Genomic DNA, 66,450 nt, shown 5'->3' on the forward strand with positions numbered 1-66,450 from the left:
TTCTCAAGTTCAAACAGCAAAGGCGCAGCTCTGCAATTGCTCAATCAGGGCACCTATTACAGCTCACCTCGCCAGGTATACAGGAGGTCGTGGGTTCGATCCTGACCCCGACGCCTGCTGCTGTATATGTGGAGTTTGGGTGTCTCCCTTTCTCTCCGTGGTGAGATGTTAACTACATCGTCAGGTATACAGGAGGTCGTGGGTTCGACCCTGACGCCTGCTGCTGTAGATTTTGAGTTTTCAGTCTCTCTCCCCTCCGGTGTTTCCCTCCACATTTAGAATCGCGACTTTTCGAGTATTTGGCTCTCTGCTATATATTTCCCACACCACGGTGATGATGATAAGCCACTTCGTTAAAATATCATTTGTGACAGGCAGCTCAGTGGGGCCTTACACGTGATAAAACAAACATAGTTTAACGTCTAAATAGTTGTAGTGTGCGTTACCCACACTTTTATAAATCATAGAACTAATTCGAAGCGATGGATGGAGGTGGAAATTTAACTCAAGAATGGGGATTGTTATTCTTGGTTCTTTCGGTAAAGTCACGTAGAAGGGAAATAATAAATTAATAAAAATATAAAACAATAAAAATTCTCACTACGTTTCGACTGCAACACAAACAATCATCATCAGGTGTTAAATTCACAGCAATAACATTTGAAAGAAAAACATTTCTTGCTGTGGATTTCACACCTGATGATGATTGCTTGTGTTGCAGTCGAAATGTCGTGAGAATTTTGTATTGTTTAATATTTGTATTATTTTATTATTTCCCTTCTACGTGGCTTTGCCGAAAGAACCAAGAATATGAATCCCTGCACTCACGAAAGCTTTAAATCAACATTTAATGTGGATTGTGTCTGTATACTGGAGAAATCCGATGAGCTATGAAGCGCTTTCTGTTCCAACTCGCGACCTCTCTCAGCCTACTAACCCATCGGCAAGCACCACCTTGCCATGGCAAGTTCCTCTCGTTTATCTCGTTTAAAGTTTAAACACGGGCATGTTACATGTGCGGCAGGAAGAACAGAGTTTGTGTCTTAAAAGGTCCTTGACATGCGATTTACCGGCATCGTACCGAGGAAGACACCAAAAACCGATTAGTAATTAACGATAATTGATCGAATCTTGATTTGTAGCTTTCGTGACTGCAGGAAATCCATTAATCTTTGGTTCTTTCTGTAAAGTCACTTAGTTATTTTTTTTCTAACTACGTGACTTTACCGAAATAACCAAAGATTATAATACATCGTCGTCTCTCGCACGATGAAGGTTCCACAATGTGGTGTAACGCTGCTGCTACAGGCGACGTTGACATCCGCAGGCTCTATTCTACAACGAAAAAGTTCAAACAAACCCAGCGAACATGCCAACAACGTTGAGGCGACGTTGGTACGTGGTCGAAAGTTCGTGCCCAACGTTGCCTCAACGTTGGGCCAACAACGTTCGCGAAAACTTGCGTCCCGAGTTTAACAAAGTACATTGACTGTGGTACACACACACAGAGTGTGTACTTTACCTCAACAATACAAACCACGCTCAGCCACATCATCATCATCAGATCACTCACTCACTACTCACCGAGCCGCAGAGGCGAGGGTGAAAGTTCCCACCGAGTTCGACTCCGGGTAAGAATAAGAAGAACTTCTTGCGGTCTCTCCTCAAATCTCAACTCTCCTCCGTCTCCTCACGGCCCAACAACGACGGCGGCCCGCTCCGAGCCGGCCTGCTGCCCGCCTTCCTCTGTCCTCAGCGGTTGTGACCTTTAATCTTCGGTTGCCTTTAAATGTGTATCTCTCTCTCCCCATTCCTTATCGCGCGCTCGCCATCGTCTCCCGCCTTTTATCTCCCTCGGCGAGTCGCGCGTCCAACGCGAAGCGGCCGACGCGGGGCTGTGTGTGGAGTGGGGTGGTGGGAGGCGAGCGGCTTAGTGTGGGTAGGCGGGGCTACTTGGGTTGATGGGATTGTGGGCGGGGCTTGTTGGTGGAGGGCGGGGCTACGTGGGATGTGTGGGGGGGGGCTGGTGGGATGGGGGGGGGCTTGTGGGATGGGGGGGGGGCTTGTGGGATGGGGGGGGGGGCTGGTGAGATGGGGGGGGGCTTGTGGGATGGGGGGGGCTAGTGGGATATGGGGGGGGACTAGTGGGAGTTGGGGGGGTTAGTAGGAGTTGGGAGGGGCTAGTGGGAGTTGGGGGGTGGGGCTAGTGAGATATGGGGGGGGGGGGTAGTGGGATATGAGGGGGCTAGTGGGAGTTGTGGGGGGCTAGTGAGAGTTGGGGGGTTAGTGGGAGATTGGGGGGGGGGCTAGTAACATAAAAAATAAAAAATATATAATAAGCGACGTTTTGGCAATAGCACGTAAGAGAGGTTAGAGAGAGATAAGAGGGGGTTAAGAAACAGTTTGGGGATTAAACCCTCTGAACCACTCCATACAATCGGACCCAATTGCCCTATGACGAAGGGGCCACTGCCCCGAAACGTCGTCTATGATGTGTAGACCCGGCGGCAAGTGGGAGGGGCTTGCGTGGCTGGGCGGGGCTACAGATGCCCTCGCCGTCTTCCCATTGGTCGAGGCGCGTTGCCAGGCGCGCTCAATTGGACGCGAGGCGCACGGGGCTCCAACCAATGAGGAGACGGCATGTATTTGTATAAATTAATATTCATGAGCTCTGAATATCCATGATTAATTAATATTTATGAGCTATCCAGCCTTCAAAAAAAGTGAATGGGGAGCGGTGGGAGCGGTGGCGCAGTGGTTAGCACACCGAGTTCGATCCCCGGCGACGGTTAACATCAGTGGCGAGGGATACCCGGAACCACCATGGCGGCATGGGGAGGCCTTCATCCAGCTGTGGAGGCAATGGGGGTCCAAGAGTTGCAAGTTTCATGTATTAGGTATAGCCCTGTGAGCCATTCGGCTCTTGAATCGGGTGCAACCGCAACAAACAAAAAAAACAAAAACATGAACAAGAAAACATCTTACAGTGACTATGTGCAAACAGAAAATCCAAGAAAGGACAGCAAAATATTGCAGAAAAAACACCGTACACCAACACTGTGTGCAAAAATCCCAGTGGGATGCAAGTCAAACAACAACAACCACAAGACAACTTAGATTAAGGCCATCAGTCTAACTCTATACTACAACAAACAAACATGGCCAAACCGAAAAACTTTTCAAAAATCACCAAAATAAAGCCATAAAAGCAATGAAGCAGTGGTCATAGGAACTGTGACCGAATTTTCACAATAAACGACATAAACAACATGTACCTCCAAACCCTGCAGCCACAGCTGGCTGCATGAGTCACTCCACAACAGCAGGAGCATCAGTCGGAGTGTCAACATTTTTCGGTGGGGGGGCGAAATCGCTTCCCCCCCGGCCCAATGGATCTGTGAGAGATGATCGATCCACTGCTGGATGGAGGCTTCCCCAGGCCGTCGTCATCTCTTGGGGTCCTGCGATGTCCCCTTACTTGACACGTGACCACGACTGGACATCTGTGAACAAGAGCTTCATAGATTATCGGATTCCTCAAGTCTATGGTCCGATGGATGCTGCTTGTAATTGCCGTCGAAACGTCACAGTGAAAATGTTGTGGGTTTGGGGCCGTCCATATATGACGTCACGCGATTTTGGACGGTTTTTGACCCCCCCCCCTCGTCACACGGCGTCACAAAAAGTTAGACCCCCCCCTCAAATATGACGTCACAAAGCTCTGCCCCCCCCCCCCCCCAAAAATAAAACATGCTTCAAATCGCTTTAAACTATTGTCATTGTAGTGCGTATTTAATGTGGCGATGCACTCTGATGTTGTAGGAGAAAACATTTATTAAAACGTCAATTTAATTAAGTAGAACGTGTTGTCTATATTTAATTAAAGTTGCGCATTTTGATGTGACGTCACATTTCTCAAACCCCTCCCCTCATCACAAATGTCTGACCCCCCCTCATCAGGTGCGTGACGTCATTTATGGACGGCCCCTTTACTCTCCAACACACATGTGTGCTGTACGAGTAACGAATTGGCACGTTGTGTTAACGTGACAAACCTTACTAATTGGCTGTGTCGGGTGGTGGCGGGTTTAACGACACATTTAGATATTTACGCGATCGAAACCAAACAAAAACTCTATTATGGATCCTCCAGTCGAAATCGAGATTCCGATGTGTAAATCCCCCGCTTGAGCCTGCTCCATCTCCACAGTTGACATCTTCCTCTTGTTCTAGATTTCAAGCTTTCGTGACTGCAAGGATTCATACTCTTAGGTTTTTTCGGTAAAGTCACGTAGGTAAAAAAAAGAAAATTCATAAAAATAATAATAGAAAAAAAATAAAATAAAAAATCACGACGTTTCGGAGGCAAAACAAGTCTCCGTCATCAGGTGGGACCGTAAATTTAGTTGACGGTCCCACCTGATGACGGAGACTTGTGTTGCCTCCGAAACGTCGTGATTTATTATTTTATTTATATTATTACTTTTATTAATTAGAATTTTCTTTTTTACCTACGTGACTTTACCGAAAAAACCTAAGAGTATCTTCCTTTTGGGTGCGTTCCACACCTTTGACTGCCACTACATCATCAGTCTCACTCCACGGTCATCATCCCTTATAGCCATCGCGTATCCTACCCAGGCCGATTTACGTTTCTTAACAGTTCAAATGACGATGTTTTAGTTTTACCAGGCAGGTAAGGTCCGCTGAACTAGAAAGCTCTTTTTCATTAGCGACCTGGCTATCGCAAATGATCGCTCAACGAAGTGGCTTATCATCACGTGGGAAATCTATCGCAGCCCAAATACTCTAAAGCGCACATCGATTCTAAATGTGGAGGGAAAATCGGAGGACCCGGAGAAAAATCCACGCCACCACAGGGAGAGAGACACCGCAAACTCCAAATATACAGCAGCAGGCGTCAGGGTCGGGATGGAATCCACGACCTCCTGCATACCAGGCGAGACAGATAACATCTCACCACCGTATATCCTCTAATCCAAGTGTTCTTCTTGCTGTCCGCATGTAATTCTGGGAGTGCATCTCTCCATGCCTCTATCGTGCACCTTTCAGTTTTCGCTCAATTTTCTTCGTCACTGTTCACGATCCGCGTCACAGCAAAGGTAAACGGACACGCATTTTCTTTTCACAATAAGCACTTGAATTTTGATTTAAAGCTTTCGTGACTGCAGGGATTCATATTCTTGGTTCTGTCGGTAAAGTCACGTAGAAGGGAAAAAATAAAATACAAATATAAAACAATAAAAATTCTCACGTTTTGAAAATGTTCTTGCTGTGGATTTCGCACCTGATGATTGCTTGTGTTGCAGTCGAAACGTCGTGAGAATTTTTGTTTAGTATTTTTCTTATTTTATTATTTCCCTTCTCCGTGACTTGATTTCACACCTGATGACGATTGCTTGTGTTGCAGTCGAAACGTCGTGAGAATTTTTGTTTAGTATTTTTCTTATTTTATTATTTCCCTTCTCCGTGACTTGATTTCACACCTGATGACGATTGCTTGTGTTGCAGTCGAAACGTCGTGAGAATTGTTATTGTTTTTTATTTTTATTATTTTATTATTTCCCTTCTCCGTGACTTGATTTCACACCTGATGACGATTGCTTGTGTTGCAGTCGAAACATCGTGAGAATTTTTATTGTTTTATATTTGTATTATTTTATTATTTCCCTTCTACGTGACTTTACCGAAAGAATCAAGAATAATAAGCACTTGCTTAGCAGCAACGATGGAAAACGCCACCGACGCATCTCCCCTCGCGATAAAGGAGCAACGCTGAGACGAGGCGAGTCAACTGTGCACGAAGGTTTATTGGCAATCGCTGGAGACGCCGTGGAGCGAGCAAACACGGGGAGAGGAAGGGCCCAAGCACCCCACGCACTGCGTCCACGGAGAGTGAGCTCCCTCCGTCTCAAGAGAGGGGAAAGGCGATTGAATAGACCTTGGCATGAATTTGATGAGAGGAACAAGATGATTGATTTGACTCATAAGCGCGTACAGAATAAGTACGTACAGAATACGGCTTCTGTGGAAATTGTAGCAGTAATAATACGAAATTGAAATGCTTGTCCAAGAGAGTCTAATTTACATTTCTTTCACCAATCTACGTACGATAAAGCTGCAGCCCTGCAATGGCACGTCCGCGCGACCGTTGGCGGTACAGCCTCCATCAAGGGGAGCTCGAGTGAGCCCCCTATATGGGGTATTTGGTCTTCTCTTCCACGCTAGTCAGACGCCTTGGAAGAGGTGGTAGCAAACCAGACTTTTCTCTGCCACACGAGGCCTAAGTGTGGTGAACCCTTGTATACTGCCGGGTGGACAGGGGCAGGGACGGGGGTGGAGGGATGTAACTGTCGCACCGGGAGATGGAATCTAACTGGCGCCCTCTGGATTACAAGACCAGTGTGTGCTCACCATTGCACCAGGGCACAGCATCCATTAACAATTGATATGAAAGTAAATTAGCGACGAAGATGGCCCATTGCCTGCAAACGTCGCCAATTGTATATTTTTTATACGTTTTTCCTTCCAAGGCTACAGTGTTATTGACGAATGCGTTTCGTTTTTGTGTTTGCTATTTGAGCTTGTGCACCAATGCCAAATGCAGCAGCATCACCAAATAATTCGCTTCAACTAAAGTTCGTGCCTTTTAGAGAAGTGTTCCCCTGGCTAGACAGGCAGCTAAGGACGGACTGGGTCACATAGATGGCCTGATTGAGGCGTCCTCGCCAACTGGGCTGGCTGCGATAGTTGAACAACCATCGCATATGCTGACCAGACAAGGCTTGGTCGGTTTAGGTTGAGCAAGCAAGTTGGGCCGAGTGGGCTACATTGGGCTGATGGCATGAGAAGGCCCTCATCCAGCAGTGGACTCACGCAAGGGCTGCACATGAACATGACCTGGTTGGACTGATAGAGCGAGTTGGGTTGGGGTGGGCTGGCCAGCCTGAGAGTGATGTCGCGAGGTGGGCTAGGTGGGCTTGTTCGGGATGTGGTGGCCTGCATCAGCTTGTACAGCTGACGAGGCTATTTGAACTACTGGGTGGCCTGGGGCAGTGATAGGCGGTGGGGAATTTAACCGGACCATGTGTGTTGGGTGGGCAAGGCAGCCTGAGCTGGCTTGTAAAGATGACCGTCGTGGCTGTGTTGGCTGGACTGCGTTGAGCCGGCCGGTCTGGGCTGCCCGAGCCGATCCGAACGGGAACCCGGACCGGACCTGGTGCGGGGCGGAGGGCGGCTCTTATGCGGGCGCGTAGGTGTGAGACAGGCTCACGGCCTTGCCCACGTACTCGTCGGAGGAGAGGCAGCGCACAAAGAAGTGAGCCAGGTCGTGCTTGGAGATGACGCGGCCGCCCGTGGCGCCCACCGTCACCGTGTACTCCGACGTCAGAGGGAGGTTGCCTGGCGGGAGAAGGGGAGCCAAGGCAATCGCGTGTGTCAGGGGTAGGACAGGGTGTGTGTTAGGGGGGGTGGGACAGGGTGTGTGTTAGGGGGGGTGGGACAGGGTGTGTGTTAGGGGGTGGGACAGGGTGTGTGTTAGGGGGTAGGACAGGGTGTGTGTTAGGGGGGGTGGGAAAGGTTGTGTGTTAGGGGGGGTGGGACAGGGTGAGTGTTAGGGGGGGTGGGACAGGGTGAGTGTTAGGGGGTGGGACAGGGTGTGTGTTAGGGGGGTGAGACAGGGTGAGTGTTAGGGGGTGGGACAGGGTGTGTGTTAGGGGGTGGGACAGGGTGAGTGTTAGGGGGTGGGACAGGGTGTGTGTTAGGGGGTGGGACAGGGTGTGTGGTAGGGGGGGTAGGAGAGGGTGAGTGTTAGGGGGGGTGGGACAGGGTGTGTGTTAGGGGGGGTGGGACAGGGTGAGTGTTAGGGGGTGGGACAGGGTGTGTGTTAGGGGGGGTGGGACAGGGTTTGTGTTAGGGGGGGTGGGACAGGGTGTGTGTTAGGGGGTGAAACAGGGTGAGTGTTAGGGGGTAGGACAGGGTGAGTGTTAGGGGGTGGGACAGGGAGTGTGTTAGGGGGGGTGGGACAGGGTGTGTGTTAGGGGGGGTGGGACAGGGTGAGTGTTAGGGGGTGGGACAGGGTGTGTGTTAGGGGGGTGAGACAGGGTGAGTGTGAGGGGGTGGGACAGGGTGTGTGTTAGGGGGTGGGACAGGGTGAGTGTTAGGGGGTGGGACAGGGTGTGTGTTAGGGGGTGGGACAGGGTGTGTGGTAGGGGGGGTAGGAGAGGGTGTGTGTTAGGGGGGGTGGGACAGGGTGAGTGTTAGGGGGGGGGGGGACAGGGTGTGTGTTAGGGGGGGTGGGACAGGGTGTGTGTTAGGGGGGGTGGGACAGGGTGAGTGTTAGGGGGGGGGTGGGACAGGGTGAGTGTTAGGGGGGGGGGGGACAGGGTGTGTGTTAGGGGGGGTGGGACAGGGTGTGTGTTAGGGGGGGGTGGGACAGGGTGTGTGTTAGGGGGGGTGGGACAGGGTGTGTGTTAGGGGGGGTGGGACAGGGTGTGTGTTAGGGGGTAGGCAATGGAATGCATTAACGGAGTCCTCTTTTTTCTAGTGTCTCACACACTACAGTCAGATGTTTACCCAGCATCGGGCACATGGGTAGGTGACAGCTTGCGTCAGGGCATCGGGTCAGAGTTAAACATTGAGCTTCAGCTGTTAAGGGGTGGACGATAGTTTATGTCAGGCTCAGGGATAGGAAAATGCTTTTGTTGTTTGGGGTACGTGATGGCTGATGTAAGGGTTAGAGAGTAGTCGTTCGGGTTAGGGTTAAGAGGTAGGCGATAGTTCATGTTTGGGTTTGGGGGTAGTCCTCAGTTAGGTTTAAGAGGCAAATCATGAGAGACACTTCAATTCAGGGCCAGAGTTTAGGGGAGGCATTGGGCGTATGTCAGGGTTAGGGCGTGTGTGTCTGCACACAGTGGGGAGCGGTAGTGTAGCGGTTTGCGTGATCCGCTACGAACCCGGCGACCCGAGTTCGATTGCCGCTCACAGCTAACACCAGTTACAATTATCTGAACCGGTCCAAGTCCTCTCCTAGGTTGACTCATCGTCAAATGAGTACCTGGTGCGTTGTGTAAACATCGCCACTGGGGAGACAAAGGCAGCCGAGCGTGGTGCTGGCCACACCACCCCCTCGTGAGCTGTGCCGACCTTAATATGTGCTGCTAACAGCACTTGCCCCAAAAGTCTCTTTAGGCTATAGGGGAGGGATCTTTGTCTTTGTGTGTGAGCGAGAGTGAATGTGCAAGGGTGACCGTGTATGTATGTTGAACTTCGCACCATATGTAGCGGAGGTGTGAGGTAAGGATAACAAAACGAAACGCAACAAGCCTTCTAAACAAATTCGTTTTCAATCTACATTATTTAAAATTTCATAGCTCCAGCGGCTTCCTAATATCGGAAGGAAGAGCATTTCAGACGGTGGCAGCAGCGCATCTGAAAGTGAGCGATGCGTTGGCTGTCTTTGTTCGATGGCCAGACAAAAGCCCCTGCGAAGATGACAGGAGTTCGAGTGATGGTTTATACTCCTTGACGAGATCAGCAGGGTGGTATTGTGGTTCATTTGTGGCAAGCACTTTGTGTGTAATGAGCGCGAGCTTACAATGTATTCGTTCGGCAACCGGAAGCCAATGCAGCTCAGCGAGCACTGGACGGACATGGTCACATCTTGCAGTACTCGTCACGACACGTGTGTGAGTGTGAGCAAGCGCGAGTGATCGAGTGCGTGAGTGAGCGAGTGAGCGAGTGATCGAGTGATCGAGTCGGCGAATGGGCGAGTGGGCGTGTGCGACTGAGCATGCGAGTGTGTGTGTGTGCGGAGCGGCGGCAGCACGTACTGTCGATGTGCGGCGGCATGACGGCGATCCAGTCGAGGGCCGACTCGCGCAGCACGCTGAACATGCGGTCGTGGTCTTCGGTGACGGGCAGCATGCGCGCCGGCACGCGGGGTCGCTCCCACAGCAAGAACGCTGCAACATCACCACCACCACCATCATCAACTTCACTGGCAGAAAGCATAACGGCAAGCGGGCTCACTCCCATAGCAAGAACAATGCAATATCACCACCATCGTCAACATCACTAGCAGCATCAGCAACATCACTGACATCACCACCATCACCACCACCAGTCACCACCACGATCAGAGTCACCAAAGCGAACCCCTGTCACCACCACCACCACCACCACCGTCACCACCACAGGGACTTACTGGACATGCAGCCGACCACCCTGCGCACACCGTGCTGCTTCATGGCCGCCACGATGTTGCGCGTGCCCTCCGACATCATGGTGGTGGCGCCTGCTCACTCGCAACCACACGGAACGTTTCACCCCGGCGGCAGCGACATCACGAGCAAGACGCAGGATCATAATGGCCGTGTCAGAGACACTGGGCCGGCACTGCTGACACCGTGGATTTGACCCCTGGGTTTGGGGGTGTGTATCTCTCTCTCTCGCAGGGTTCATAATGGCCATCTCAGAGACACGGTGGTCATTTGTATGCGACTGTCATGAATTGTAAATACAATGTAATTGATTCTCACACGTAATGCAAGGGATCACGGGCGTGGCAATCGATTAAAATCCATGAATTGATGCATCTTTACATTCTAAGTACTGCTGGGGTTTTGCAAGTATTGTTTTGTCCCTTGCACGACATTCACTGCTCCTGCCCATCGCTCAATCGCTCCAGCCACTCACTCACCAGCGATCAGCCACTTCCTTATCAGGCTTCCATCACTACTGCCACGGTCACTCCTCCCGTGAACTTCACACGTTGATTCCTCCTCCTCTTCCCACATCGAGGGCTCGGCCTACCAGAACTGACCGTCTCATCTAATCCACCACAATGCAGGTCCACCTCACTTCCTTTCATCATCTGTCTTCGCAAGTGCTTGTAATAATCTCGCTCAATTCAAGAAACGTATCAACTCTTTTATATATCACAACTTCAATCGTGCCATTGGTTGCTGGCCAACTTGGCATTTTGGATCTTTGGGCCCTGTGTTCAGCAGTAACCATGATGACCAACAAAAATCACAGGCACACAAGTACACGTGCAGCACCGTGCTGTCAATCCACTACTGGACGAGGGCCTCCCCACTCCGTGCTGGTCCGTGGGGTCATTTGGCCACGAGTATTGTTTATTCCGGTCATCACTTTGGTGCGTGTCAGCATGCCTTAATTCTACGTTTTTAAAATCGGAAGGCAATTTCCCATCCCCCGCCACCCCAAAATATACCACTCTTCGAGTTTGACTCTTTTTCAATGAATCTGCTCAGCAGATTTAAAAAAAAACGGGAAGTCGCCGTGAAGACAATCACGATGACATTGCTTTTTTTTCATATTTTTACTGACGCTGCACGTTTTTTGGAATAAACATCATCCAAATTGCTCCAGTCACGGGGTGGCCGGGTGACTCAATTCTGGCAGTCGCCTGATGATGCTGCTTGTTATAATTACTGGCAAAAATGTCACGGTACTCGAATTGTAAATGTTGTGGGTTTACTCTCCCAACACACCGGTGCGCTGAACTAGCAACTAAGTGGCACGTTTTGTTTATGTGACAAATCTTACTCATTGGCTGTGTCAGGAGGTTATGGATTATGGGGATGATGTTGGTGTCAGAGACACTGAGGCCCATATGCTTAGTGACAGCTCAACTCAGGCTTGGGTCTGGCTCAAATGAGCCAACTCAATCAAAGCCGTGCTTCACCCGTGCCGGCTCTGTGCATGGTCCCGGCCATGCTCAGAATTTCCGAGAGCCAAACCATAGCCGAGCCCCAGTGGCGAGACGTTAAGGGTCCCACAGTGGCTAGGAGATGTTAACTACCTCGCCTGGTATACAGGAGGTCGTGGGTTCGATCCCGACCCTGACGCCTGCTGCTGTATATTTGCAGTTTGCGTGTCGCGTGGATTTTTCTCTGGGTCCTCGGGTTTTCCCCTCCACATTTATAATCAATATCACCACGTGATGATGAAACCCACTTTGTTGTGCTATCATTTGTGATAGCCACGTCGCTTCTTAAAAAGAGCCATTCAATAGCTCAGTGGGGCCTTATCTGGTCAAATAAAAAAGTGTATAGCTATATAGAGCCGCTCACTCGTGCGTCTTTGGATAGCGAACGGAGTGCCTCAAGCCGTGGAGAGGGCGGCTACGTCCGGGGGCAACGTCTCACCGAGCTCGTTCCTCGTGCCCAGAACAATGACGACGGCGTCCTGCCCGGCCACGGCGCGGCTCACATCCTCCGGGTTCAGCACGTCGCCCGTCACCACCTCCAGCGCCAATCCGGCCGGCAGCAGCGCCGCGTTGCGCACGAATGCCGTCACCGTGTAGCCTGCAAGGTGGGGGTGGAGGGCGCCACGGTGGCGAGATGTTAACTACCTCGCATGGTATACAGGAGGTCACGGGTTCGGTCCCAACCCCGATGCCTGTATATTAGTTTGCATGTTCTTCCCGTGGTCACGATGATTTTTCTCCGTGTGCTCGTTTTGCCTCCACATTTAACAACATGTATTTAGAGTATTTGGCTGCTATAAATTTTCACATGATAAGCCACTTCATTGGGCTATTATTTGTGGCCAGGTCGCTTCTGAAAAAGATCTATATATCTCAGTGGACGTCACCTGGCAAAATAAAAATAGTTTCGATTAGAAGTAATTTTGCATGCATAAAGGCAGTGTCATCAGCACCCGCTGTGACATGCGGATCGGAAACAAGGTCGAAGAAGATACAACCAAAAAGCTGACAAGGACACAAACCAGACCCAATCGGACAACCGTGCCAGCACATCCCTGGTTGATAATTGGCTACGGTAACGTGACGGGTAACTCTTTGTACCGTGGGTGTCAAGGCTGGAATTATTAATGAATGTGGACTCTATCCCCGACACGGACGACTCGAATTTTCTATCGGTATGACGCAGTACGGCTACGAAAAGCCTAAACATTTTTTTTATAATTCCAACCGTTAAGGAAAGTCAGCTTGAGGACACTGATCTACGCGGAATTACAGCTGATGGGCAAGTGCCAGGAAAGTCAGCTGATAGATGGAGCAGGACCGAGAGGATGACCCACCATGGAGATGGCGCGATGAGATAAGTGCATGTGCAGCAAAGGGATTGTGTAATCACGGGCCCGTGAGGGATGGCAATGCCAGGAGAGGCGGTACTTCATCCAGCAGTGGACAGAACATGGCTGAAGATGTGTATAAAGCCTTAAAAGTATATATATATTTTTTATATTTTACCAGGTAAGGCCCCATCTCTTTTTCAGAAGCGACCTGGTTATCACAAATGATTGTTCAACGGAGTGGCTTACCATCACGCGGAAATGTATGGCAGTCAAATACTCTTAAACGCATGTTTCTAAACGTGGAGGGAAAAACCGGAGGACCCGGAGAAAAATCCACGCGACCACGGGGAGAGAGACACGCAAACTCCAAATATACAGCAGCGGACGTTAGGGTCGTGATCGAACCCACGACCTCCTGTATACCTGGCGAGGTAGTTAACATCTCCTAGCCACCGTAATGATGATGAGAGAGTGACGCAGACTTCAAATATACAGCAGCAGGCGTCAGGGTTGGGATCGAACCCACGTTCTCCTGCCTTCCGGGCGAGGTAGTTAACATCTCCTAGCCACCGTGGTGATGACGATGATGAGAGAGAGAGAGACGCAGACTCCAAATATACAGCAGCAGGCGTCATCAGGGTAGTTAACATCTCTTAGCCACCGTGGCGTTCAGCACATACCCCCGGTGAACATGGCAACGTTGATACAACGTTCGACTGTGCCTGGAACCGTCGGCCCAACGTTGAACCAACGTTGGGCCAAAGTTCCACGTCCCCTGGGACTGCAATAGGACCATGCCGAAGCCCAAATTGCACAGCTCCGCGTGATTGCCACACGTCTGTTGGGACACGGCGTGGAGTTAGGAAATAGAGCGCGCACGCCGTGGTGGGTAAGACTTAGAACTAACGCTGGGTCTTGGCTTGGATCTCGTAAGTATAAATGTGTCGTAACCCTCCACCACCCGACACAGCCAATTAGTAAGGGGTTTATCACGTAAACAGAACGCCAATCAGTTACTGCTTCAGCCCACCGGTGTGTTGGAGAATCTTAAATGTTGTGGCTTTGCTCTCCAACACAACGGTGGGCTGAAGGAGTAAACTAATTGGCGCGTTTTGTGTACGTGACAAGTCCCCTTACTAATTGGCTGTGTAGAGGGTTTACGACACATTTATACTTACGCGATTTAACCCACAACACCTTTATTATGAATATTTGTTGTTTGACTTGCATCCCACTGGGATTTTTGCACACAGTGTTGGTGTACGGTGCTTTTTCTGCAATATTTTGCTGTCTTTTCTTGGATTTTCTGTTTGCACTTAGTCACTTTAAGATGTTTTCTTGTTCATGTTTTTTGCGGTTGCACCCGATTCAAGAGCCGAATGGCTCACAGGGCTATACCTAAAAAATGAAATGAAAATGCAATGAACTTGCTACGTTTTAAACTTAGACTTAAGACCGTGCATACACACAAGTTAGCAGCAGCGCCTTTTGTCAATAGCACCACTTGGAATGATGGGGGGGGGGGGGGTGTAATTGTTTGACCATACTTCACCACTCTGGTCCAGGCGAGTTAGTTGATGAAGGGATGTAAGTTGTGACTCTGAATGGCTAAAGGCCAGTAGCAGTGAAAACTGTTACGTCTGTACTGACGACATTGTATAAGCATGGCAGGTTTTTCGAATGCGTACGGATGCACAGAGGGCACATCACAAACATGTTTCCCGCGAATAATGCTGGACATTGCTAATGCTACATGAAAGAGAAAAAAAAGCGCTAATTATTCTTCCAAAGTTTAAAGTTAAGTAACAAAAAAAACCCACCCCACTCACAGCAAAACATGAATGTTGACATCAGGCTTGACAAACGATGCGTTAAAATGTCACGACGAACAGCTTCAGCAGCATGCACGACATCGTAAAAGCAACGTTTACGGTATTTTACAACTACACAACTTTGTATCACTGCAATAGCCTTAAGCACGGCGCGTATTTTCAACAAGAGAAAGTGAGGCCTAACCCCGTGGCGAAGCCTACGGTCTTGCCTGGCGCGCCTTACCGGCTTTGACCGCCTGCGGCAGCACCTCCAAGCCGGTCATGCCCGTGGCACCGAACACCAAGACTTTCTTCACCGCAGAAGCCATCGTCTTTGCCCACCGCCTTTTAACCTTTTCGAACGCTAAAAAGCAGGACGACGACGAGAAAGAGACAGAGAGAGGATGAAATTGATGGCTGAGAGTGATTGTTTAACTAGGGTTGGTGTCACACGGGATCTGTCGCTGTTCGGATGTTGCTTCTTCTTCGTGTTGTTTATATAGCCGAATCCGACTTGCACATCATTCTTATTTTATTTAATACGCGCTACGATTTCGCAACCCGCGACCTCGCGCGATGAGAATGCGTTTTTTGTGTGTGTGATGTGTGTGTGTGATTAATTTGCGAATCTCACGCGGGGTTTTATTGCACGGCGTGCGTTTGTACGTGTTTATTGTGGTTGTGTGCAAGTCGAGGATAGGTTGGGTGCGTGATGTATTATCGGTGGCATTGGGAGATGTTGATTGATACTGAGGGAGGAATCCGATGAGCTATGAAGCTATTCTTGTTCACAGATGTCCCGGTGAAGTTTGGAAAGGGTTCTTTATTCTCAATTATCCGGTAACAGAGGTAATTGGGTGGCTAGGAGATGTTAACTACCTCGCATGGTGTACAGGAGGTCGTGGGTTCGTTCACGACCCTGACGATGCCTGCTGCTGTATATTTGGAGTTTGCGTGTCTCTCTCTCATCACCATCATCACGGTGGCTCGGAGATGTTAACTACTTCGACTGGTGTACAGGAGGTCGTGGGTTCCATCCCGACTCTGACGCCTGCTGCTGTATATTTGGAGTTTGTGTGTCTCTCTCTCTCCCCGTGGTCACGTGGATTTTTCTCTGGGTCCCTCCGGTCTTTCCCTCCACAATTTAGAATCAACATCACGCATTTAGGGTATTTGGCTGCTATACAGTTGTAGTGGGTAGAATGGAGAGCGAGACTTATTTAGAGGCAACACGTGTATTATAACGAGGGTTACCTTAACACGAAGGGGTAACGGCCCCTTCCGATGCTCTACGGAGGTCTGTCTGTCCTCCGGGCTAACGCGCCCTAACACTGGGGAGGCTGGGGTCCTGGTCCCGTCTTCGTGCTCCTCTTCAGGGTGACGGCTTCGGGTCTTCAAGTATGCAACAGCACCCGGACCCGTTCAGGGGTCCGGCTTTTATAGTCAGTCCCGGCTCTGTCCGCCCCTAGCCATGCCCTTCTTCTCGAACCTTCGAGAAGTACCTGGGCTGTCGACACGTCACCCACCCCCCCAGCCCCCTCTTGGGGGTCCTGAGGTCAGTACCTCAGGTCACGAGCCCCCCTACCTGAGTGCCACGGCCCAACTCGATCCTGGGGCTGGCACTACATCTGGAGAGCAGTGGCATTCGTGCATCACAACCAGTAATACCACTGCACATATACACATTTTAAGCCACTTCGATGGGCTATCATTTGTGATAGCCAGAGACGCTTTTGAAAAAGATTTACACAGCTCAGTGGCGCATGACCTGGTAAAATAAAATAAAAGTTTATAGTTTTATGGAGGCGTTCACTCGTTAATCGATAAACGCAAATTCGTCACATTTTGCTTGCGCAGGCAAAATGCCCTTTGATAATGTTGGCCCGAAAAGCCACGAAAAAGGCTGATGGAATAAAACAGCGGTGGCGACTCCATCAAGCACTGTCATCCATTCCACGTTGGCGCTCCACGTTTAAACTATTTAAAAAAACATATGTTTGGTTATTTCGGTAAAGTCACGTAGAAGGGAAATAATAAAATGATAAAAATATAAAATAATACAAGCAATCACACCTGATGATGATTGCTTGTGTTGCAGTCGAAACGTGAGAATTTTTATTGTTTTATATTTATATTATTTTATTATTTCCCTTCTACGTGACTTTACCGAAAAAAACAAGAATATGAATCCCTGCAGTCACGAAAGCTTGAAATCAAAATTTTAAAACCAATTTAGATTTTAAATTTTCGTGACTGCAGGGATCCATACTCTTTGGTTCTTTCGGTAAAGTCACAGCAAAAAACAATTGCTGAAGTGGGCAACTCCCACTTTTTTGCTGTGATTGTCCCACCTGATGACAGACGCTTGTGTTGCGCCCGAAACGTCGTGATTTCATTTAATTTATTTTATACCCACGTGACTTTACCGAAAGAACCAAAGAGTCTTTTAAAACCACTATTTATTTGAGCAGGTAAGGCCCCACTGAGCTGTAGAGTTCTTTTTCAGAAGCGACATGGCTATCACAAATGATAGCCCAAAGCAGTGGCTGATATCTGATTTAATGACTTCTCTTCCCTCCCTGTGGAGCACACAGCCGCAACAAGCCCACGCCATGCCGGACGGTCTTGAGCAACTTTCTCCGCTTCACCCCAAGACGGACACCCCGTGGTCTTTCCGTGGTCTTGGACGGTGCCGTCACCAGGCGATCTACGGCCTGCCCCGTGGTCTCTTCCCGTGCGGTGTCCACCTTGGGCGGTCTTTGCTATGGACTTTTAGTGGCCGAAAACACAATGTTTCGCTCCGGATGATCGCTGCAAAGTATGCAAAGTATGATCTGTGTTTTGATTTAGCGCGCTGATCTTAAAGGTGCATTGAAAAATGTTGATACTCCGACTGATGCTCCTGCTGTTGTGGAGTGACTCATGCAGCCAGCTATGGCTGCAGAGTTTGGTAGTACATGTTGTTTACGTCGTTTATTGTGAAAATTCGGTCACAGTTCCTATGACCACTGCTTCATTGCTTTTATGGCTTTATTTTGGTGATTTTCGAAAAGTTTTTTAGTTTGGCCATGTTTGTTTGTTGTAGTACAGAGTTAGACTGATGGCCTTAATCTAAGTTGTCTTGTGGTTGTTGTTGTTTGACTTGTATCCCACTGGGATATTTGCACAGGGTTGGTGTACGGTGATTTTTTCTGCAATATTTTGCTGTCTTTTCTTGATTTTCTGTTTGCACGTAGTCACATTTCACTTTAAAATGTTTTCTTGTTCATGTTTTTGTTTTTTGTTTGTTGCGGTTGCACCCGATTCAAGAGCCGAATGGCTCACAGGGCTATACCTAATAAATGAACTTTGAACTTTGGGTTCCATTCTCAGCACCTGTCCCAGCCACCCGAGTCTTCTCTCCGTTGTGTCCCCCCGCGTTGTGCGTGTTGAATTGGTCCTGATTTACGGGTCCCGGTTTGAAATCTTGTTTGGCCAGAAGATGCGACAGATATTCCTCAGGCAGTCGTTGCGGAAGGTTGATGGGGAGTTCACGTCTACCTTGGTGGTCCTCCAACTTTCACTATTGTACAGCAGCACTGATTTTTAAATCCTTTATAATAAGTTTACTTGCTTGCTTGCGCGCTTACGACCGTGCAAATCTTTCGGTCGTTTTTTAAACCACTTCCCGTGATCCAATCGAGCTGACATTTTGCACACAGACTCGTTGTGCGTGACAATTTATTTTCGTGAAAAAAATGTTTCCTAAATTTTCCACTTTTTAGGAAGAAAAAAAATTCATATTTAATTTAAAATACCAATGTGATAAAAATGAAACTCTTACTCAAGAAAAACAGAAATGAATAATAAAATAAAACCGATGCCACGCATATAAAGGATTTATAGTGAAAAACTTTGTTTTTACGGGTTAATTTTTTACATGACTGGCGCCTGGGGCCTATGAGCAAGTACAATGATTTGTCTACTTACGAACGAGCTCGGTTGCAGAGGTCTGTTCATAAGTCAATTTGTTCGTAAATACAACTTTACTCCTCTCGATTCCAAACACGTTGTACAGCGTGTACACTAAACACGGGGAATGGCTTTAAAGGTTATATAATTTCCTGTAGATGTAGATGCCACTGGTTCGTCACGTTCTGCAGATGTAGATGACACCACCGCCATCTATTGTGCGGCGGTTGAACTTTACAACTCTCGGTCCGAACAGGCAACTGGACATACGGACCAAAAGATTTAACTACACATATTTGTACCATCTTATTTGACTGGTACTATTCTACTTTACCGAGTGTTGACATCCGCAGCGTTTAACAGCACTGCCTTTTCGTATTTGGATTGTCAGCCAACACCGGTTAAGTCGAGGTGCACGGATTGTTCTCTTGTAGCCCCGCCCACCCCCCCAACGCGTTCCATTCATTGGCTACCGCATTCAGATAAGCCCCTCTCCCCCTCCCCCTTAACTTGTAGTTAAGAGCTTGTCTCTTGGAATTTTGCCTCACTTGAGACAGTAAATCTAGCTGTGACGGTCCCACCTGATGACGAAGACTTGTGTTGCCTCCGAAACGTCGTGATTTATTATTTTATTTCTATGATTATTGCTATTATTTTATTATTTATTTTTACCTACGTGAAAGAACCTAAGAGTATGAATCCTTGCAGCCACGAAAGCTTCAAATCTCTGAACGTCCGTAAGTCGAATGTTCGTAAGTAGAGCAATTCCTGGAGGCAGGACTAACGTCAGTGAGCGAAGGAGGGCACTCACCGTTGTGGGCGGGGATAGCGACTGAGCGGTGGGCGTGGTCATGTAAAAGTAGGCGGGGACTGGCAGAGGCTGCCAGCTCGCCATGTGGTCGGGTTGAGCCTCCTGGAAATGTGGTGGCTTTTGAAATCGTCTTGGTTCTTTCGGTAAGGTCACGTAGAAGGAAAATAATAAAATAATAAAAATAAAACATAATAAAATAATTCTCACGACGTTTCGGTCACAACACAAGCAGCCGTCTTCAGGAGAACCAAGACGATGAATCCCTGCAGTCACGAAAGCTTTAAATCGGTTTTTGAAATTTAACTTAATTTAAATCAAAATCAATGAAGCAAGAGGCAGAGAAGAGACGAAACAAGAGGGCATAGAATACACTTCCATTTATTGGTCCACAGTGGACTTGGGTTAAGTGAGTGTTCGTAGCTACGACAATTTACAATATTTTTGCGGTTTGTTAAATGCGTGTGTAACTATTTGAGGGGGATTACTGCTCAGACACCGAGGTCAACCTCTGACTTAACAGCTGGGCTATCGGTCACGTGACATCTCCGGTGTAGAATGCACACAGGAAGTATGCCGGGATGCCCCGTGTCAACTTCACTTTTTTATCATTCTTTTCTGCGCAATGATAAAATAAAGCAGAGCAATTTTGGCCGAATATTTGGCGGTGGACATTGGCTGTGTGGGGATGTCTCTCTCCCCAGCGTGCGCACACACGGGGCACTGGATTGTGAGGCCACATCTTGCTGATGAGACCCAATGAAAATGAATAGCAGTTCTTCTGTCTGTGACAATTGTGTCATCAGTTTATCAGCCCACAGCTACCTGATGAGACTGATACATTAAATGTTGATATGTATACTTTTTTATATAATTGTTTAAAAGGGGCGTTCAATTGAGTGATGGATTGTTGCGATTCAGAGTCCTGATTAGATTTAAGAATCAATTAATTTTTTTACATTGCACCCATGGTGGCTGCAGGGGTCACATGAAACCCATCAGCAACAAGATAATCCGTGCTGTATTGTATACGAATTGTGAAACATCAGTTCTTACAGACGCGATTCATTATCGCACGTGTCGTGTGCTTAAGAACTGGTATTGTTATTAATTGATGCATCATTATACCTTTACTTTTGGTCTGCTACCCATTCTTACATGGTCCCTTTGATGCATGGATCATGAGTTGAATAATAAACATTGATCAATTAATCGATTAATCGTCAAGAGGCTTTACTTAGATCCAACACCCTCTGTAAATGAAGACAACCCCCACTACAGAGCAGGTTAGTGCATGCAGGCACACATACAGCAATGCAGCCAAACGTTCAGCTCTTGAGTTGGTGGTCTGGACAAGGCTGAGAACGTCGTACACGCGACGTGGCGATCGTATGCCGTGGTCTCTCGCCTGAGCGACACCAACTTTGGCTCCGTGCCACCGAATCACGGCCAATTATATTCCTTCAGTTGTGCGTGTTACGAATTACATTTCTACTACGGTGATGATGCCTGCTCAACGCGCAGTAGGCGTTCGTGACAAATATTTTCCATGATAGAGGTTTTTTTTGGGTCAGATCGCACGAATATAAATGTGTCGTTAAAGCCGAAACAGCAGGAGGATTTCTGCACAATTCTGGCTGATGAAGTTGCTTGTTAAATTTCGATTTAAAGCTTTCGTGACTGCAGGGATTCATCTTCTTGGTTCTTTCGGTAAAGTCACGTAGAAGGGAAATAATACAATTCATTCAGACGCTGTCTTTCCGACAGACCTGTTCTTCACCTGAGGACGGCTGTTTGGGTTGTGGCCGAAACGTCGTGAGAATTGTATTTTATTATGTTTTATTTTTATTATTTTTATTATTTCCCTTCTACGTGACTTAACCAAAAGAACCAAGAAGAAGTTGCTTGTTGTAATTACCGGCGAAACGTCACGCTACTCGAATTGTAAATGTCGTCGTGTGTTTAACTCTCCAACACACAACCGGTGTGCTGAACGAGTAACGAATTGCCACGTTTGTTTACGTGACAAACATTACTAATTGGCTGTGTCGGGTGGTGGCGGGTTTAACGACACATTTATATATTTATGCGATCTAACCCAACACAAAAAAACTCCACTTATGGACCGAAGCCTGTCGTGCCTTCCCGCTGCTTGTGAGCCGCACGCACGCACACATTCCATGTAAACCCATTGCCATTCGCACCGGCCGAGGCACTCCAATAACGATCGGTGGAGGGCAACGTTGCCGCAGCTACTCCGCTAAGTGTTGACAACTGGGGCGACGACGGCGACTGACGACGATGCGTGGCCGTCTCGTGCGTGTCTGGCGACGGTCTCCGCGTCTCCGGACGATTGCATCTCGGTCGGGAGGTCGGTGTGGGAGGGAGGGAGGGAGGGAGGAGGGGGTGGGAGCGGCAGGATTGTGTTGGTCTCAGTCACGCCGCTTGACGTACACGGCGAGTCCCACGACCGCCACGAGCCCCAGGGCCACCAGGCCCCACTCCTTCGTCGAGAGGCCGAAAAACTTCTGCAGGAGGGAAGCGGGAAAAGACGCACGCCACCGTCGATTCAGCGGCCCGGAGAGAGAGGGGGGCAATTTCGCGTTTGGCCACGGAGGGATACTGAGCGAGCGATCGTGATGGAATGATGGGTTTTTTTGCAGGGTTAGATCGCGTGAACGTGCACGTGTTGTAACCCCCTCCATCAGACGCAGACAATTGGCTGTCTGCCTGATGATGCCGGTTGTGATTACTGGCGAAACGTCGTACTCAGATTGCAAAAGTTGTGGATTTGCTCTCCAACACACCGCGAATTGGCACGCTTTATCTACGTGACACAACTTACTAATTGGCTGTGTGGGATGGTGGCGGGTTTAACGACACATTTACATAATTACTCGATCTAACCCAACAGTAAAAAAACCCTCTGTTATGGATGATATCGGTCGCGAAAGCCTACCACGTGGTAAACTGGTAAGGTTTGTCACGCGAAGAAAATGTGCCAATGTGTTACCACTTCACCGCCACCGGTCGTGTTGGAGAGTAAACCCACAACATTTACCATTTGAAGAACGACGTTTCGCCGGCGATTACAACAACCAGCTTCATCGGGCGACAAGCCAGGACCTGTCGACGACGCATTTATATTCACGCGATCTGAACCCAGCAAAAACTTAATTTCGAATAACGCTGGTGGCGAAAGCGTACGCGCTAAATCGGCGATCGAGCTCGCTCCAGGCGCGCTACAACCAGGGCACGACGAATCGGGGAGACTGCCCCGGGCCCCGCGCCTTGGGGGGGGGGGGGTGCGCTTCAACGTGACGGTGTCAGATGTAATTCTTCCGGTTTAGTTTGAAGGTGTGTGCCCAGGGCCCTGCACCCCCCCCCCCCCACTATGGACAGTCCTGGTTGCGAGCAGCACGATTCATATTCTGACCGTAGCTGGGGGGGGGGGAGGGGGTCTTGACTGCGGGCTGTGTCACCACTTTGTCGACCACCTTCCACCGAGATCTCTACCGTCAAACCCCTCGGGGGTCAATCGACGACCTCGCGAGTGGTCGAGGGAGACAGTGCGACAGCTGGCGATGTGGTCACAATACGCAGTCGCACCAGAGTCGAGTTTTGGTTGAGTTGTTTCTTCTTCTATACGAATCGTCGAATCGTAGTCAAGACCCGCGGAAGGAAATCTCTACTCTAAGTTAAAGAGCCGTACCGGACGTCCCGGAGCCCACGAGAGAAAAAAACGTGGCTTGCCGATAAGGGCAACGAACGAACCCTCGGGTCGTTAATTCCGTCGATTCTCTGAAGGGTAAACAACAAAAAATCACGAAAGTTTTACGCTTAAAGTTTCATACGCGTGGCCGCGTGTCCGCGTGCTGCCCCCCGTGGCCGCGTGTCCACGGCGCCGCCGCTTTACCTCGGGGCCCCCGTTAGCGGCGGGCTCCCCGTCCATGTGCTCCACCTCCACCCCGTCGTGTCCTAGAGGGCGACATCAACATGGACGATGACAACTCACATTTGTAAAACTATTTTAAAAAAACATAAACTATGTTTTAGTTTATTTTACCAGATAAGTGCCCGCTGAGCTCTATACAGATCTTTTTCAGAAGCGACCTGGTCGTCACAAATGATAGCTCAACGAAGTGGCTTATCAAGTGGGAAATTATAGCAGCCAAATACTCTAAACGCGTGTTTTTAAATGTGGAGGGACAAACCGGAGGACCCGGAGAAAAATCCACACGACCACGGGGAGAGAAACGTGCAAACTCCAAATATACAGCAGCAGCAAGCGTCAGGGTCGAGATCGAACCCACGACCTCCTGTATACCAGGCGAGGTAGTTAACATCTCGCCACCATGGCGCCCCAATAGTACTGCGCCTAATCGCGGAAACAAACGTGTCGGAGCGCAGAGACGCACAAGGAGAGGGGAACGGGACGGACCGAGAAAGGGGATGAGAGGAACACCGAATTAAAGCACGGGTGGTGGTGGTGGCCTGTAACCCAGCGAGGGTTGATGGGTCACACAAATACTGCGACACTCCTTTCCCATGGACGTCGAGGAGGAGGAGGAGCCATACCCTGACTTACACCATTGGAACCTCATTTGCCAGTAGCAAAATATGATAATTGTTTTTTTTACCCTTTTATCTGGCAACAAAACTGACACCTTTTTTTACAAGGAGTCATGTTTGCATTGACCACAATACCTGCAGTCGGAATGCAAACAAAAAACATAACTCTGATAATGTATGCACTGTCCTTGAAATTGATTGGTCCACACTCGAGACAGCTTTCCTTAGAGCCCAGTCTCACCCTGGTGTTGGACCAGATGACGCCAAAAGGCGCACAACTCAAAGACAATGCACCATCAGAGTATGAGAGCTCGGGGTGAGCATTTACACCATTGGAACCTCATTTGTCAGTAGTTGTGCGCCAGGGTAAAAACAACAATTACATACCCTGACTTTCCAGGAGATTAAGGTTCAGCACAACAAACGTGGACACCACCTGTTCAATCTGTATGGGATAGAGTGTTTCCCCCTCACATGTGTGTGGGGGTTACGGGTGGGGGGGGGGGAGATCCTGGGAAGCAAATTCTGGTTGTCAACAACGGTGTTCGTGCCGTACAAGGGTTTGCGATTACGTTTAGGAGTAGAATTAGGTCTGTAATTACGTCTCGGACCAGGGTTAGGCCTAGGATTATGAGCAGGGCTCGCATTAAATATTTGATTATGGCCAGGATTAAAGGTTCGAGCTATGACTACCTCTTGAACTCTTGTTTTGGGCTAAGATAATTAATTACAAGGGACGAGATTACGGCTGGGATTGTATCTCGAGCCAGGCTCGTGACTCGGATTCGCTTAATGACCTTTGGTGGGGGGGGGGGGTGGGGGGCGTGGTAGTATTACGGTTGCGGTTAGGGCCATGGGCGATGATATGCGAGACTAATTGCCGCCTGTTTCCATCTGTACCTCCGATTAGCACCGCTTGGCTACGTACGGTGAGAAAAAAGTTCAACGTGCAGTTTTTTTTTTATTGGGTGGAAATTGCGAACAATAGCCGCATCAGACACGAGTACATATAATTATATAATCGGCGTAATCATTGGGTTCGCTGCAGCTCAATGACTCAGTAGTGCGTACAAGGCGAGTGGTAAAGTTAGGAACCCACTGGTTCCACCAGCCCACAGGGGATTATTGTGTCCGTCCGTCATGCAGGGAGGGTCTGGGTGGGGAGGGAGGGGCTGGGTGGGGAGGGGAGGGTGGGGAGGGGCTGGGTGGGAAGGGGAGGGGCTGGGTGGGGAGGGGCTGGGTGGGGATTGTGGGGAGGGGCTGGGTGGGGAGGGGCTGGTCACCCCGTGGTGCCCTTATAAAACTCAACGTTTAACCTACTCACGCCGGCTTGTGCCCGCCCTCACAGTCGGGCATATTTGCGGAATACACCACGCCGTCGTTGACCCTGGCCATTGACCGAGCAACCCAACGTTCCTACCAGCTCCCTCCGCAGGGATGTGTTAAGATGTCCATGTGTGTGAGCTTGTCATTTGATGGCCTGAAGACCAGAATCGGTCATTTTGCCGACAATGTGTTCATCGGGGAGGCAGTTCCGTATGTGGACAACAGAGTTAAGTGGAGCTTCTGTCCGGGCAGCAACGTTCTGGCAACTGGGGGTGGGGGGGGGTAAGAGCGAGGGCTTGGCAGGGTTGTGCATTGTCGGGTGGTACGGCGTCTTTCATATGGGGGTGGAAGCATGGACTGAAGGTCTGTGGGGGGGGGGGGGAGTGGTTGGTGTGCATTTTTGTACAATGATAATATTGAAGGTGTGTGTGGGGGCAGTGGTTGGTATGCATCTGGTACATACATACACACGTACGAGGATAGAGTGTTGGTCTCTCTCGTAAAATGCATGGGTTTTCTCTGGGCGCTGTGGGTTTCTCCCTACTTGTAAAATAATAATAATAAACACAACCCATCTCATTAATCGGATGAAAACTGCTTGAAATCATAAAATAAACAATGGAGCGGCAGGAGCCTCTGGAAAAGAAATCATACCACTCTGTGTGACTCTCTTGGATGGATAAATGAGTAAAGTGTCATAATTATGATGTTTCTACATTTGGAGTTTGCATGTTCTCCGTGGTCGCGTGGATTCTTTTTTCTTTCTCTCCGGGTCCTCCGGTTTGTCCCTCCATGTTTAGAAATACGCGCTGAGATGATTTCGCTGCTATAAATGCGCACGTGATGATAGGCCACGTAGTTGAGCCGTCATTTGCAAAACAAGGCAAAAGCTCAGTGGAGCCTTTCCTGGTAAAAAAAACAAAAAATATTTTATTTATTTGTATATTTCGAACAGGTAATGTGTTTAGCTTTACTATAATTTGCACTTCCCATCGTGTTTTTTGTTGTAAAGTTTGACCCCGTACCCTTAAGGGGCCGTCCATAAATGACGTCACGCGATTTTGGACGATTTTTTATCCCCCCCTCCCCTCGTCACACGGCGTCACAAAAAGTCAGACCCCCCCCCCCAAATATGACCGTCACAAAGCTCTGCTCCCCCCCCCCAAATAAAACATGCTTCAAATCGCTTTAAACTATTGTCATTGTAGTGCGTATTTAATGTGGCGCTGCACTCTGATGTTGTAGGAAAAAACATGTATTAAAAAGTCGATTTAATTAAGTAGAACGTATTGTCTATATTTATTTAAAGTTGCGCATTTTGATGTGACGTCACATTTCTCAACCCCCCCCCCCCCCCCCCAAGCTCGTCACACATCGTCACAAATTTCGATTTAAAGCTTTCGTGACTGCAGGGATTCATCTTCTTGGTTCTTTCGGTAAAGTCACGTAGAAGGGAAGTAATAAAATAATACAAATTAAACATAATAAAATAATTCTTACGACGTTTCGGCCACAACACAATTAGCCGTCTTCAGGTGTTTTATTTTTATTATTTTATTACTTCCCTTCTACGTGACTTTACCGAAAGAACCAAGAAGAAGGATCGTCACAAATGTCTGACACCCCCCCCCCCCCCCCTAGGTGCGTGACGTCATTTATGGACGGCGCCTTACTGGACATCTGTCGGGTAAAAAAAATAGTAGCTCATTGGATTTCTCCTGCAGTTGCAATACCGATTCGCTGACCGCTAGGTGGGGCTAAGCGCCATTTCAGTACCAGGGACAGCGCCCTTGGTCCTGAACTACAAACTCGAAACCTCGCCTCCGCGGTCGTCTCCAAGGCTGGGAGACTCGTTTGCAACACAGTAACGATGCGTTGTGTGAAGGTTGTTTGTTGTTTCAATTTACGATGCTAAGCAATTCGTTGTTGGTTGGTGGTTAAATGTCACTATTGTCTCTAACATACACTCGGCGCGGTTAACATATACAGCAGCAGCAGAGGCAGCAGCAGCAGCAACAACAGCCACCATTCGTCACTAATTATCGACGGTGACGCCGCCACAGCCCCTGTGCCAGGCTAGGTGCACTTGAAGGGGACAGGAATTGTCGCAAGCTCGCTGGCAGGAGGTCAAACAGCATACGCTGTGGCCGTGAGAGAAAAATGTATCCACCTAACTGGTCATTTATACGGTGGGTTATTCAACAATTGCCATTCTTTGTGTAGAGTGGATATTACAGACTCGAGTGTGCATATTAAAGAATGTCGTGTTGATATTACATACTCGAGTGTGGATATTACAGACTCTAGTGTGTATATTACAGACTTCAGTGTTGATATTACAGACTCGAGTGTTGATATTACAGACTCGAGTGTGGATGGATATGACACAATCTCTACTCAATGCTGGTCCCGATACGCAGCGAGTGTTCTGCAGGCCGCACATTGCAAACGAGCATCTAAATGTGGGCGTGTGTGTTTAAGAACATGTAATATGTAATGAGCAAATGTCGTTACCATCCTTACATACTTGGGGTCCACGTCGCGCCCGAATACGAACGCATCTCTAGAGATAAATCTATTATTGTTTTAAGAATATTTGACGATCGCGATGGGAGGGCTGGCGCAGTGAGTGGTGGCGATAACGCACTGCGCTAAAACTGGCGACCTGAGTTGTATTCCGGGTCACGGCTGACATCGCTGGGGACGGGGGGGGGTGACCTTCACCGATAGGCATCGATCAGCGTGGTGACGTATGGCTATGGAACGAAACTCCCACGACCGACGCGGGAGGGGAGGGCTTCGTCCACGAGTCTGCTGACAAATCGGGCCGTGAATTGTTGTGGCCATTTACGACGACGCGATCATCGCTCGGGGAACGCCACGCGTTCGAGAGCGAGGCCACCAACCATGAGAGACGGAGCGATATCAAAACCAGTGCAGGCGCGAGGTGGATCATCAACATCGCAGGATCGTGTTTAGTGGTGGTGGTGGTGGCGGCTTCCGGGAAGCCTTCATCCAGCAGTGGATTGGCCAAGTCTGATGGCGATGCCGATGGCAGTGCTCGTTATCTCGTTCGCGCATTCTCCGGGAGAGCCTCGGTGCGTTTAGGTATTTTTTGGTCAGTGGGACGGAGCAGGATCGCGCCGAGCACTCTCGAAATTGGTGAAATAAAGGATCTTCATCCATCCGCCCATCATGAAGAGGACCGATACACACACACACACACACCCACACACCTACACACACACACCTACACACACATCCACACACACACACACACACCGCGCAGCGTGGCGCGTACAGTGAGCGCAAGGGATGTGGAGGGACCCTATCGGTCATTTTCTGCGCGTTGTGACGAAAAAAAAAAACCACAACAGCCGCCATTCGCCAGTAAGTGGCGTTGACGTCACCACGACGCCCGTGCCCGGCTAGGTTCACTCTGAGGCCACGTTAAGTGCGGAATGCCCGCCGGCAGGAGATCGCGGGATAGACCCGGGTGCCACGGGCTCACTGAGATGACTGGTAGATGACTGGTAGATGCACCAGCCGTGCTTCCACCCAGCGCTAACTCGCTGCATTTTATCTTCCCGGCGTTCCGCTCGTTGTTGTGAGCGTCTCTCCTCCGCCGCCCTCCGTTGTTGGCTGGAGGGCGACTGCCTCCAACTGCTCAGCAGCAGCAGCGTCCTTCACGAGCCCTCCCTACACCGCAGAGGTCGATCTCGACACGGCTGAGTTAGCGGTCATCTCCAAGTCCCACTGGGGCTCAACGTCCTCCCGTACCGCATCAGCTCCCGTCCCTTCTCTAGGACTAAACAGAAGCCGCTTGGGCTGGGCATGCGGTTTCTACACGACGCAGGCAACGCAAAGACAAAGATGACCTGTATAGCCTTAACATACTGTAGGGGCAAGTGCTGTTAGCGAGCACCTATAAAGGCCGGCATGGCACACGATGGGGTGGGTGACCAGCACCACGCCCGGCCGCCTTGGTCTCCCTAGCGGCGATGTTTACACACCGCACCAGGTACAGTACTAATTTGAGGTTGAGTCGACCTAGGGAAAGCCCAGGGCCGGTACAGATAATCGTCATCGATGTTGGCCGTGAGCGGGAATCGAACCCGGGTCGCCAGGTTCGTAGCGCAGCGTAGCGCTAACCGCTACACCACCGCTCTCCTCCCCAGGCAACACTCCCCACAGGCAACAGACGCAGACACACACAGGCACCTCCCAACGTCCACCCGCACAGGTCGCGTTGTGCGTGGCACAGAGAAAGCTCACGGCCGTCGCCCGCCGCTCACCGGCGCTCTTGCTCTCTTTGGCGTCGGCCCCGACGCCGGAGGAAGCGCTCTTGCTGGGATTCATCTTGTGCCCTCCGTGTGCGTTGTATCTCTCCACCGTCGCTTGCTGGAGGTCGCGGCCGCGATGCAATACTCGCAGAGACCAGGCTGCGTCGCTCCTTCTTCCAAATGGGCGTGTGTGACTTCTGCGTGTGACTTCTGCGTGTGACCGTGTGCGGCTGTGTGTCTGTGTATATATATGTGGATGACGGGGGAGCGGTGGTGCAGCGGTTAGCACGCTGCTAGGAAACCCGGCGAGCCAAATTCGACGAAATGTCCAAACCGGTCGTGGGACCCTCCCCTAAGTCGACTCGGCCTTAAACGAGTACCTCGTGCGGTGTGTAAAAAAAACACATCGGCACTGGGGAGACAAAGGCGGCCGGGCGTAATTTTTCGCCACCGTTCCTCGCGGTTGCGCCTGGGTGCAATACTGACCGAGGCCAGGCTGCGTCCCTGCGTCCCACGGGCGTGTGTCGCCGGGTGTGATTGTGCATTTACCCTGCACAGTACTTACTGTACACGGTTAAATAAGAATAAAGCAATGGGGGAGCGGTGGCGTGGTGGTTAGCGCACTACACGGAGGGGCAAGAGGAACATGGTGGGTTAGGGAACAAACTCGGATATCGATTTGACGGTTGATGAAGGCGAGTGACCTTGGGCAAACCTTTTATCCAGCAGAACATTGATTATGGCCGGTGATTAAAACGATGATATCCAGCAGTGGATTGATGATGGCTTGATCGATCCAATGTTGTTGATGGACGTGTTGCATAGGGGGGAGAGAGGGAGGGTGAGCGGTGGCGCAGTGATTGACACACTCCGCGATGATCTGCTGAGAATTACAGAGAGACCAAAGGGACCAAGGGAGTCAGAGAGGATAGGCAGACGTAATATAAACCCTTTATCAACGTGTGCTTGGGAATAAATAAAGCCACCCTCCTATAACCCAGCAGTGGATTGACCATGGCTGATGACGATGACAAATATGTAACCGCAAACACAGACATAATTTCAACCGTGATGATGGGTACAAACTGAGTAATCATTGGAAAGATGTTATTAACCATGCAAAAAAGATTTAACTACACATTTTTGGAACATCTTATTTGACAGGTACTATTCTACTTTACCGAGTGTTAACATCCCCCGCGTTTAACAGCACTCTCCTGTTTTGTATTTGGATGGCCACCCACACTGGGTAAAACATAATGTGCAGTGTCGTTCTCTTCTAGCATCATGTGCAACTTTAGCATGTGACCTGTTGTTCTCTTTTAGCCCCGCCCCCCCCAATACGTTCCATTCATTGGCTACCACACTCAGATAAGCTCCTCCCCCCCTCCTCCCCCCTTAACTTGTATTTAAAAACTTGTATCTTGGAATCTCTGCCTCACTTGATACAGTAAATCTAGCTGTGACGGTCCCACCTGATGACGGAGACTTGTGTTGCCTCCGAAACGTCGTGATTTATTATTTTATTTCCATTATTACTTTTATAAATTTTAATTTTATTTTTTACCTACGTGACTTTACCGAAAAAAACCTAAGAGTATGAATCCTTGCAGTCACGAAAGCTTCAAATCTAGAAATGTATCCGCGCCACGGATTGTCGCGGCTGAAGGGGTCACCTTGCGATAGGGCGACAGCAGGGGGCGCTGCTGCCGTGCCAAGGGCGCTGGGTGACTCAGCACCTCGGACAGCGACGGCTCGAGGACCAACGCCGCCATCGTCGAACGAGAAGCGTGGGGGCAGTCAGGGGGGGAGGGGGCCTTGATGATATAATTGTTTACAGCCTGTCCATGCCGTGTCAGTCTTGGGAGTTGTTTGACCATACTTCACCGAGAGAGAGGTCCCAGAACTTTTTTTTTATCTTTCACTCGTCGCTGATGTGAGTCGTCGCTGGGACCGAACTCGAGTAGTCGAGTTCACAGTGCAGTGTACAAACCCACAGCGCCACTGCTCCACTCCCATAACAATAATGCCACCATTAAAGCCTGAGTAAGTCTCAAGACTTGCTTACAGGAAGATCCTGCATTGGGATGTTTGGCTAAATTCCATTAATGAGTATTTTGCTTATGGGAGAAAACGGGAGTACATGGAGGACATCGACCATGCACACCAGGGTTTAAAACTCAAAAGTCCCTTATAAAACTGAACGTTTAACCTACTCACGCCGGCTTGTGCCCGCCCTCACAGTCGGGCATATTTGCGGAATACACCACGCCGCCGTTGACCCTGGCCATTGAACGAGCAACCCAACGTTACTACCAGCTCCCTCCGCAGGAATGTGCTTTCTCACAACCATGTTGGGTCAGGCAAGGGGTGCGGGCGGGTTTCTCAGGTGAAACAAAATTCAACGAAGGAGGGAGGGGGGGAGGGGTAACACAGCAACCAAACCAAGGGGCGAGGATAACCACAACCCTGCCGCAGAGAGACGGCGTCTCAACGCGAATGAGTGGCACGCGATTGGAGTCGCACATCAACTCGAGCGGTCCCCGCGTGGCGCTGTGGCGAGGAGTGGGGCTGGGCAAAGCGACGTGGGAGAAAATCGTGCCGGGGGGGGAGGGGGGCGATGCAATTATTAGCCGCGGTTACAAACACTCGCAAGCCGAGCAATTAGCACCACGTGGCAGCAGTCAGAGAAGAGAGGCCGGGCCACGCAAGAAGTAAATCGACTGTGTACCCCCCCCCCCAATATCACCCTTCACCCCCCCATCCCCCCCCCATTCCTCTCCCCTCAATCCTTCCCCCAACCTTCCCCTTTCTTCACCACCGCTCCCCCACCTCTCCCCCCGTCCACCACCCTAGCCCCATCCCTCCCCCATTTCCCACCCGGCCCCTCCACACCCCCCTCCACTCTCCACTCCTCCCCGACACCCCCTTACGATAATGCGTAATTAACATTAGATGTATAATTGTTCATCACCGGTGTTTTTACGTTGCTCACTTTCACGCTATATATGTGTGTTGGGCTCATTAGGACAGGGCCTTTCTTCCTATCAGCAGAGTTATGGCCTAGGAAGGGAGCCGTTCATTCTCACGCCCAGAAAATATAGAAATAAGTGATATGGAACCTGAGACCTTCACAGGACACGAGGCCCCTTTGTCCGAAATAAGTTCGTTAAAATGTTGGTCCTTGCAAGAAGTGGCAAACACCATAGGGTTGTGTGTTGCAGAGTAAACCCACGACAACAATTTAACAATTCGAGTAGCCGAGACGTTTCGCCGCCGGTAAATTACAACAATAACGAGCAGCAGCAGCAGCATCAGGCGACAGCCAGACCGTTGTGGATACATCCCCTGCTGTTTCGGTCTTAAAGAGACACGGCCTCGGATAACTGAGATGTCCCCACTTGGGAGGCAGTCGGGTGCAAAGGTCAGGGTGGGGGCGAGGTTTAATATATCACTGCATTTTATCAATTTAACACAATCCATCGTGCGTTGATTAACTGTGACCAATCCGTACCCAGTCATATGTCACTACGTAGTGTCATACGAACATAACCCGTTCTGAGTGTGCGGCGTTGTGGGATGCAATTACATGAATGACGCCGGTTGTTATAATTACTGGCGAAACGTCGTGCTCAGATTGTAAATGTTGTGGATTTTCTCTCCAACTCACAACCGGTTAGTGCTGTACTAGTATACTACACTATACACTACACTATAAACTACACTATACACTACACTATACACTACACTATACACTACACATACTACACTATACACTACACTATACACTACACTCTACACTACACTTTACACTACACTATACACTACACTATACACTACACTATACACTAGTGCTGTACTAGTGACGAATTGACCACGTTCTGTTTACGTGACAACTCTTACTAATTGGCTGTGTCGGGTGGTGGCGGGTTTAACGACACATTAAAATATTTACGCGATATGACCCCATAAAAATCGATTATTGATGATATTGGTCGCGTAAGCCTACGGGTTAAACTGACGCGATATAAAATGAGATTATAATTATGAGTTACATGCCTACATCCACCGCCAATCTGATCTTGGCACGTGATCGGCTCACGGTGATGATGACATCGCCTTTACTCTTATCTGTTTAACACCGGGGACACGGAAGACTTCTTCACGATTTTGGCAACAACAACAACAGAAATCGCCTGATGAAGCTGGTTGTAATCACCATCGAAACGTCGGACTCAAACTGTAAATGTTGTGGGTTTTAACCATGAGAGTGACGTGGCTGTGTCAATCGCCCTGATACAATCGTTCTCAGGGCGATGTGCTTGAAGTGACGAACTTCCTCATTGGCCGTGTCGCACGTGGCTGACAGCCCAGACGGTTCACGACGTATCCTTGTGCAGGGATGTTGAGTTTTCAGGGCCATACGGCCTACAGCCGTTTCAATGCGGGCAATTAAAAAAAAAATCTCTCTATTTTTCGATTTAACGCTTACGTGACTGCAGGGATTCATCTTCTTGGTTCTTTCGGTAAAGTCACGTAGAAGAGAAATAATAAAATAATAAAAATAAAACATCATAAAATATACCTTATTGGTCACCCCGTGGTCCCTTACACATCTCAACGTTAATAAAAAAAAACATATTTTATTATGTAAAAATTTAATTATTATATTATTTCCCTTCTACGTGAATTTACCGAAAGAACCAAGAAGATCTCTCTATTTGTTTGTGTGTCTCCCTTGTGATGGGAACTTTGTAGGATGAACGTTGAGATTTATAAAGGACCACGGGGTGACCAATAGGGTCTGAGTTGGTCTGTAACAAGGTAGGGGGCACTGATAAGGGGTTGACAGGTACGTGTCGGGTGGTAGCGGGTTAACGACACAACATTTATATTCATATACTCTTTAGTTCTTTCGGTAAAGTCACGTAGGTATAAAATAAAATAAAATTTATATTCCTGCCATGTAACTTTCTGATCAGCCCCTACAGGACATTTGTTAAAAAAAAATAATTAAAGAGCTTCAAAGCTCAGGGGCCGTCCATAAATGACGTCACGCACCTGGGGGGGGGGTCAGACATTTGTGACGATGTGTGACGAGGGGGGGGGGGTGAGAAATGTGACGTCACATCAAAATGCGCAACTTTAAATAAATTTAGACAACACGTTCTACTTAATTAAATAGACTTTTTAATAAATGTTTTCTCCTCCAACATCAGAGTGCAGCGCCACATTAAATACGCATGACAATGACAATAGTTTAAAGCGATTTGAAGCATGTTTTATTTTTGGGGGGGGGCAGGGCTTTGTGACGTCATATTTGAGGGGGGTTTGACTTTTTGTGACGCCGTGTGACGAGGGGGGGGGGGTCAAAAATCGTCCAAAATCGCGTGACGTCATTTATGGACGGCCCCTCATCGGCTTTCTCGAGTACAAATAAAGACTCTGATGGGAGTCCCACAACGTTGTATTGCATTTCCTAACACAGATAAGCAACGAATACCGCGGGGGGTCTTCCTCTGGCCCCGTCGCTTCCCACAGAGAAGCCTCCTTTAATCCGCGCTTAAGCGAGCTACCAATTCAAATGGGGACAGTGCTTCCGGCTCAGGGGGGGGGCTGGGGGAGGAGGGTGCGGGGGGGGGTGCGGGGGGGGGGAGTGAGTGGGGTGGGGGGGAGTGTGGGGGGAAGGGGCGGGTGGGCGAATGGGGAGGGTGGGGGTGGGTGGGGGGGAGGGTGGGGGCGGGTGGGGGGGGAGTGCATGGAGTGGGAGTGGGTGGGGGGGGAGTGCGGGGGGAGTGGAAGGGGGGGGGATGCGACCGGAAGTCGAGGGGGGTGTACCGGAAGTGGTGGCGGAGGCTCCACCCACGAGGCCGCACGCGTTGAGAGTGGACGCCGCCCGCCGCTGTGGTGGCTCCTCGAGACGTCCGCGGACGCGTTGCAACCCCCCCCACCTCCTCCTCCTCACCTCCTCCTCACCCTCACCTCCTCGTTCACTCTGAACCACAGCAGCCGCGTGGACGGAGCCCTCACCCGCGTCTACTGCTGCTGCTGGTGGTGCTGGGTGGTGGTGCTGGGTGGTGGTGGTGCTGGGTGGCGGTGGTGGTGGTGGTGGTTCGTGCCGCGGTGGTGGGAGGCGCTGGGTGCATTCTGGTGGTTGCGGAGCGCCTCGGTTGGGACCGGGTGATGGTCGCGTTGGGCCTTGCTCGGGCGAGGTTGGCCGCGTGAGAAGAGGTGGGGGAGAGAGGTGGACGAGGTAGGGGAGCGAGCGTGGGTGGTGGGGGGGGGTGAGACGGCGAAGCGACGTTGGGTGTGAAACGGTGGAAGAGACACGGGGGCGAGGGGATAGGGGGCGAGGGGATAGGGGGAGACAGGAGGGTGGAGGGGGCTAGGGGGTGAGGCAGGGGTAGGGAGGAGCGGGGTGGTGGTGGGGGGCACCTGAGATAGACGGGGAGTGAGAGGGGGGAGTGAGTAAGGGGGGCAAGGAGGGGAAAGTTCGGGTGGGTGAGGGGGGACAGGTCGAGGGGGGTGAGCGAAGAGAGAGACACACGAGGAGGAGGGGGGGGGGGTGGACACTTGGTGAGGCAGGGGGTGAGTCGTTGCGAGCCGCATTGATCGCGAGAGGGAGACGCGAGGCGCTGGGGGCTGACAGTGGTGGGGGGGGAGCAGGAGGCTCGGGGAGTCGCAGCGGTAGTGGGGGAGCGCACGGCACCCCGCGGGGCCCCATCGCCCGGGGTCACCGCCCCATGGACCCCCCGCCTCCTCCGCGGGGCCTCTGCCCCGTACCGGCCGAACGCCGCGGTCCGCCCGGCAGGGCCCACCCCGCGGGGGGCCACCAGACCACGACCACAGCGGCCACAGCGGCCGCACCGCCCCCTCCTCCTCCGCCCGGCATCGGCACCGAACCGGCCTCGGCTCGACTCGCGGCGCCGGGGGGAGGAGGAGGAGGCGGCGGCGGCCGAGGCGTTCCGACCGGCGGCCTCGGGCACGCGTCGACCGGGGTGGAGGTAGAGGCGCGGATGTGCCGAGCGAGCGGCTTCGCGTGCGAGGGCCACCAGTGCTACAAGGAGAAGAAATTCCGCGAGGCCATCGGCAAGTACCATCGCGCGCTGCTGCAGCTCAAGGAGGTGGGGGCCGACGGTGACGGTGCGGGAGTGGTGGGACACGGTGGCGGTGGTGGCGGTGCCGGGAAGCTGAGTGGAGAGCAGAGGTCGCGAGTGGAGGCGATTGAGATCGACTGCTACATCAGCCTGGCTGGTAACTTCTCGCTCTGTGGGGGTGTCGGGTGTGGGTGGGAGGCTGTGGTGGTGGTGGCTCAGTTGTGGGGAGTGATATTCTTAGGGTTTTTCGGTAAAGTCACGTAGGTGAAAACATTTAAATTAATAAAAGTAAAATAAAAAATAAAATAATAATCACGACGTTTCGGAGGCAACACAAGCTTCCACCTGAAGACAGAAGCTTGTGTTGCCTCCGAAACGTCGTGATTTTTATTTTATTTTACTTTTATTAATTTTAATTTTTTCACCTACGTGACTTTACCGAAAAAACCTAAGAATATGAATCCTTGCAGTCACGAAAGCTTAAAAATCTAGAATTGTGGGGAGTGGTGGTGCAGCGGTTAGCGCGGTGCTGCGCTATCAACCCCGGAGACCCGGGTTCGATTCCCGCTCGTGGCCATCACCGGTGATGATTTTCTGAATCTCGTCCTGGGCCTCCCCCCTAGGTCAACTCGGCCTCAAATGAGTACCCTGGTGCGAGACAAAGGCGGCCGGGCGTGGTGCCGGTCACCCACATCCCCCTCGTGTGCCACAGTGCCGGTAGCCTTCATAGGTGGTGCCGCTACTCGCTCACAGCGCTTTCCCCGACAGCCTGTGACAGCAGGCGACACGGGGGTAGGGGTGGTCTCGGGCACAAGTTCGTCTCAGTCCGTCAACCCACGGGCTCCTGCTGGGTCTGTTCCGTGACCTCTTGCCAGCAGCGAGCCATCGTAGGCCTCACGTGGCCGCAAATGTGCACCTGGCCTGGCACGAGCGCCGTGGCGAGGTCACCGCCGCTGAATGTTGAACGGTGTTTTGTTGCTGTGGTTGTTGCTACTGTCGGGGATATATTGCGTACTTGACGAACTAAACTGTTGTTTAAATTAGAGACTGGCATCCCAAGCAGCAGCAGTAGCGCAACAAACGCTGAGGTTGAACAGCAGCAACAACAACAACAACATCACGCATTGATGAATTCTGTAACGGGTGGTCTCAATTGTCGTCGCAAGCCCCGTATTTCAGAATCAGAATCTGTGATGTGATTCCTTGGCAAAAGGTTTCCATTTGGTGTTTGAGCATCTTGACCCATCCTGTTTTTTTTTGCCAGAAAGGGTAAAACCCGGCATTATTTTTTGATAATCAGAATATTTCTTTATGCTGGCGGAATCCGAAGAGCTATAAAGCTCTTTTTCACAGATGTCCGGCAGGGGCACGTGGTAAGAACGTTACACCAACAAACAGTACACAAAACACGACGGTAGTGCAAAGTACTAGATAAACAAATCACCCAAACACAAACAAATACAACACTACACCATCCCCATCCTACCCAGGCAAATCCCACTGAGGTATTGGATTCGCACGACCTGAAGCTGGCAAATGCAGTCATCGTCCCATTCTGCGCTGGGTTGGGTCTCCCAACGTCAGCAGTTCACCTGCTGTGTTTGTCTCACCTGATGACGATTACTTGTGTTGCGATCGAAACGTCGTGATCTATTTATTTTCTATGTACGTGACTTTACCGAAAGTCACGAAAGCTTAAATTCAAGATTGGGTCTCCCAAGTTAAGGGACATTTGTCTTAAAATAAAATTGGCCTATTTCCTTGTTTAATATGGTAATGCCGTAATGGCAACACGGCTTGACACGACTGGGTGGTTCATACTGGACGATCTTCACCACAGTCGTATTCACTCCCCCCACCCTCCCCACATCACGGATGGAGTGATAATGCACAAGGCCAAGTGATATGCAGTCCCTGCAGATGCGGGGCGAGAATTGCGGTCTTGGACACTACCGTCCCCTTGGTTCATAACCCAGAACCCTAATCCTATACCCTAAACCCTGATCCTGATCCCCAACCCTAAACGCTTATCGTAAACCAGTGTTCTTTATCGGAAGGCCTTGTGGGCTACTGGCGGCCCTCTGGTGGTCTTTAGTGTGGCCTCTGATGTGCGGCCGCCCCCGACAAAACACAAATGGTGAGAACACCATCATCATCATCGTGCTGCTGTCAAACGATTTAAAATGTGTGGCGGCCCTCTCACTGGTGATGTCTCATCGGCAAACGTGGCGCCCCTCTGAAAATACCCTAAACCATAAACCCCAAATCCATAACCCTCCACCATAATCCTAAACCCTTAACCCATAATCCACGTAATCCATATCTTCGTTACTATAAACCCTTAACTTTAACCCAAACCCGCATGTCACCAAACCCTAATCTTCTCCCATCCCCAGACCGTAAACTCTTACCGTGACCCCCTTAGCTCGACACAAAATCTCAAGGAGCGGATTCGCGTCTTGTCGCCGGCGCTGACAGCCAAGGGGAATTCTGTGATTCGACACGCCTGCATTGTTATTTTTACCCCCTTCAAATTTGACTGAAAATTGCCACCGCGGCGTTGGGGATGCCAATGATGTCCAATTGCGTTGCTTCCTCTTTTGCCTCTTGTTTGCTTTTTTCGTTACACGTTTCCTTTTGCCGTACTTGCTTTTATCCCAGATCTCCCCTATAGCAAGGGGCCGTGATATTATTATTATTATTGTCATCATGATTACTACACTTGCATACCCGGGAAAGCCTCGCTGAGTCTCAATACATTTTCGAGGGAGGGTCCTGCCAAGTAGTTTTTGCGCTAGGCAAAGGGGGCGGTGATGTTGTGCGTGATCCCAACTGAGTAACCTGCAAGCAATTCTGCAGCACTGGGATATTTTAGCAAGTACCAGTTACACTGTATCTGTTTGTATATATATGTATAGCTCTGGGAGGAAACCGCTGGGTCCCGGAGAAAAACCATGGAGACACAACAGGGGAGAGAACGTCTGGTATACAGGAGGTCGTGGGTTTGATCCCGACCCTGACGCCTGCTGTATATGTGGAGTTTGCATCTCTATATCATCATCATCACGGTGGCTAGGAGATGTTAACTACCTCGCCTGGTATACAGGAGGTCGTGGGTTCGATCCCGACCCCGACACCTACTGTATATTTGGAGTTTGCGTCTCTCTCTCCCCGTAGTCGCGTTGAAGAGTATTTGGCTGCTAGAGATTTCCACGTGATGATGAGCTGTCGTTTGTGATGGCCAGATCGCTTCTACAAAAAGAGCTACACAACTCAGTAGGGCTTTACCTGCTAAAATACAACGTAGTTTTATAGTTTAAACGCCACAAATCGAAGGCACCCGAGTTGCAAATCGAGAAGCAATACAAACGAGACAGATAAAAACGAGACGAAAAAAACAACGATGATTGCGCTAAGTTGCAACCCTCGAATTGAGACAATCGATGGGATTGGTGATGAGAATCGATGGGCGCTGCGCGGGCGGTGTGTGTGCGAGCGCGCGAGTGATGATGGCGGTGGGAGACTTATTGAGTGGAGGTAAGGATGGTGTCTGTGTGATTGCTGCTGATGGGCGGCGTGGATAATGATGATGAGCTGGTGCTCTGCTGAGCGCTAGTTGCAGAGGCGGTGCGGTGAATGGTGGTGGTGTGGTGGTGGTGAGTGGTGGTACGAGCGGTGGCACACCTGGTGAGTTTTATTTCATTGCCTTGGCCCAAAATTTGGTGGCGAGTGAGTTCAGCCATAAACGACTTCTGGTGCCGTGCGTGAACGTCCCCACTGGGGAGACAAAGGCGGCCGGGCATGGTGCCGACCTTCATCGGTGATTGCTGACAGCATTTGCCCCAACAGTCTGTTAAGGCTGTACTAGGGGACCTTTGTCTCCGATTGTCTTTGTGTGAGCCTGTGCTGTGCGTGTGTGCGCCTGTGCTGTGTGTGTGTGACTCCCTGTGTGCGTGTGTGCATGTGTGCGAGTCTACGTGCCAGTATCTCGCTTGAGCGTCAACGTGTGTGTGTGTGCGTGCCTTTGTGTATGCGTTCTTATCTCTGCGTGCACGCGTATCTGTACGTGCACGCGCGTGTGTGCATGTCTTTGCTTGTGCGTGTCTGTGCACGTTCGCGTGCGTCTGCGGGCCGCTGAGTGGCTGTGGGTTGATTTACACGTGGGTCCCTGGGTGTGTGTGATGATGATGCCTTGTGGGGTTTCTGTTCCGTGAAATCGTGGAAAAGTGGAATAGCGGAATGGTGGAATAGCGGAACGGTGGATTCGCAGCGGAACGGTGGAACCGTTGAACTGTGCAGCAGTGGACTGGCATGCGCCGTGATCTCAGAATGAGCCGGGGGGGGGGGTGGGGACCTTGTGCGGTGGCTCCGAGTGAACGCTCAGGTGGCTTCGCCGCTTTATTTAGCATCAGGTGAGGAGCCCGTGGGGGGTGAATGGGGCCGTACCTCTCCTGCGAGGGAGCCCGTTGAATGCAACGCAGCCTTTTAATTTACACACAAAGAAAAGCGTCTCGATGCAAGCCTGTGTCCCAAGCACCTCTGTTGAGCCCGGAGAGATGTGAGAGTTCTGGGGTACGATGCTGAGAGAAGAACGTTGCCAGTCATAGACGCAAGGAGTGGTGGGGGATTGTCTTTAACATTGACTTGAAAGTGGAGGGTTGAGTTTGTGCGTGCATGTACATTGACCACGGGGAGGGTCAGTGTTGCACTTGCTGCGCTGCGCTACGAACCCGGTGTCCCGAGTTCGATCCCCGCTTTACGAATATTTGAACCGGTCACGGGCCTCCCCTAGGTTGACTCGGCCTCAAATGAGTTCCTGGCACGGAGTAAACATCGCGACTGGGGAGACAAAGGCGGCCGGGCGTGGTGCTGGCCACCCACCCCCTTGTCTGCCGTGCCGGCCTTCATAGGTGCTGCTCGCTTACAGCACCTTGCCCCAACAGTCTGCTAAGGCTACGCGGGGGATCTTTGGCTTTGTCTTGCTATGTTCAGGTGGCGCATCTCTGCCGCTCATCTCGGTCATTGAAGCCGTCACGACCCGGGGGCTGGTCCCGTCACTTCCTGGCAGTGGCGAGCCTTCGGCACTTCACGGCGATTGCCTCCAAGTGCACCTGGCCTGGCACACGCGCCGTGGTGACGTCACCGCCACGTGTTGTTGAACGGCGGCCGTTGTTGTTGACGCTGCCTCTGCTGCTGCTGCTGCTGTTGTTGTTGTTGTTTCACGAAGGAGCAGTGGGAGTGCTCGGCGCATTGCGCTGTGAACCCAGTGAGCTGAGTTGATGAAGAGCTGAACTAGTTCTGGGCCTCCCCTAGGTTGACTCGGCCTTAAATGCATACTCTGTGTGGGGTTTAATGCCTCGAGTTGCCTGGCTGCCGGCTAGTTGGGCTCCAGTAACTCTGTTTGTTACCACTGGAGCCAGCTGGGTAACTGGCTACACGGGGATTTCCCGTGGAACGATTTGGGACGTTGAATTGAATTAAAACGGCGGCATTTGCTCGGAAGGTGAGACAATAGAACCATAAACGTAACAATGGGTAGATACACTATGAGACATCTCCTTTACCAGTGGCAAAATATAGTGATAGGTTTTTACCCTTTCAACTGGTACAAAAACTGACACCTTTATACAAGGCATCATGTTTGCAATAACCACAACACAAGCTGTCAAAATGCAAACAAAAAGAAACAACTCTGATGATGATAATGATATGCACTGTCCTTGCAGTTGATTGGTCCACACCCGAGACAGCTTTTCTTAGAGCCTAGTCTCCATTGGTGTTGGACCAGATGACGCGTACAACTCAAAGACAGCGCACTATCAGAGTATTGAGAGCTCGGGGTAAGCATTTACACTATGAGATCTCCTTTACCAGTGGCAAAATATAGTAGTAGGTTTTTACCCTTTCAACTGGTACAAAAACTGACACCTTGACTGCTTGTGTTGTGGTTATTGCAAACATGATGCCTTGTATAAAGGTGTCAGTTTTTGTACCAGTTGAAAGTGTAAAAACCTGTCACTAATGGGTAGACGGTGACTCTCAACATCTGGGCACGATGAATACCTACAGAAGGCTGAGCACAGTTCGTGTAATACGGCTCCAACGTTTCAGTTCTTGCTCCACTCAATGTAATTCTTTCACCGGAAAATGCTTTCAATCCTTAGACAATGTAAATGCACGCCATTTTTGGAAATTTTGACTTCGTAAATGAAAGCGGATTACTTTTATTGAGCACCGGGAGGATTGTGAGAGGCGAATGAACGTGGAACGCCGCGTCTTAGTTTGCTTGCAGAGCAACAAAGGGCCCTCTATGCGTGAAGTGAATTGTAATCAGAGTTTAGCGTAATAATAATCAACAAATCTCTGTCGCGCCGTAACATGCAAAGCCATTGCAAGGCCACGGAACGTGCAACGAACACGTTCAATGCCACTCGCGAGTCCATTGAGTGGGGAAGAGATGTGTGTGGAGTCACCCGTGGCTATTGCGGAGGTGGGCTTTTGGGTGAGCGAGTTTTTGAATGTGCGGAAAGTCCCTATCGCATGTTCACGCGTTCACGCGTTTTGCTATAGCGTCTTCTTGGTTCTTTCGGTAAAGTCACGTAGAAGGGAAATAATAAAATAAAAAAATAGAAACATAATAAAATAAAATTCTCACGACGTTTCGGCCACAACGCAAGCAGCCGTCCTCAGGTGAAGAACAGGTCTGTCGGAAAGACAGCGTCTGAATGAGCACCACCATGCTTGGCAGCGTATATTTAAGCTGGGTTAGGGGAGGAAGGGCGCCTTGACAAAGGCATTTGCATATCAACAGATGAATTTAGCATATTTATGGGAAATGCAGATATGGGATTAGTCACTACTTGTGGAATGCGTAGGAGGTGCTATAGCGTGTTTATTCCATTCAGGAACGCGCCATTATAACGGGGGGCGTGCGCCGTTATAACGCCATTTCTGAACGGCCGACGACGAACTACTTTCTTGAGCCGCGCGTGTGAGCGGTGCGATGATACGGCAACGCGGGTAACGATAACGCCGACGCGACGGCGCACCCCCAGCCGCTTGTGCCGCCATCTCCCCGACTTTCCCGTCGCATCGAGAGCCTGCGATGTCAGCGGTCACGCGTGCGTGAGGCTGCGCGGCCGGCCCCGCTATCGACCGCGGGAGGGAATGGCGCGTCAAGTGGGAAAGTATCACCGCGGCAGCCACGTCCGTGCGAGTCGCTTCGACACCGGGGCCGCCCCCCCCTCCACCTTCTCCGTCCACGCGGCGCAGCAAATCGGTCGCTGCGCCGTGAAGTCGATTGGCGGAGGGTCACGTGTGGTGGGGTCCGGTTACGAACCCTCGGAGAGAGTGAGAGAAATGCCCGGACTCGGGGCTCTATAATCTATAAAGTATTTTTTTATTTTTATTTTTCCAGGTAAGTGCCCACTTAGCTGTGTAAAAGCTTTCTTTCAGAAGCGACCTGACCGTCACAAATGATAGCTCAACGAACCCAGGGTCTCGGCGGCTGTGACTCAGTGTCTCTGACAAGGCCATTGTGAACCCTGAGAGAGAGAGACACCCAGACCTCGAACCCGGGGTCTCAGCGCTTCTAAACTATTTATTTTACGAGGTATGGCCCAATGAGCTCTGTAACTCTTTTTCAGAAGCAACGAAGCTTCGTCTTATTATCACGTGGAAATTTATCGCAGCCAAATGCTCTGAACGCACGTTGGGAGGGAAAAACCAGAGAATCCCGGCGAAAGAGCCACACCACCACGGCAAGAGAGAGAGACACGCAAACTCCAAATATACAGCAGCAGGCGTCGTCATGGTCTGGATCGAAGCCACGACCTCCTGTATACCAGGCGAGAGAGTTAACATCTAGCTACCGTGATGATGATAATGAGATAGAGACACGCAAACTCCAAATATACAGCAGCAGGCGTCGTCAGGGTCTGGATAGAACCCACGACCTCCTGTACACCAGGCGACGTAGTTAACATCTCCTAGCCACCCTGATGATGATGAGAGAGAGAGAAACACGCAAACTCCAAATATACAGCAGCAGGCGTCGTCAGGGTCTGGATAGAACCCACGACCTGTACACCAGGCGAAGTAGTTCACATCTCCTAACCACCGTGGCACTTCTGGCTCGGTGTCTCTGTCGTGGCCATTATGGTACCCTCTGATCAGCCTCTACCGCCTCTTTGTTGACAAATTCGAAGTGCAGTCCTTGACCCAAGATTTAAGACTCCCCCTCCCCGCTCGCCCACTCGCTCGCTCGAGCAAAAAATAATGCAGCGGCGATAATTAAGGGGAGAGCTGGGGGATTTGAATTGAAATGAATTGGATGAGGATGATGGTGCGTGTAGATCAGATTGGGATTGGGTTAATTGGACTGGATGAATCGTGCTCGTTGGCAGATCGGTTAAGCCGAGTGCAGCGCAGTGCTGTGAGTGGCTCATCCCACTGATAAGCCCATTGTGGCTGAGTGCAGGCTTTCGCACGCGTGTTAGTGTGTGTGCGCGTGTTAGTGTGTGTGCGCACGTGTTAGTGTGCGCGTGTTAGTGTGTGTGTGCGCTAGTGTGCTTGTGCGCGTGTTCGTGGCAGATAGGTTAGTGTGTGTGTGTGTGCGCACGTGTTAGTGTGTGCGCATGTTTAGTGTGCCCGTGTTAGTGTGTGTGTGCGCGTGCGTGTGCGCGCGTGTGTTGGCGTATGCGTGTGTCAGCGCGTGTCGTGAGCTTGCGTGTGTGGGGAGCGGTCGTGTGGCGGGTGAGCGCGCTTGCGCTTCGGAACCACGGCGGTCCGAGTTCGATTCCCGCTCACGATCAATAACAGTGGTGCATATTTGAATCGGTCTGGGGCCTCCCCTAGGCCTTCAACGAATGAGTACCTGGTGCGGTGTGTAAACATCGGCACAGGGGAGACAAAGTCGGCCGGGCGGGGTGCTGGCCACCCGCCCGCTTTATCACCGAACCTTCCTCCGTAGGTGCTCGCTAACAGCACAAGAGCTTGTTAAAGGCTGCACCGGGCATCTTTGTCTTCTTGTATGAGCGTGGGTGCGTGCCGTGTGTGTACGGAGAGCGAGCGTACGTGCGAGTTTGTCAGTGCGTCTGAGCCTATGTGCGCGTGGGTGTACGAGCGTGTGAGCATGTTTGAGTTTGCGTGGGTCCGTCCATGGGCGTGTGTGCTAGAGCGTGTGTGCGCATGCACATAGCCTGGCACAAGCGCCGTGGTGACGTCACCGCCACTTAGTGGCGAATGGCGGTTGTTCTTGTTGCGCATGCATGTATGAGCATGTCTGTTTGCATGAGTGTGTGATGGGAGCGGTGGGTGTAGCGGTTAGCGCTACGCCGCGCTACGAACCCGGCGACCCGAGTTCGATTCCCGCTCACGGCCGACACCGGTGACAATTATTGGAACCGGTCATGGGCCTCCCCTAGGTCGACTCGGCCTCAAATGAGTACCTCTGCGGTGTGTAAACATCGCCACTGGGGAGACGAAGGCGGCCGGACGTGGTGCTGGCCACCCACCCCCTCGTGTGCCGTGCCGGCCTTCATAGGTGCTCGCTTACAGCACTTGCCCCAGCTGTCTGTTCAGGCTATCTGGCGGATCTTTGTTTTTTGTGTGTGAGCTTGTGTGAGTGAATGTGACTGCGTGGGCATGAATGCGTGTGTTTGCGTGAGTGTGTACGAGCAAGCGTGTGCGTAAGTAAATGTGTGTGGGTGAATTTGTGCGTGGAGCTTGTGTGCGTAAGGGAATTCGTTAGAATGTGCATTATCGTGTGCGCGCGCGTGTGTGTATGTGTGACTGTGTGTCTGCATGCTTGGATATATGCGTGAGTGAGTGTGTGAGCGTGTGTGCCTGAGCTTCTGTACGATTGTGGGCATGTGTATGAGCTTGTGTGCGTTTGTGTGTGTGTGCCTTAAATGTGTGTGTGTGCGCGCGTGCATGTGCATGAGCGTGTGTGTGTATGTGTGCGCCTGATCCTCTGTGTGGCTGTGCGCGCGTCAGATCTGCCTGCGTGTGCGCACGAGCGGGCGTGTGTGCGTGCGCGAGTACGATTGAGCAACTCGCACACGAGCGTGCGTTCGTAAGGGACGTGCGCTTGCGCGCGCGTATAATCGACGCTTGTGCATCCGTGCGTGAACGTACGTGTCGCACGGGGGTGCGTCGCGACTGTACGCGTGGCGCGTTTCCGCAAACGGGCGAGCGGTGGTCGCCGTCGCTTCGCGTGCCGCCCTGCAGGCCCTGCAGGCCCAGCGAGCGACAGGTCCCATTGCCGGCCCACGCACCGAGGAACCAGTGGGCGCCTCTTCTCCGAGCCCATCCCGGTGCTCTCCCCCCAGGTTGCCTCGGCCTTTAACGAGTACGCGGTGGGGCGTACAGACGTCGGCGCTGGGCAGAGGTCGCAAACGGGTTTTGATTCCTTACCCGTACCCGGCCGCACCAGGGTCGCAAACGGGTACCCGTACCCGTACCCGGCCGGGTATCGGGTAGGGTACCGGTATCGGGTAGGGTATGGGTATCGGGTACCCGATTGCGACCTCTGGCGCTGGAGAGGCGAGGCCGGCCGGCCACGTCGCTCGCCAGGGTGCACCGTGCCTGCCTTCACAGATGCTCGCTCACGGCACGTGGCCCAGTAGCTACACGGGGGTGGTGGTGGGGGTGGTGGGGGGCTTTGTCTTCGCTCGTGTGAGGTCGTGTAATGGGTGGGCGCACGTGTGCGTTTTGCTTGTGCGAGTGTGCGTTTCTTGTGCGTGATCGTGTCTCTGTGCATGTGTGTTCTTGGCCGTGTACATTCTTGTCGTGCGAGTGCCGTGCTGTATATATGCAGCAGATGGAACCATCTGCTCGGTGAGGACGGCAGTCAACACAGACACACACGCTGATACACACAACAACAACAAATGCCGCCGTTCGCCACGAGGTGACAGTAATGTCACCACAGCGCTTGTGCCAGGCCAGGTGCACTCTGAAGCCACATGAACTGTGGGAGGCTCGCTGTCAGACCCAGGTGCCATGTGTTGACTTAATGGGCCCCCCACTGTGCCAACTTGCTGCCTTTTATTCACCCGGCGCTACGCTCGTTGTTGTGAGCGTCGTTCCATTGCCCTCCGCTGTTGCTGCAAGCCTCCTCCACAGAGGCCGATCTTGACACCGCCGGTACCGGTCATCGGCAAGTCCACGCAGATCCACATCCTCCCGTACCGCATCAGTCCAGCTCTTCTCTTGCTTCCTCTATCCGGCCAAACAGAAGTTGCTTGGGGGCATGCGGTGGCTGGGCAAGCGGTGGCTGGGCATGCGGTGGCTGGGCATGCGGTGGCTGGGCATGCGGTGGCTGGGCATGCGGTGGCTGGGCATGCGGTGGCTGGGCATGCGGTGGCTGGGCATGCGGGCTACACGACCCAGCCAACGCAGCCTCGTCTGCCGGAGGAGCTCACCGATGCGACTGCGTCCAGCTCTTTCAGGGATCTGTGAGCTCCTCACACAATCCAGCCTGGTTAAACCCAGGATGGATCGTAGGCAGGGCCAGCCTGAATGTTTCAAATCGGTGTGGAGATGTTCCTTTTAAGAAGATCTCCGTTTCACAAGCATAGATAAGGGATACATAACCCCCGTATAGCCTTCACAGACTGTCGGGGCAAGTGTTGTTAGCGAGCAGCACCTATGAAGGCCAGCACGGTACACGGGGGGGAGGGGGGGTGGGTTGCCAGCACCACGCCCAGGTACTCATTTGAGGCTGAGTCGACTTAGGGGAGGCCAAGGGCCAGTTCAGATAATCGTCAACCGGCGTTGCCCGCGAGCGGAAATCGATCCCGGGTCGCCGGGTTCATGGCGCAGCGTAGCGCTAACCGCTACACTCCCGCTCGACACACACACACGTGCGCACTCACACACACACACGTGTGCACACGCGCTCATCACTTCGGCATTCCTCCGCTTCTCTCTCTCTCTCCCTTTTCCATTTTAGTTTGCGCTGTGGAGCTGCGGCGCGGCTCTCGGCCGCCCTAGGGCACGGCGCATTTGTTCTCGCGCGGCATCAAATATGAATGACGTCCATTAGGGGGAGCGTGCGTCTGTGCGCGCGGCCAGCGCCGAGTGTCCGTGCGCGTGTGTCCGTGTGTGCTTGCGGTACGCGCGTGTGTCGGTGCGTGCTTGCGGTGCGCGCGTCCGTGCGTGTAGTGTAGAGGTTAGCGCTACGCTGCGCTATGAACCCTGCGAACCAGAGTTCGATTCCCGCTCACGGCCAACACCAATGAGGAATATTTGAACCGGTCCTGGGCCTCCACTAGGTCGACTCGGCCTAAAATGATACCTGGTGCGGTGTGTAAACATCGCAACTCGGGACACAAAGGCGCTCGGGTGTGGTGCTAGCCACCCCCCCCCCCTCGTGTACCGTAACGGCCTTCATAGGTGCTGCTCGCAAACAGCACTTGCCCCAACAGTCAATTAAGGCTACACGGGGGATCTTTGTCTTGTTTGTGTGGGCGCGTGTGCGGGCAGTGGTGCTGCAGCGGTTAACGCGCCACGCTACGAACCCGGCAAACAGTGGTTCGGCAGCACTGCACCCCCAATGCCACTTGTACCACCACCACTTGTACCACCACTACCATATTACTCGTATTGAAAACTCATTTCTTTTGAACTGCTTTTGGTGTCTAGTTTGGTGTCCTTCCTCCGGCACCTCCCATTAGCACGGTTGGCGAAGTTCATTCAAACCCGGCGACCCGAGTTCTATTCCCGCACACGGCCAACAACGGGTGACGATTAACTGCGCCGATCCTGGGCCTCCGCAAGGTCGACTCGGCATCAAGCGAGTGCCTGGTGCCGTGTGTGAACGTCAGCGCTGTGTAGAGCAGCACGGTGCAACGAGTGGGCGGCGCCAACCACCCACCGCCCCGTGCAGCGCGATGGCTTTAATTTGGCGCTCGCTAACGGCACTTGCCCTAACAGTCTGTTAAAGGCTATGTGGGTGATCTTTGTGCGTGTGTGTGTGTGGTGCCGCGCGACACGAGGAATCGTGTCCGTATCAAGAGCAGCAGCGTTGGCACCGCAGCCGGGAGCCGCACTCGGCAGCCGTGAGGGGCGGCTCGGAGCTGGGTTGAACCTTGGGGTGTCGGTGGGTGGAGAGTGGGTGAGGGAGGAAGGGATTAGGAGGGAATGAAGGAGGGAGGGAGGCGAGGGAGGTGTGGCAGGAAAGGGAGATAATTTTACGGAGGGTCACACATCAACGTTGGACCGCGATTGATGTTTGCTGCACAATCTTCATCCAGGCGAAAGAAGAATAAGAGGAAGGAGAGCGTGGAGGAGACGGGGGTTAGGTGGGAGATAATAGGAGGATGGAGGCTGGGAATGAGTGAAGGAAGGAAAGCGTGGAGGAGACGGGGGTTAGGTGGGAGATAATAGGAGGATGGAGGCTGGGAATGAGTGAAGGAAGGAAAGCGTGGAGGAGATGGGGATTAGTTGGGAGATAATAGGAGGAGCGAGGCAGGGAATGAGTGAAGGAAGGACAGCGTGGAGGAGGCAGGGAATGAGTGAAGGAAGGACAGCGTGTAGGAGGCATCTGTGGCGGCGGGGAGTGGTTTCGGCTCAAGCGGACGCGTCGCCTCTCTCCGCGTGACACCAGCGGAGGTCTCGCGCCTCCCGCTTTTGACGCGCGACGCCGCTCTCCTTCCAGCGGCGCCCGGCACAGTCGTGTCGAGCCCGCCGACAGCGCGGAAGAGTGTGAGATGCATCCTTTGGACATTTCGCGTTGTTATTTTTGGGATGCTGCCGCAGACTGCATCGTCCCTCGCCATCACGCTGCCGAGACTGGTGTGACGCGCCCTGCAGTGCGGCGTGAACGGTGCGGCCTCGGCAAACCGCGGCTTGGAGGTGTTAACTACCTCGCCCGGTATGCAGGAGGTCGTCGTGGGTTCGAGCCCGACCCTGACACCAGAGGTCGCAAACGGGTTTTGATTCCTTACCCGTACCTGGCTGCACCAGGGTCGCAAATGGGTACCTGTACCCGTACCCGTACCCGGCCGGGTACGGGTACCCGTTCCCTACCCGTACCCTACCCGAAATGAGTGTCAAACGGTGACTTACCAGTGACTCACGGCCTACCCGTACCCGGCCGCACCAGGGTCGCAAACGGGTACCCGTACCCGGCCGGGTACGGGTAGCCGGGTATCGGGTAGGGTACGGGTATCAGGTACCCGACCTCTGCCTGACACCTGCTGCTGTATATTTGGAGTTTGCGTGTTTCTCTCTCTCTCCCCGTGATCGCGTGGATCTTTCTCCGGCTCATCCGGTTTTTTTCCCCCTCCACATTTAGAATCGACATCGCGCGTTCAGAGTATGTGGCTACTTCTGGTAAAACACACGAACACGCAACACGGAACGACTGCCCCGCTCGCACGAGACGTACCGATTCACAGCGTTAGTGGTGCACTCCCTAGGCAGGTCGCGTTTGATGGGGGGGAAGTGTGGGTACTCCAACATGTTCCAAGATGAACCACAACACCTCACTGATCTCGTCAGCAAGGAGCATAAACCATCACGTGAACTCCGTCATCCTCGCAGCAGCAGCGGCTTTTGGCTAACCGTTGAAGAAAGGCGGTCACCGCATCACGCGTTTTTTTCTGCGGCCGTCTGGAACGCTCCTCCGAAATGAGGAAGCCACTGGGAGCCATGCACTTTTAAATCATTTCGATTGAAAAACTAATTTTTCTAGAACTGCTTTTTGCGTTGAGTTTGTTGTCCTTCCCGCTCACCTCCGATTAGCCACGCACGGCTACGTATGGCGCGAGGGCTTGCTGATGCATACTTACTGGACGTACGTCTGGCCGGCGTGGAGGAGGAGGTCAAAGTACGCACTTAGCAGGGATGGCGAGAGAAAATACATTTGCAGGGCTGTGCTTTGTTTTTACCTTTTTTTTAGCACGCGCGTAAGTAGACCCAGCGTCGGTTTGACGGACGTCGCCCGCCATTCTGTCACTCAAATTTAACGATCACCCCTCTCCCCCCCCCCGCCTTCTCCAAACAGCGTGCCTGCTGCAAGCGGAGCTGGTGAACTACGAGCGTGTGCGCGACTACTGCCTCAAGGTTCTGCAGCGGCAGACGGATAACTTCAAGGCGCTGTACCGCGCCGGCGTGGCCTACTACCACCTGGGGGACTACCCCAACGCGCTCGCCTACCTGCGCGACGCTGGCACGCGACAGCCTCACGGTGGGTGGGTGAGGCCCGGACTCGGAGGCCCGGACTCGGAGGCCCAGACTCAGAGTCCAAAATGTTTCTTGCATTCAGAGGATTTCTCAAACTTCTGTCACACGACGCTCTTCCCGCCCCCCCCTCACCCACCCACCCCACCCTGGCTGCCGACTGCTCGCAGACCTGAACGTGAAGCGCTACATCCAGCTGACGGAGATGCGTCTCAGCCGCGCGCACTACCAGCGCGAGCGCGAGGCCGAGAGGGCGGTCCCGGAGTGAGCCGCCCCCTCCGCCGCGCGGGGGAGCGCCGTCGCCGGGCCTCCACCGAGGGTGAGCCGGTGGGGGGTGGTGGGGGGCGGTGCAGCCTCGGCGAGGGCTCCGCTGTCGTTACGAACGCTTTCCTGCCGAGGTTCGAAACGTTTCGTGCGTCTGTCCGTCTCATTTTGTCTCTCCATCCGGCTGTGTGTGTGTCTGCGTGTGTGTCTGTGTGTGTGTCTGCGTGTGTGTCTGTCTGTGTGTCTGCGTGTGTGTCCGTCTGTGTGTCTGCGTGTGTGTCCGTCTGTGTGTCTGCGTGTGTGTCCGTCTGTGTGTCTGCGTGTGTGTCCGTCTGTGTGTCTGCGTGTGTGTCCGTCTGTGTGTCTGCGTGTGTGTCCGTCTGTGTGTCTGCGTGTGTGTCCGTCTGTGTGTCTGCGTGTGTGTCCGTCTGTGTGTCCGCGTGTGTGTCTGCGTGTGTCCGTCTGTGTGTCTGCGTGTGTGTCCGTCTGTGTGTCTGCGTGTGTGTCCGTCTGTGTGTCTGCGTGTGTGTCCGTCTGTGTGTCTGCGTGTGTGTCCGTCTGTGTGTCTGCGTGTGTGTCCCTGCGTGTGTGTCCGGCTGTGTGTCTGCGTGTGTGTCCGTCTGTGTGTCTGCGTGTGTGTCCGGCTGTGTGTCTGCGTGTGTGTCCGTTTGTATCCGAGCTCTCAATGTCCTGACAGTGGCACTGTCTTTGTGCTGTTCGTCTTTTGGCGTCCTCTGGTCTCGCGCCGTTGGAGACGAGGCTTTAAAGAAAGCTGTCTCTGGTGTGGACCAGTTTGTTTCAAAGACAATGCTTCGTATAATAGCAGAGCATGTATTTTTGTTTGCACCACAAGTATATGTGGTGAATGCAGACATGATTCCTTGCAAAAGGTTTCAGTTTGGTGTTTTAACATCTTAACACAATAGGGTAAAACCTATTCTTATATATGGTCACCAGTCTCAGCGGAACTTGAGTGTCATTTTGTGTCAGCCGCTCACACGTGGGAGGGAGGAAACCGCAGTGCACGGAGAGAACCCACAGGTGCTGGAGGGTGGAGGGGAGGGGGGGCAACGCTCGATCCCACACAGATGGAACCGGTGTGGAGTCCGCATTTATTTTTTGCTGCAGTGCCGCCGTCTCCTGGCGAGCCAGCGCTCACACGGCTCCTGCTCGGGTAGAGAAAGGGAGTTGTGCACCATCTGTGGGGCGATCCACCAACCCTCACCACCGCCGCCTTCACAGCGCTAGAGCACTATGGGCAGCAGTCACGTGCAGCAGCGTAGCCACCGCTAGCACCGCCTTGCGATCCTGACCCCTACGATGCCCCTGCTGTATATTTGGAGTTTGCGTGTCTCTCTCTCTGTCACTCTCCCCATGGTTTTTTCCCTCCAGATTTAGAATCAACGTGCATATTGAGAGTATTTCGATTATTTTGCTGCTTGAAATTTCCGCACGATAAGCCACTTTGTTCAGCTATCATTTGCGGCCCAGTCGCTTCTAAAAAACAAGTGAATGCCTCATTGGGCTTTGCCTGGTAGGATGGGGATTGTCTAGTTTTACTTGCATGTTTTTTGGGGATTTATTTGACTTTCCTGTGTTTTTGTACTGTTGGTTGTTGCAACGTTCGGGCCCCGTGCCCCCTACTGGACATCTGTGGGAATAAAAAGAGCTTCACGGCTCATCGGATTCCTCCTGCAGTAGAAATAAAGATTCTTATTCTGGTACCTGTGGTTAAAGTCGTGCGCGTGCGATCGCTAGATTGACCACGGCGGTGCGGATTTGCTTTTTTGGTATTTTGCATGAAATTAAAATAAATGCGTGAATAATTGTATCATTATTATTACATATATATTTTATTCCGGTTCCAGGAAGGAGGTCGAGCGGGGCTCGCCGCACCGATGACGTTCTCCCGGCGGCGGCTTCCTCTTGGCGGCCACGGGGCGCGACGTTGCCGGAGCCATCGGGAACGGAATAAATGCGACGCTGCAGCTAAAAAAACGACGACGACGACAACAACCGCCGATTGCGATGTAAATACTCTTATAAGGCAATAATTTAAAGACTGTATTGTGGGTAATCGTTGTACGTGTCGATGCACGTCGCGTGCTCTACTGAGAAAACAGACAGACAGACGAGGCTTAAAACCGACTTGTTTGGCTTTCAAGACACACCTGAGATCATCGACGGGCGAGGGGGCGACACGAAAGAGCAACCGTGACCGCAGAACCGTTGCCGCGACGATTGCTCCTAGCCGTGTAAAACCTTTGGACAGACCGGGCTGCCCCCTTCCTGTGCAGCGGGCGACCAGGAATCCGCGAACTTCCAATCGGATCGCGACGCGCGGGGCGTCGCGTGACTACGCCCGAGGGCCGTAGTCCAATCCGCAGCTCGTCGGACGCATTTTATCGACAGGCGCTCGTTCTGGCGTTGGCCGGAGGAAACTCTCCGGCCAACTTCCATCATCATGCCGCCGTGGCCCCAAACTTTAGCGGCGACGATTGCCCCACGGACGATTGCCCGACGAGCTGAGGTCACAAACGGGTTTTGATTCCTTACCCGTATCCGTACCCATACCCGGCCGCACCAGGGTCGCAAACGGGTACCCGTACCCGGCCGGGTACGGGTAGCCGGGTATCGGGTAGGGTACGGGTATCGGGTACCCGGTTGCGACCTCTGCCGACAAGCTGCCACGGTGGCTATGAGATGTTAACTCCCTCGCCTGGTACGCAGGAGGTTGTGGGTTCGATCCCGACCCTGACACCTGCTGCTGCTGTATATTTGGAGTTTGCATGTCACCTGTCCGGCTGCTATGAAGTTTCCACGCGATAAGCCACTTGGTTGAGCTGTCACTTGTGGCGACGTCTAGGTCGCTTCTGAAAAAAGAGCTGTACAGCTCAGTGGGCCTTACCTGGTAAGATAAAAAAATAGTTTAGTAATAGCTTCGTTTTTACTTTGGTGTGTCACGATGGGCTTGAGGGTTTAAACAGCAGATGTCTTTGCACTCGACAGGGTTTCTGATGTCCGGGACGTTGCGTGCGCAGCGCGGTAGAATACTACGTGTTTTGCATTTTGTCGCTCGAGCCACATGTCATTGTTTTATTTTAACATTTTTTTGCTCATCGGTTACCGCCGTCATTGTCGTCGTCGTTTTCAAGCGCGAAACGGAGGTGACGCCAAAACTGAAACGCGCCGCTATCCGCGGGCACCGGGAAGGGAAGCCAATTGCCGCTCCCGGCTGCATTTAAACCGTATCATCGCGAAAGACTCCGTCTTAACCGTCACGGCAACCTTGACCGGGATTTTATTTATGCGTGTGTGTTTGCGGCTTCTCCCAAAGCGTGTCGCTTTTAAATCGATCGCTGTGTTTACTTTTAAAAAAATTACGAGCGAAGGGGAAGGTGTCGCCCCACCCCCCCCACCCCCCCCATGGCGCTTTGCCACCTCTACCAAAGGTGCGTAATGATGCGGCGACGCGACATCGCCTCGCTTCTTGTATCAGAGCGTCTTTAATCCCCCTGGAGCGAACGGTCAGCGGCTGTATTCGTGCCCGGAGGCGCGTTGCTCTCCGCTGCGTCCCGGGCTTCGAGACAGATGCGGGCGGCGGGGAAAAACGGGTCGCGTGACCGCGAACCCGGGGAAATTGTCGCGAACGAAAGTGCCGCTAGGAAAGGACGAGGAGGAGGAGGGGAGGCCAGGAAAAAAAAACTTGGCCAGCCCTTCGCACGCGGCTCGAGAAACCTGCTGCCAGCCGTGACCCGTGGAGAATGGCCCGGTGGCGCTTGCGCGAGATGACACGACCCTCCGTCAGAGGCGTTCGCCGGTTGAGCTGCTGTGACGCGCCCCGACGTTACTTTCGGTGGCGTGGGGCGTCGTGCGCGCTTGGCTTGTACCATGCGCCCGTCGTTTTGGTGTGTCCACCCCCCCCCCGACATTTCATTCGACCGTTGCCCCGGGAGGCTTTTTCGCAGTGAACATCCGTTCCGGGCTTGCCGAAGAGGAAGAAGCTCTCAGTGCGCGGAGTGAAAGAACGGACGTCGTGCGGGGCGACACGTAGCGGTACAAGCCCAGAATTCTACCGGAGAGAGTGATTTTAGATTATTATTTTTTATTAAACTACACACTACCCGGCCAGAACTGAGCCGTCTGGTAGTGGCACTGCTGTCATTTTTGCACGCGTAATTGAGGATTGCCCAGTAATAATATTTATTCGTGTACATATATATTTTAAAATACAAGAGGTCACAAAGACTCTGTTCACATGATCGCAATGCAGCTCGTTGCAATTGAACGTAAGACCGCGGGGAGCGATCGTGGCACAGGCCCTGGCAAAACCGTGTTGACGGAGCTTTCCAGGCGCTGGACTTGTTGTTATCCCTCGCACACAGCTGGTCCCGTTCTCTCTCGCGGCTCGGTGATGTTGCGCCTCCTCCCCCCCCCCTCCTGGTCCAGATAATATTTCACGTGAGGAGCGTGTGTGGTGTTTGCTACACGCACCGCGCACACCGCACTGCACGAATCTCACACCACAAACCCAACCACACACACACCGCACCACACCCAACCACTCACACACCGCACCGTACACACCGCACCGCACACCGCACACCACAAACCACACCGCACAAACCATGCACCGCAAGTAGCCGCGTTTGCTGGAGGAGCTCACCGTTTTGGGCCTGTGTCTAGGATGTGTGAGCTCCACGCACAATCCAGCCTGGTTAAACCCAGGATGGATCATCGGCAGGCCACCCGAAATGTTTCTAACTGGCGCATTTATTCCTTTAAAGAGATCCCCCCGTATGACTCTGTCCTGAGGGGCCACTTTTGCTAGCACCTGTCACAGGAGGTCATGGAAGGCACCTGACTCATGAGCCTCGCCTGGATCCCTCCACTGATTTTCATCTTCAATGGGGGAGTAAGCCACCAACACCACTCATTGCCTCCCGTTGATGGGAAGGTGAGCCCACGGTAGCCTGGGACTTTCAGCTTCCCATACCTCTCGCCCCCTCCTTTCTGTTCTTCAGCAGAAGCGCCACTCCCTGTTTTTTTTGGCAGTTTCCTCCCCCGAGTAAAGCACTGGCCCACCCCTCTTAGTGACTGGAGCCAGAACCTAAATACCAGAGAGATCCAGGCGGTACCGATCCAGCTCCCGACAGAGGAGTGGCAGCCTCTCCTCCGCAGCGAGCGTTCGAACATTCGACGTGGCCACTCGCGGTGGCTTTTTGGAGGAGCCCTCCTGTCTCCACCAAATGCGGTTTGGCCAGAAGATGTCATGGGCGCCTGTCTCCCCGGGGTCTCCGGCGCAAGATTAGTTTTTATCTTTAATTCATGGTGTCGTGGCGATTTAATTGAAGGTGGACGGGTCGACAGCCCCTCTCGCACCCGTTTGGCCGATTAGTATCGGCCCGTGCCCCCCCAATGGCATTGCTCACTACCGCTGCGGCGTTTTACCACCGGCACCATCGGGCAGGTGGGGGTTGTTTTTTGACGGACCGACACACCCACGCGCGCACACAGACATACGCGCACCGCCTGCTCGCACTCACTTGAACCTCGCCACACTCACCCCCTACTCGCTCATGTCAACCTCACTCTATTCAACATCACACTGCACTCTCCCATACCGATAATGGATACCCGTTGTGATTAATATGCATTCATTAATCCCCCCCCCCGCCCCCCGGCACGTGAAGGACTCGCAAGTGATGTCATCACACCTACCCCTCTATTTAAGGAACGAAACAGGGGGGAGGATTTCTCCACAAATCTGGCTGCCGCCTGATGATGCCAGTTGCGGTTACTGGCCAAACGTCGTACACTCAGATTGTAAATGTTGTAGATTTACTCTCCAAAACGCCGGTGTTGCTGTACTGGTAACGAATTGGCGTGTTCTGTTTACGTGACAAACCTTACTGATTGGCTGTGTCGGGTGGCGGTGGGTTTAACGACACATTTTTACGTGATCTAAACCCAAAAAAACTCTTATGGATACACAGTCCTATAGTCCATTCAATACACTATATGCTACACCTACAATACACTATACTATACCTACAATGCACTATATACTACACCTACACAATTAATTGCACCACAGACTGTAATATTGATCATACGCTACGGAACACGATACTGTACGTCACGCTGTACTTTAGCCATCCACATTCCACCACTATACATTACAGCGGTGTACAGTACTCCACATTGAATGGCACACACGAACTTGCGCACGAATATAAAAAGACACTAACGCGTAAATGTGAACGCACAAACACCTATCTTAATTAGTTGAACGGAGGCAACAACAAAAAACCGCGTGAAAACCCGATAATTTTAAATCGTACAAACCAAACCGCAAAGTGTTAGACTGAGGATATTTAGGTTGCAAAAAACGCATTTACACAAACCCACGCACACATTAACACTAACTTGAACAAAAAAATGCTAAAAACGATTAAGTTATTAAAAATAAATGTATAACAAACATTCAATATCTTCGCTGCGTTTGCGGCAACTGCTCCTCCCCCGCCCTACTGAACGCTACTGCTTGACCCCTACTGTTTGACCCCTACTGTTTGACCCCTACTGCTTGACCCCTACTGCTTGACCCCTACTGTTTGACCCCTACTGCTTGACCCCTGCAGGGACCTTGAGTCTCTGGAAGTCGTAGAGTTTATGAGACCACCACTGACCTCTCCGTGGGCCCTAGACGGTCGAAACACGGGGACATATTTCGATGTAAAGCTTTCGTGACTGCAGGGATTCATCTTCTTGGTTCTTTCGGTAAAGTCACGTAGAAGGGAAATGATAAAATAATAAAAATAAAACATAATAAAATACATTATCACGACGTTTCGGCCACAACGCAAGCAGCCGTCCTCAGGTGAAGAACAGGTCTGTCGGAAAGACGGCGTCTGACACTGTCTTTCCGACACACGGGGACAGCTTGACTTGGATGTTGAAGTTGCTCACGATCTCCTCCGCCTGCCTCTGTGAGCCGTTGTGGCCTCCCAGGGATCACGCGGAGGCCGTTTGGAGGTCGTTGGAGGCCACATGACCAGGTTGCCCCCCCCTCCCTCCCAGCTCGTGAATTCCAGCTTCATTGGTTCCCACCGAAAGTCAGTTGGCCTCATTTTTATTTTTTATTGTATTGTGATAGTTTTTTTTACTGCTGTCAGAATTCTATTTTTAGAACAACGTGTTTTTTTTTTTACCTCTGATGTATAGCGCTTTGAGATTATCAATTTGAAAGGCGCTTTATAAAACCGAGTTTATTATCATTTGTATTATTTTCGCCCAGGGTGCCACGGTTATCTTCCCCGTGCCATTGGGGCCAATTATGAGGTTTAAGTTGGGTCTCGGCTGGAACTCCACCTCGCAGTAGGTGGCAAAGTTGACCGGTTTTATCCGTTTTACGTACGGCAGAAGCATTGCGAATGGCCACTTTCCCTCAGAAATGAACTTTAAATCGAATGTTTTGTAAATATGTTTTTACTGTTTAATCTGTTATCTTTAAAACCACCAACACCGCCCCTCCACCATCACTCGTGTCCATCACACAACACATACACCACACACACCACACCACACACAACACACCACACACATCACACACGTGCACCACATACACACACCATACACACACGCACCACACACACGCACCACACACACACGCACACCACACACACTCGCACTACACACACGCACCACCCACACACGCGCACCACACACTACACACTACACCACGCACACACTACACACTACACCACACACACACACCCACCACACACACCCACCACACACGCGCACCACACACGCGCACCACACACGCGCACCACAGACGCGCACCACACACACGCACCACACACACACCACACACCACACACACGCGCACCACACACACGCACCACACACACACCACACACACATCACACACACATCACACACGCGCACCACACATGTTTATGTGGCTGCTGCTGCTGCCATCCAGCAGCAACATCTGGAAAATAAAAGAAATTGCACGTAAAGAAATAAGCAGGGTCATGCCCCATTCGTTCTTAACATTTTGACCAAAAAAAAGTTTACACCGTTAATGTTAACAAGCGTCTGGTCGACGTACGGTTGTGTGGGTGCCGGGGCCCAGGGTTAGGATCCAGGATTCGGCCGCCCCTCATGAAGCCGGACACTCGAGCGCCAGCGAGTTGATGATCTTGGCCTCATCACGAACGCCAGCATCGTAATAATACCAACAATAAAACAAACCCACGCCCATTCGGACCAAATTTGGTGTTGTAACCGACCATCTCTTCACAATTACAGGCTTTGTGACGCCGCTTAGTGACGGCTGGCCGGAGAAACGCCGATCCCCCCCGATTGTTGGGCACGCCGTGGATCGCTCTCTGTCACGGTTCGTCTATTTGGCCGTGTCGGGTGGTGTGGTGGAGTGCGCGACACACACACTCACTGGTAGTAATCGGTTGCGAACGGCGTCGGGCACGCATGGCAGGCGTGCATCTCCCCCCACCCCCCTTCTCTCGTGCGGGTAAAGCCAGTGCCGGATTATCGTCGGAGCACAAGTAGCTGCAAATGCTACGGGCCCCGCACTTTCAAGGGCCCCACGCTAAATGCTATCAAAGCTGTCACTTCCGGTTCAGTGATTCTGCACTTGCTCTATTACTATAGTACTATACCGCCTTTAACGTTTCTGAACGACTAGGTGTTTAAGGTTAGAGATATGTAGTATTATCTGGCTGTATAGCAATTGAAAAAATACAATGACTTTACTGTGAGTTAAAAATTTGTGTTTTAATATTTGTGTTTTTTTTTGTATTTAGAGCCCCTTTGTAACATATGCTACAGGCCCCGCACTAGCTTAATCCGGCACTGGATAAAGCGGCAACGTGAGAAAGAAGTCGGTGCTCTCCCGACTTCAATCTTGCTCGGCACCGCTCTCTCTCTCTCTGGCACAGGCTCGTGCAAATGCTTGCTGCAGGAGTTGCAAACCTGGTAGGGAACGGAGCGACGCTGTGCGCTGCAAGCGATCGAGCTGGTTGCTTTTTCTCTCTCCGCGGACTGCTTTTACTTGCGCAACCGAGGTGGGGAAGCGTTTTTGAGGGTTGTGCGTTGGGAGCGGTTGTTGCCGTGCCCTCGTCCGTCATCGGGGCCACACTCCCTCTGCTTCCCCGTGGCCTTCCGCTCTCGTGCACGTACACAGCGAGCTGGCTGCCGCCTCCCCCTCGCCACGTCGCTCGCCAACCCTCCCCTGCCTCTCTCTCTCTCTCTCTTCCTCGCCCTCCCTGCTTCTTGTCCTAAAGACAAAGATCCCTCGTGTAGCCTTAACAGACTGTCGGGGCAAGTGCTGTTAGCGTGTACCTGTGAAGGCAGGCACGGCACACGAGGGGGTGGGTGGCCAGCACCACGCCCGGCCGCCTTTGTCTCCCCAGTGGCGATGTTTACACACCGCATCAGGTACTCGATTTGAGGCTGAGTCGACCTAGGGGAGGCCCAGGACCGGTTCAGATAATCGTCACCGGTGTTGGTGGCCGTGAGCGGGAATCAAACTCTGTTTGCTAGATTCGTAGGGAGCAGTAGCGTAACGGTCAGCTGTTGAGAGAATTGTAGAAGGAGCTGAAGACGTGGATCCGCTCTGAGTCTGTTACCGTGGCCTAAACCCCCTTCGCTCAAAAGATAGACTGCTGAAGGATGAGGAATCAATCCAATCTCGGTGGAGAGAGCACTGCTAAGGGCTCCTCAACCGAAGTTCAACCCGTTGCGATGGAGGCTATCGACCAAATCCCTCGGCGACTCATAAAAGAGGGCGTGGAAAAACCAGCCAGGATGCAGGAGGTTACGAGATGCTGTCAGCAAGATGATCCAGCAGAAAAAGATGATCCAGCAGAAATCTTGAATGGAGGCGACTTGGGAGCTGTTACACCACACACACGCCCTGCTCTTGAAGATCTGGCACAAGGAGGAGATCCCCACAGAACTTGGGGATGCCACGATTGTTTACCATCTTTAAAAAGGGGGGGTACAGGGCAGATTGTGGAAAGTACGGTGGCGTCTCCCTCCTGTCCACCACCGGGAAAATACTTCACCCGCATATTGGCAAAAACCGATCGACCTCTTCAGCCATCTGGAGGTCCACAAACCAGGAGGACGATCAAACTCGGCCCCCGAGTGATCGCCGTTGATGATAGCGAGTGCTGCGTACGAACCGTTACGCGACCTCTCCCTGCCTCTCGTCCCTCGCTCCCTCTCGCTCTCTCTCAAAATACTCCTTCCCTGGCTGTCTCCCTCCCTGCCTGCCTCCACTCCCTCCCCGTCTCTCTCCCTCTCTCCGCTCTCTATCCATCTCGCTCCCTGCCCGCTCGCTCTCTCTCTCTCTGTCTCCCACCCCATCCGTTGTCTCTCCCAAGACGCCGCCCGGCTGCAAGGGAGAGATAAAGGGGGGAGGATGCGGAGGGGAAGGAACTGGCCTCATCCTGCAGGGATTGTCCCCGTGTGTTTCTCGTCACCTCACAGGAGTGGGGGGGGGGGTGGTTAGGGGTGGGGGTACTGGGAGGCCCCCATTGTGGGGCGCCGCGGTTGTGAGATGTTAACTTCCTCGCCTGGTATACAGGAGGTCGTGGGATCGACCCCGATCCTGACGCCTGCTGCTGTATATTTGGAGGTTGTGTTTGTTTCTCTCTCCACGTGGTAACGTGGATTTTTCTCCCGGGCCCCCCGGTTTTTCCCTCCACATTTAGAATCGACGTGCGTTTGGAAGAATTGGCTGCTAGACATAAAATTTGATAAGCCAATTGGTTGGCTCTCTTTTGAGGCTATATAGCCTAGTGGACCTTTACTTGGTAAAATAAAAAAATAGCTTCGTTTTGTTTTAACACCGTTCTGTGTCTGCATATAAAAAAGCTGCTTTAGTCAGTCGGCCTCATAACTTTGCAAGATCCAAAGTTATCCTCCTCCCGTCATAGGCCGCGCTCAAATAGCGCCCTGTGCAGAGCACGTGGCCTCTGGCCCAGTCACCAAGCGAGTGTTGAGCCTGGTCACCACCCGGTGTGGAGACCGCCTGGCGAGACCGGGGTATCCACAGCAGTCGGCTTCGGCCCGTGCGGATCTTTGATGCTTTCCCCGCTCGCGCACAGAGTGCCCCCCCCCCCCCCAGGAACAAACATCCAAATGTAGCAGGAACCTCCTGAAAAACGTGTCACGAGGCTCATTGCGCTTTGATGGAGCTTTAATGGACAAATTAATAGCATGCATATTATTATTATAAATCCGGCGTGTGCAGCTGCATAATCCAATCCCACCTCTACCCTGGTTTGTTCGCTCCATCTCCACTTTGGTCGTTCCTCCTCCGTGTGCTCGCCTTGCCCATTGATCCTCCACGCTCCTTGCGGCCTCACTCCTCTTCTTTTCAATCTTGCCATTTTATTATGACATTAACAACAACAACATCGAAGGACGGGGCCAACTCCGCGTCCGCCTTAGGAGGCACAGAAAAGGCTCGACAACGAGGGGGTGTACAGCTGCCTGGACATGTAACACCCCTGTCGAACACCCCTTCTGAAGCCGACGGCGGCAGTGAGGGTGCCGTTGACCGTGGTCAGGCCCCTGGGGCTTCGGCGTAAGGCAGGCGGATCAAAGCGATGAATCTGGCCCCAAAACCAAAAGCCCCAGCAGATGCCCGCAATCGGCTCCGTCGAACGCCTTCTCCTGGTCGAGGAAGAGGAGCGCGGGTGGGAGGCCCCGTCCTCCCGAGGAGGGCAGATGTTTCTGCAGGAGGGAAGAGGTCTCAATCCCCCGGTTGTTGATGTTATTTCGCCACTTTTTGTGGCACGCCATCGTTTTTTGCTCGCCACTTTGCTTCCCCCGGGGTGGCGCAGAAGAGGGTGATGATTCCCAGGTGTTGCACGTTGTTCCATTGGAAGCCGTGGCACTGCACGAGTTGAGCCGGGACCTGGGCTCCTCAGCCGGTGCGGTCGGAGCGCACCGGGGCAAATGAAATGTGTTGAATGATGGCGAAAGCGCAGCGCAGAGACGCGCACGCGGCACCACAACGGAGCAGCGAGGAACGGGTCTGGCAAGTGGGCAAAGCTGGGGCTGGACGGGCTGGCCCAGCCAGGCCACCGCATGCCCGCCGCTCTTCACGACGGAGAAACAACGCCCACAGCGATAACCAAACGGACACAAAAGCCAGCGCCGCAAATCAACCAAAAAAAAGGCACACGGAGGGGCGGAGACCCTCAACCGGAGACAATCGTGGAATGCACAAAAAATGAAACGAGAAAACAGCGCTGGAAAGTTTAGAATGCTTTTCCTGCAGCTCTGAAAAACCGTCTCTCCTCTTCCTCCTCCCTCCGCTTCCCTCCTGCCTGTCTCTGCTCGTCTCTCTCCGCGCTCCCTTGCACATCGCTAATGACCCCTGACCTGGAATCCGATCGTTTTGATCGGAGGGGGGGGGGGGAATTAATGACCCGGAGTAAATTAGACGAGGAAGGGCAGCAGGGTCACGAGGTGCGGGGGAGGGGTTGGTGGGGGGGGGGTTTAGCGGGGGGGGGGGGGTGGTTTGGCGGGGGAGGGGGGGCTTGGCATGGAAATTTGGCCACACATCCCGATGCGTGCCGGTACAGGAGCCAGCCCCTACGGTGGCTGGCTCAGTTCTTTATCTGCACAGCGACATGCCGACACCGCGTTGGAACCCTACGTCGCATCTCGACGCAGCCGCGTCTTTAGACGCTGCGCGCAAATAAAATAATAAGAGGAAAACCCCCACACGGCATCTTAATATTGCACGTTGTGTAAAATGTAAAAGGTTACGGTGCATTCCCTGCAGTTGCTTGCTCAGGCTCCTTGCTGGCAGAAGGTCCCCTGCGTGAGAGAGAGAGAGCCCCTGTACAGGGTTATCTTGGCCTACTCTTCCACTCACACCCACATGTAGCCTGCTGATTGACTAACTGTGGTGTACTACTCGGGGGGGGGGGGGGGGGGGGGGAGTGGTTGGTGACGCGACGGGAGTCGAGAAACCGGTTGTTATTTTAACCGCCACACCGGGAGGTGGAATCGGAATAGATTTATTTACACTGGAGGAATCTGAAGAGCCATGAAGCTCTTTTTCACAGATGTCCGGCAATGCAGCAGGACCCTCCTCTAAACGAGTCTTGAGACTCGTCGAAGCTTTCCCTGGATGAAGGGGCATTATTGTGGTTGTGGCGGTTGTGGCGGTTGTATGAGAGGGCCGATGGATGGATGTTGACCCCTTGACCTCACCGTCTTGAGCCTCGGTAACCCTATTATTGGTTTGCCCCACCCGGCCGGATCACGTGCCCCACTGCCGGGCCGCTGTTCGTCACGAAGAGCGAGAGAGAGAGAGAGCGAGAGAGAGAGCGAGAGAGAGAGAGCGAGAGAGAGAGCGAGAGAGAGAGCGAGCGAGAGAGCGAGCGAGAGAGCGAGCGAGAGAGCGCGAAAGAAATGGGAGATTTGTGGTTAAACGTGGAAAGACGGGGACGAGGCGTGGAATATTAATCGTCGGGCAACGGGCATTGGGAGTCCGTCCCGTCGTCCCAACTCCGCCCGCTTGAAACCCGTGGCAGATTAAAGCAAGAAGGGGGCCGAAGAGAATTTGCCCGCGAGCGGATACTACTTTTTTTGTTGTTGTTGCGTCCGAATACAAAAAACGAGAAAATTCTAGGACATCGCGATCGCTGTCTTGCACTCAACCGAAGCGCGCCGCGAGATAACGGCGCGGATGACATTTTTGGTTTTTCTTTTTTTCTCGTAATGATAAGGGCACGCATGCGCGTGTATGCACGGGTGCGTACGCGTGTGCATGCATGGACGCGCACGTGTGCGCTCACGCACGCGCTCGCACACGCGCTCGCACATGGGTACACGCACATGCGCACTTGCGTATGCATAATCACACATGCATGCGCACAGACATACAGCAACGGCCGCCATTTGCTTAACCACGGCGCTTGTGCCAGGCTAGGTGCACTTTGAGGCCACGTGAAGTGTTGGAAGGCTGTCGCTGGCAGGAGGTCACGGGACAGACCCCCAGG

At 52.1% G+C, this 66,450-nt stretch overlaps 2 protein-coding genes and 1 long non-coding RNA gene across 3 annotated transcripts; 1 reads left to right on the top strand and 2 right to left on the bottom strand.

Moving 5' to 3' along the window:
* Positions 1 to 5,811: 5,811 nt before the first annotated feature.
* Positions 5,812 to 15,434, bottom strand: BLVRB (biliverdin reductase B). Its single transcript, XM_078616838.1, has 5 exons — positions 15,145 to 15,434; positions 12,195 to 12,353; positions 10,226 to 10,315; positions 9,852 to 9,983; positions 5,812 to 7,422 (listed from the first exon to the last, which is right to left on the bottom strand). The coding sequence occupies exons 1-5, from the start codon at positions 15,227 to 15,229 to the stop codon at positions 7,262 to 7,264; spliced, it is 627 nt and encodes a 208-aa protein (XP_078472964.1). The 5' UTR covers positions 15,230 to 15,434; the 3' UTR covers positions 5,812 to 7,261.
* A 6,175-nt stretch (positions 15,435 to 21,609) lies between these two features.
* On the bottom strand, positions 21,610 to 30,062 carry LOC144734645 (uncharacterized). The gene is made up of 3 exons (XR_013588531.1): positions 29,853 to 30,062; positions 23,576 to 23,637; positions 21,610 to 22,187 (listed from the first exon to the last, which is right to left on the bottom strand). It is a non-coding gene; the product is annotated as an uncharacterized LOC144734645 (long non-coding RNA).
* A 6,456-nt stretch (positions 30,063 to 36,518) lies between these two features.
* On the top strand, positions 36,519 to 58,015 carry LOC144734596 (tetratricopeptide repeat protein 9A-like). Its single transcript, XM_078616851.1, has 4 exons — positions 36,519 to 37,094; positions 51,951 to 52,133; positions 52,297 to 52,445; positions 54,259 to 58,015. Exons 1-3 carry the CDS (start codon positions 36,584 to 36,586, stop codon positions 52,392 to 52,394), a joined length of 792 nt encoding a protein of 263 aa, XP_078472977.1. The 5' UTR covers positions 36,519 to 36,583; the 3' UTR covers positions 52,395 to 52,445; positions 54,259 to 58,015.
* Positions 58,016 to 66,450: the final 8,435 nt, after the last annotated feature.

Source organism: Lampetra planeri, chromosome 52 (assembly GCF_965212315.1).
Source record: "Lampetra planeri chromosome 52, kcLamPlan1.2.h2, whole genome shotgun sequence".
In the NCBI taxonomy this organism is placed as follows: domain Eukaryota; kingdom Metazoa; phylum Chordata; class Hyperoartia; order Petromyzontiformes; family Petromyzontidae; genus Lampetra; species Lampetra planeri.

Coding starts and splice junctions, on each gene's coding strand:
- BLVRB (XM_078616838.1), bottom strand. CDS start 15,229: ATGGCTTCTGCGGTGAAGAAAGTCTTGGTGTTCGGTGCCACGGGCATG. Junction 12,354..15,144: donor GCCGCAGGCGGTCAAAGCCG/GTAAGGCGCGCC, acceptor CCCACCTTGCAG/GCTACACGGTGACGGCATTC. Junction 10,316..12,194: donor GGGCACGAGGAACGAGCTCG/GTGAGACGTTGC, acceptor GCGAGTGAGCAG/GCGCCACCACCATGATGTCG.
- LOC144734596 (XM_078616851.1), top strand. CDS start 36,584: ATGGACCCCCCGCCTCCTCCGCGGGGCCTCTGCCCCGTACCGGCCGAA. Junction 37,095..51,950: donor CTGCTACATCAGCCTGGCTG/GTAACTTCTCGC, acceptor TTCTCCAAACAG/CGTGCCTGCTGCAAGCGGAG. Junction 52,134..52,296: donor TGGCACGCGACAGCCTCACG/GTGGGTGGGTGA, acceptor GACTGCTCGCAG/ACCTGAACGTGAAGCGCTAC.